Raw genomic sequence first — 70,383 nt, 5'->3', positions numbered from 1 at the left:
TAGGATCCACAATTCCACTTCTGGGTGTTATCCAAAAGAACAGACACCAAGTTTTCTTTTAAAATGGTATTTTCTTTCCCAGGTGTCCCGGGGCCAGCAGTCCCTGTCCCTCCCCCAATCCCGCTGCTTCTGGACCCGGGAACGCTATTGGGGTGCTCAGGAATCATCTGCTGATGGAATTAGCAGGCCTGGAAACTCGGGGGCCCCTTAACTTTCAAGGCTGGTTTCTCACCTGCGCTGGGAAGATTTCATTGATGGAGCGAGCGCTCCATGGGGCCTCTGCCGCCACCTACTGTCCATCTGGGGAATAAGCTCTTACTGTCACCCAAGAAGCCTCTCCTGGTGTCTGGACATTTATAAATAAATGCCAACAGCGGCAGTAACAACAGCCATGATTTATTAAACGATTACCCTGTGTCAGACAGGAAAGGTGGGAGAGTGGGGCAGAGGTCCTTTGGCAACGCCTCCTGGTGCCCATCCCGGGAAGGTTCCCTCACAATTACTCACCCCTCAGCGCACCTGTGCTCCTGTGGCCTTGCTTGGGACATCCTTGCAGCTGTCCTGGGTATGCACGCCCTCACCCAACATCACCGCTGGGGAAACCGAGGCACGCAGGAGTGGAGAACAGAGACCACGGCCTTCCAGGGAGGGAAGAGCGGAAGAGACTCCAGGCCCACGCGCCCCACGTGGAGAAGGGAGGGCAGGCCTGCACGCAGGTGTTGACGGTCTGCGGTAACTCCTCACGAGCTCGGGGCCCGAGGGTCAGGTGGGGCCGAGTGGGCCCAATAGATTTCTGGGCATGCGCTCTGAAGCGAGGGCCTGGTTTTGGTCGCGGGGTCCCCTGGGCCCCCCTGCCACCTGAGGAGGTCTCTGCAATGGGAAGCACGTTGCTGATGTCGGCAAGAGCAGAGGTCCCTTGCCAGCTCTGCCACATTCTGGCTCTGAGATCTTGGACGACTTTCTCCGGCTCTCTGAGCCTCAGCTTACCCTTCTGTGAAACGGGACTAATCACGGTCCCTACCTCTTTGGACCCGCTTGGGAATCCCGGGAAAACACTGAGCGCGCCCGTGGTAAATGGCATCTAGGACCCCCACGGACAGATACCAGTCACGCCTCAAGGCCTCTTCAGGGCTGAGAGGCAGGTACAGGTGTGGCTCTGCAGAGTCGGGGAAACACTCACCGGGTCAGCAAGGGCCTGAATCACAGGCCTAGTGCTGGGAAACCTCCCTGCAGTCACGTCTAGAAATGCTTTGTGCCTCTGCCGGCCTCAGGGCCTCCTCTCCCCCGCTAGACCCCCAGCCAGGGGCTGTGAAGGGAAGGAGCCCACCGCAGCCAGGCCGGGCTCAAGCCTGCAGTGCGTATCTGAGGAATAAATGATGCTCAGGCTGCACATTGATCCCCACTCTACAGATGAGGGGACCGAGGCTTAGAAGGGGAGTTGCCCGGGGTCACCCAGCTGTGTGGGGGTACGACCCTGACTCGCCCCCAGCCAGGCCCACCAGAGAAAACTCGGTGGCCGGGCTCCCTCTGGCTGACTTGCGCCCCCAGCTCAGGCCTGGGATCAAAGGCTACACAGCAGCCGGAAGCCCTTCCCATCCGACTTCCCTGAACTGGGACACACTTTGACGTCAACATGTCCACATTCCTGCTCTCCAGCCCCAGGGCGGGGGCACCGATTTCCTCCCTCCAGTGCTGGCATCACAAACAGGAAGCCGGGTCATGTGGGTGGGTCCTGGCCAGGCCTCCGGACAGGGGGTGGGAGTCTAATAATCCAGGCGTCAGTTCCCAGCCAGCGCCTACCTGGCTCAGGCACCCAGGAAGGGCCAGGGGTCCTGCTTACTGTCCCCCAGGGGCACACTTACAAAGGGCCTTGAGGTTTGTCATCCTTTTGGTCTTCACAGACTGTGGCACTCACTCATCAATTACAATCGCGCTCACTGATTGACAGTCATGGCTGTCACGGGCTGAACACTTACTCCAGCTGTGAGCTCTACCTGGGTTCTCTCCTATGATCCTCATCAGCAGTCAGTCCTCTTGTCTTCCTGGGACAGGTGAGGCAACCGAGGCAGGTTAAGTCAGCGGCCCGGAGTCCTGCAGCTGTGCCTGGTGGGCGAGGATTCGGACCTGGAGGGTCTGGCCCGGAGCCAGTACTTGGAGCCCCTCTGGGACAGCCCACTCACCACCTCAGCCCCTGCTCCCAGCAAATCTGATCCTGGCTCTCCTGGGCTAAGCCCTCCCAGGCACAAAAATCCAGGCTTAGAGGGTGGCATTCTGTGCCCTTTATCTCCTGCTGCCCCACCTCCCAGCCAGCTTTCCTCTTTTAAAAGTGCTGAGCCATTGCTTGAAAAATCAATATAAATAAACAAAAGAATACAAGTGCCAAGCCATTTCTGATTCTGGAAACAAGTCTTGTTTTTTTCACTATGACCACCTTTATATAGGAGGAATCCCAGGGCCAGAGAGGGGACAGGATTTGCATCAGGCCACAGACCAATGAGGGGCAGAGCCGGAGCTCACACTGGGCCTGGCCGGTCCGAAGCATTCTGTGTCTGAGCTTCCCAAATGTGACGGCTCAGAGGACCAGGTGGGGGCCTGGGAACCTGCATCCTTAGCCATCTCCCCTGTGAGTCTGAGCACCTCTGCTCCCCAATCCTCTGCAGCCTCAGGGCTGTCTTTGGGGTCCCAGTTCTCACAGAAGCTATGACTCCCATCCTTTGGGGCTTTTCCAGCTGGTGGCCCCTGCCTTCCACAGGCGCATGTCAGCCAGGGGCCACCTCTCCATGTAGTAGCCCGTGGCTACTCTTTGCCTCCCTCCCCGCTGTGCTCACCTTCCCAGGGCAGGTGCTTCTCCCACTTGAAGAAGGGCTGGCGCAGACCGGGGCTGTCATACTTGATTGTGCTTGAGAATGTCCTGTGGCATTTAGACACAGATGGCCCAGTCACCCCACCCCCAATCTCTTATTTGGAGGTTAGGGTGGGACCTTGGAGCATGCATTTCTCTCTCTCTCTCTCTCTCTCTCTCTCTCTCTCTCTCTTTAGGTGAAGCCATCTTACATGCCTATAATTACTTCAGCTAAAAGCACAAATTCTCCAAATTCTTAAACGAGGACCTTTAAGTTTGTTGTACTGTATACCTCTAGCAATAACTGACCACCAGCTGCATTGAGGATATATTTCTGGGCCTATTCTAGAACTTTCACCATAGCCTCTTTCTCCAAATCTTGATGCTGCACACACGTCCCATGTTTCTCACCGTGAAGTGAAGGGACCCACGCTGCCCTGACCAAGGGAGAGTCGTGTCCCCGACGGCGTTGCTGCTGGTGCAAAAGAGTCATTTCTGGGTCATTCAGGATGAACCTCCATACAGGACTCTTCAGTTTAGTTTCAAAGTCTCCTTTGGCGTCACCAGTATCTCAGAGGGCCCGCACACTCACCTGCAGTCACCGTGTGTGTGTCACTAAGGTCGACGGTTTGGAAAGGTGGGTGGTTGCGGGGGTCTGAGCTGCCTGGGGTGGGAGAGCCCTGGCCACGTTGTCGCCGCCGCCGGGGGCCCACACTTGGAGAACCATGGTGTGGAGAAGGCCAGATGCCGGGGCGGGGGTGGGGGTGGAGCACCAGACAGGGGGTGGCGAGGGGGTCCCCAGCTCTACCAGGTACAGCTGTGCCTCCATTCTCTCATCAGACATGAGGACAATACCTGCCTCTCAGGGCTGTTGTGAGGTCTGAGTGTCATGTGATCACAAGGGGCCAGTATTTGTTTTTCTTCCCCACCCAGAAGTCCCTTTTTGGGCTGTTTCTTTTCGTGAATGTTTCCAGCAAATACATCTAGGTGCTCCCCTGAGGCTCCTGGGTTCTGGTTCCCCCTGGGCAGCGAGAATTTTTGTCATCACCGCGAGTCTGCGGGGTGTGAAGTGCCAGCTCCGTGGGGCAGGCGCTGCTGGGTCAACTGTCCCATTTAACAGGTGGGGAAACTGAGGCTCACCCTGCTGGGAAACCACACGGGAGAGGCTGACCAGGTCTGAGTCTCTACCGTCCCGCCGAGGGTGTCAAGGAGGCCACCGCGCTCACCCCTGTAGGAGGAAACCCCGGGCACCCGGCTCTGTCCCCTGCGTGGGGAGGTTCCCCGCAGACCTGAGTCTGCAGGGCGATTTCGCAGGTTACGGCGCCCTCTGGTGGTCAGCTTGCGAAGGCGCGGGAGGCGCGGAGCCTGGCTGCAGACCCTGATACCCCGCAAGGCCCCGGGCCCCCCGCCACTGTCCGCGCCTCGCATCACGTCTGTGCTCTGAGGACACCTATTCCCTGAGGTCCCTCAGATAGGGGTGGTTTGAGTTTCCAGCACTCGCGGGTCCCGCGGCAAGTTGATGGGGTAGCGGCTTCCTTGACGCCCTGGGTCTCTTCGATACCTTCCACCTTCTTGCAAAACACCGCACGCCTTTGAGGTCCATGGCGTTCAGCCCTCCCACTCCCCCCAGCTCCCATGTCAACCGACTCGCATCCCAGCCACCCCCCGCTCCTTCCCGGAGAGCTTCGCTACCTGCTCTCTTCCTGCTCGGCCCAGGCCTTGCCGTCCGCCGTCCTTCCGTCCGTCCTCCTGGGGGACTTGGCCGCGCAGCGGGCCACTCCAATAGCACGGCCTCTCTGCCTCCCGCGACGGCGGAGTTGATGTGGCCTCGTGGGGCTACGTCATGAAGACCATAAAAACTTGGGATTGTCATTGCTTCCTGGTGGACTAAACACTATATCACGATGACACCTTTATTTCTAGCGATGTTTGTCTGAAAGACTTCCTTAGATATGAGTACAGCTGTGCTTTTAGTTACTGTTTGCTTGACCTATCTCTTTGCATCTTTTTTACTTTCTGCCTTTCGTATCCTTATATTTAAACGGTGGATTTAAAAAAATGTGGTCTCATAGTCTCTATTCAATTGTAATAGTCTATTTTTATTTCTTCAAAGTACCTGTATATTTTGAGTTTATGTTTACCACATTACTCTGTGTTTTCTGTTTCTCTTACCTATTCTAGCCTAGTCTACGCTCTTTTCTTCTCATTCTTTCTTTTCTTTCTTTCTTTCTTCCTTCCTTCCTTCCTTCCTTCCTTCCTTCCTTCCTTCCTTCCTTCCTTCCTTCCTTCCTTTCTCTCTCTCTCTCTCTCTCTCTCTCTCTCTCTCTCTCTCTCTCTCTCTCTCTCTCTCTCTCTCTCTCTCTCTCTCTCTCTCTCTCTCTCTTTCTCTCTTTCTTTCTTTCTCTCTCTCTTCTTTGCCTTTGTACCAGCTTCCTAGCACTGCCCCAAACTGGATGTCTTACAACCATAGAAATTTATTCTCTCACAGTTCCAGAGGCTAGAAGTCCAAAGGCCAAGTGTCAGCAGCACTGTTTCTTTTTGAAGGTTTTAAAGGACCCCCCCCCCCATTTAACCACTTTAATTAGAGACCTGCACCTACCATTCCTTTGAATCGCTCTCATCAGGCTCCCCAGGACCTCCGACTCTAACGGCCTCTCCTGTGTTCTCATCACAGCACATGTGCTAGCACACCTGCACGGCTGACCCCTCTCCTGGGGACACTTCTCTGCTCAGGACCCCGCTTGGCCTGCATCTCCGCGAGCTGCTCCTCCTCTGCCTGACCTCCGATCCTGGGGATCTGAGCTCCCTCCTCTCCATGCACGCAGTCTCGTGTTTTAAGTCCCTTCCCTCTGCTGCTGGCTGCCATGTTTCCATCTTATACCAAGACCGTTCCCCTCTGGCTCCAGCTGCCTAGACAAAGCCTCCTCGAGTGTGCCACAGACATGCCAACATGTCCCCTAAAGCTTGCTCCCTCATCGCAGTGCCACCTGTCAGCACACTCTGTTCTTTGAGCCCCCAGAATGCAGCCCCCCTCTGTGCTCTGGGCCTATCAGCCCACTCCCGAGCTGCAGACACCCCCACCTGCCCTGGGCCACTGCGGCAGCTCTGCACGTCTCTCCGATTGCCCCCCCCCCCCCGCCCCAACTCACGGGCATTGCCCACAGCCTTCTTCAAAGAGTGACTGAGCACCTCCCACGTGGCAGGTGCTGGGGCTAAAACGTGAGTCAGGTAGACCTGTCTCGGCCTCCACTCACCTTCTAACAGAGTGAGATGAACAGGGCACTGAAACTGACCAAGGTCTGCATAGTGCGGGCACGAAAGGTACTTCTAAGTAGTTGACATTTAGGCCGAATGTTTGACGGTTGGCAAGGCCTTGCGTGCCCCAGGAAGGAAATTTGGGCCTGAGAGGAAACTCTTGGAAGGATTTTAAGCAGAGGAATTATATAATCTGGTTTATATTTGAAGAAAATTCTCCAGCTGCTGTGTGGACCATGGATTGGGATGGGGCGAGGTGACGGGGAGGTGGAAGGTGTGGATGGGCCAGGCCATGTGCACGGACCTCAGCCAGGAGAATGAGATCAGCCTCCTTCTTGATCAGCAGGGCTGAGGTGGGGGTGGGTAGCTCCCCTGAGGAAAATCAAGGGGCTGTTCCCAAAAGAAAGAAAATGAAGGCTGGGGGGAAAAAATAGCTCTCCAAGTCAGGGAGCAAGTGGGACGTATCCAAAGAAATGTTTGGGGCTTCCGTGGGGCCGTATCGTGCTCAGATGTTGAGGGGTGCTGGTGTGGCCCACAGAGCTGATACTCAATTACATCTGTCCACACGGTGGCTCAGGGTGGTCCTAGAGCACCCACCATGCACTTGGTCCTTGCATCCTGTTCACTGTCACCCCAGGGCATCTTTCCTTTGAGTGCGGAGGGAGAGCGATCACAGGTAAGGAGGGAAGTTAGCATTTGAAAAATTACTAGGCGAGCACAGAGGGAAAGGTGGCTCACTCTGCCTAGCGCACAGCAAGGTGGTGGGAACTCTGGGTGAGAAAGAAGGAAGCACAGCTGGGCTGGGCCCCAAAATTCTGCCTCTCTTTTATTTGCGATGAAGGGACTGGCCTGAGCTGACCAGCATCACTGCTGTCTCCAGCAGAATGAGTGGATGGGCTCTTTAAGGCCACCTGGGGGGTCTCACATTTTCACTCTTCCCAGATCATGTGGTCAGAGATCTTCTAGAGGTTTGGGGCAATTACAAACCTGTTCTGTTTTGAGATCTCGAAGGTGACAAATGCCAATGACTTTGCTGGGGGTCACAGAGGTGACAGAGCCCCCATCTCACCCCCAACCCCTTCCCTGGTAGACAAGTAGGGAAAGATGATCAGACACACTTGTCTGATTTAATCTGCCTCCCAATTTGGCAAATTATCAGGAAAACCACAGCTCCTGGGAGAGGCTTAACAGGTGAATCCCCACTTAAGTGTTTTCTGTTTTAGGGGAAGGAGGAAGGGAAAATAAAAGAAACTATTTACAAAGAAATAGTCAAGAGCTGTCCTCATGGTGGAGTGCACCATCTTCTCCAAGCTGGGCCACTCTCGCACCTGTGTTTTTCCTTTCTTTTCTTTTTCTTTTTTTAAAAGTTATTGACCTAATTAGTCTCCCAGGCTAGAGTGAGGCTGTCTCAAAGACTTTGTACCTTCTGTTCCATCTGCCTGGCAAACCCTTCTTCCTCTTCTCCAAATGGAGACCATCTGTTCCTCAAGGGTTCCCTCCTCCTGGAAGCCTCCCCTGATTCCCTCAGCTGGATCAGGGCTCTTGCACTCTCTTGGGCTTACCCCAGCTCCGAGGTTGTAGCACTTGCTTCCCGCTCCCTGCTGGTGAGGGGGCTGAGGGCAGAGTGCTGAGTTGGGCTAGTTTGCTAACTCACTGGGCTCCACTCAGCCCTCTGCCTTCAGAAGGTCATCTCCTCTTGTCAGTTCTCTGTCTGTCCACTCTCCACACCCTTCTTGCAATAAATAACGATTACAATAGTTCCAAGATTCAGAGGTTGCAGCCCTAACCCCCAGTGTATTTGGAGATGGGGCCTCTCAGGAGGTAATGGAGGTGGAGTGAAGCCCTTGGTGGGGGGTCCTCATCCCCTAGGATTGCTGAGGCCCCAGAGCCCTCTCAGCTTGCACATACACACAGGAAGGGCCACTACTTGTCACCAGACACCACCCCCAATGGCACCCTGATCTTGGACTTCCAGCCCCCAGAACGGTGAGAAAGTAAATGTCTGTTGTGTTAGCCCAGCCTGTAGGGCAGCCCCAGGGGACTGGGAGAGTGCAGGGGTCCCCCTGACTGCCACAGGGACAGTTTTTCCCCAGGGCAGGGCAAAAGTAGGTTTGCAGTTGTGAGTCTGCAAAAACACGGTTTATTCTTGCACTCTTATTTATTAATGATTACATTATTTTCCATAGGAACAGCCTATCCTTGCCAAACCTGGTATTTGAGGGTTTCTTTTTCTTCCCAATTAAAAAAATTCTGGTAAAACACACATAACATAATGTTTACCCTCCTACCGCTCTACGTGTACAGCCCAGCGGTGTAACGTGCACCCACATTTTTTTCCCCTGTAACCACCACCACCACCCGCTCCTGGCGCTTTTCATCATCTCCCGCAGAAACTCTGTCCCATTAAACACGCACGCCCCTCCCCCGCTCCTGGTGCCCACCACTCTGCTTTCTGTCTCGATGAATTTGACTCCTCTAGGGACCTCGTGTGAGTGGAATCGTACAGTATTTGTATTTCATGACTGGGTTTGTCGCTTAGCATAATGTTTTGAGAGTTTCTTGTTATTGCATTTCTTCCTGCTTACTTTATTTTATTTGTTTATACTCACCCGAGGACATGCCTATTGATTTTAGAGACAGGGAATGGCAGGGAGAAAGGGAGGGAGAGAAAGATCGACCAGTAACCTTTTGCTCGCACCCTGACTGGGGACCAAACCAGCAACTCAGGCACCTGCCGTGACCGGGAATCAAATCCGGTGATCTTTCAGTTTGCAGGGTGATGCCCAACTCACTGAACCACACAGCCGGGGCTGCTTGTTTTATTTTAATGTGCCTGACACAGGGTATCCTGTATGGGTTAAGCTGAGCCTGTCAGATGGGGGCCAGAGCTGGGGGCCATGTACCCTGTACCCGGCATTGCAGGGTCTGGGGAAGGAACCTGTTCTGGTCCCAGTCCTTCCCCACCTTAGCTCAGGCCCATGGTCTCCTCAAGCTTAACCAGATGCACGAGGCCATTCTGCCTTTCCAGGTAACCTGGCGACGTCGAGTTTCTGCTGCAGGCTAGGGGACAGTGGGTCAGTACGCACCTGGACGGTGGCCGTCCGTGCAGCTGTTTCTGCTCAGGTCCTTGCTGTAGCTCACGATGACCACTAGAGGGCGGCCGTGCTCCATGCTCTAGAAGGGAAGCGCCGCTCGCTCTGGAGAAGGAGCCCAGAAAGCCCCGTCTCTAGACCTCAGGTTCAGGTTCACTGCTCCCGAGTGAGAATGCGGAGCGGGCGGGGCTGGGGGGCGGGCCCGCAGCCGCTGTACGAGGCCGTCCTGCTTCCAGACCCCCGCCCAGCCTGCACCACTGCGCTTCGCTGGTCTGTGCGCGGCCAGCGACGGCCGGCGGAGCGGTGGGAACCTCCTGGAGGAACAGTGGCTGGTTATAGAAGAGGGAAAATGCCTCTGGGACCGTTGCCCCCCGCCCCGCCCGCCCCGGGGCAGCTCCTCCAACACGCAGCCCTGCAACCCTTGTGCGGGGCAGCCTCCTTCTGCAGGGGGTGGGAGGCGCAGTCCCACCTCCCTGGCCCGGTGCTGCCCACCCTCCGCAGCCCAGCTCGGCGTGACCTCCTGGGGAAGCCTCCCCCAGTGCGTGGACCTACAACCACCCCAGGCTGGACATGCAGGAAGGCCGGGCAGGAGGGAGGGCCCTGGAGTGGGTCTAGATGGCCTGGGACTCCCTGTCGGGGGTGAGGGTGGGGGTGGGGTGGGGACAGAGGCCTCAGGCAGCCGGGGGTTGCTCGAAATAATGAAGAGGATTCTTTTTCACAGAGGCGGGAGATGCCACCAGGAAGGCAGAGGCAGATTCGCTGGCACTGGGGGAGGGGGCAAGGGGGTAGGGATGGGGGATGCCAGAACGTGATCCCTGTTCTGGGGGGCAGTGAGAGCCTTCTCCCAGACCCGTCTCTGTTCCTCCGTGGTGGGGAGGTCTCCCTGGGGGACCGAGGTGGGCCGAGGCTGCGGGGATGGCCAGGCTGCAGACAGTTCTCAGCTCAGCCCTGGGAAGGCCTGGCCCTTCCCACGCCCCTCCTGGAATGCGGCGCTGCTCCTGGGAGTTGAGCAAAAGTGTGACTTTCCCTCTGGAGTCTGAGGTCAGTCAGCCTCCCAGGCCCGGGCCGGCATTCTTGACGGGGAGCCAACACAAGCAAGGAGCGGGGGGCCGGGGCCGGCTCAGGGTCCCCCGAATCCCTGCCATGTGATGGCTCCTCGCTTTCGTTCCTTTCGGGAAGGAGGTGTCTAATGCCAGAAATTCCACACTGCAGGGCAGGACGAACGACCAAGGTCCTGCTCTTTGGAGGATGCTGTGCTGGTCACCTGTACATGCCGCTGTGACCAAAAGTTGCAAAGGACTCTTCTGAGGGGTAAAGGAGAGTTTTATCCCGACAGGACGTGTAAATCAGAGGATGTGGCCTTCGGCATACACCGAGGACACGCTAAGGTGGGAAGGATACGGCAAGGGTTTCAAAGGCGAGGGTTGCCGGCTGATCAAAATGCTGGGTTGCTAGGGAAACAAGACCATAAACAATGCCATCCTTCATTGTCTGATTGGTGGGGCAGCTGGATTTGCAGGGGTTTGCTGGCTCAGTGGTCAGCACGTGGGGTCGTGAGGTGGGAACGATGGGTAGTTCCGATTGGTCAGCAAAGCGGGGCTCACAAGGCACGGGCCGGTGCCCCTGCTTCTCTTGGAGTCTGTAAAATAAACGGGTACGGTCCCTTCTGTGGTGAAACGGGAAACACCAACAATGTACCTAATTGGGTAGACACTGTCCAGTGTGAACCACACAGCGGCCCAGTCCCTCCAGCAGGATCAGAGGCCAAACTGCCGGAAGGTCCAGATATTTGGTCACAAATTATGGCGTTAGAATGCTCGCTGCTAATAGTGTCACAGGCTGACTCACTAAGGCAGCCAGGGCCTGGAGGAGAGCCCCAGGGGGCTGTGAGCGGAACGGAGGGGCAGGCCTGGCCCAGCTAGGATGGGGGTGGGGGTGCTGCCGCAGGCCCTATAAGGCTGGTAAAACCAGGAACCGCCAGTACTGAGCACCTCCTAGTGCCAGCCACTCCCCGACACTGCTGCTCCCGACACTGCTGCTCCTGACACCCCCGCCACCTCGGAGATCCAGAAACCGACACTCAGAGAGGGTCAGTCGCTTGCCCAAGGCCCCACAGCAGAGGCTGGACTCCATGACATTGGAAACACCTGCACAGAGCTGAGTTGAGACTCAGGGCGCAGCCTCTGATGTACCTACAGGCCTCACCTGGGGGCAGGGAAGTGAGGCGCAGGGAGGGGGGCCTCTGCATTGCACATCTCTGGGGAGGGGAGCGGCCACACAAAAGTCAGGCCCCTGGGAGAGGCCCAGTGCCCCCTCTTGCTGGGGACAGGGCGTGGACATGGACTCCTACGAAGGCTCTTGGAAGGAACCCCTCTGAGGGCTGAAGCCTTCCTCAGCAGCTGAAGAGAGGCAGGACGGGGGAGTCTGAGGTTCCTGATTCAGAGAGAAAGGTTTAGACCTGGCAGGCCATGGCCAGGAGGGGAGGGGCTGAGGAAAGGGGACGAGACAGCCCGAGGCCCTATGTGTTGATGCAGCTGCCCCCAGGCTTCTGGAAGCTTCCCCCTGGGTGCATTTAACAGCCAAGTTTGAGGCTCTGTTCCCATAGAGGATGCCTGGAATATTCATGTTTTCCATACCCCTGTGTGGAAGCCAAAACCAGCTTCCAAGAGCCAGGAGAGATGAGCCTGGAGGGAGAGGCAAAGAGTCCCCTCCCTGGAATTGGATTTGTAGATCTTGATGTAACAGTCAAGGATGCAACTTGACAGCTTTTCTCTCCTTGTCCCTCTAGGTGGCTAGCTTGGTCCCCTCCCCTCCGCATCTTTCCTCTCTCCCCTCCTCCTTTCTTCTTTTTCCCCTCTCTTCCTCCTGGTCCTCCTTCTGACAATTGTCCCGCAGACGAGCTGTGATACTGAGGAAAGAGTTGGACCTGGTTCAAATCCTGGCTCCGCAGCTCACGAGCTGTGTGATTCAGGAGAGGCGGCTGCCCTCTCTGAGCCTCTCTTCCCTTTTCTGTAAAATGAGACAGTAACACCTACCCAACAGGCTGTTTGTGGGGTCAGTGAACTCACAAGTGCCAGGCCCTTTTGCCCTTGAAAGCCACTGAGTCTAGATCCTGGGAAATAATTACAAAAAGAAAGAGAAGAAATTTTTTTTTCTTTGAGAGGCCATAGTGAGTGGATAAAGTTAGTTACTGTCTCTGGGTCTTGGTTTTCTGCCCTATAAAGTGAAAGCAGTGATAGGACCTACATCAAAGAGACGTTGTGAGGGTTCAGCGATGTAGTGGGTGCCCTTAGCACATAGTAAGTGCTCATTAAACGATCTGTTGTTATTATTGTAGGTGATGATTTGTGCTGCAGGAATACAAGGAATGAGGAAAAGAGAAGTCCCCATACACATACTATGGCAAAGCTCCCCTGAGGCTGCGCTTCATGTAGCAGGGTGGCAAGTTATGGGTGGCGAGGGTCAGGGCACAGGCTCTGTACACTGAGGCATGAGAGCAGAAACAGACTGTGCCAGGGACACAGCCCAGGCATTAGTGACAGTTGGAACAGCCAGGAGAGAGAAGGATGCCTGAGCTACACCACGAACTGATCCAGACTCTTCATGCTTTGAGCGCAGTCTGTCCCAGCAGACTTTGAACCGCACGGGGCTGAGCGTGTCCGTTTGTGGGTCCGCCTTCCACTTCAGGCTGATGGTTCTTGAGGCAGAGAGCCATGTCGTACCTGGTTTTTAAAATCAAGTGTGGGCATGTGAAAGACATTGGTTCAGGAACTGGGTTTTTGATCCAAGGGGTCAAAGGAAAGACAGCTCTGGGGCTTTTCCTTAAAAAAAAAAAAAAAAAAAGATTTTATCTATTCTTAGAGAAAGGGGAAGAGAGGGAGAGACACATCATTGGTTGCCTCTCGCACACGCCCCAACTAGGGGCCAGGCCCACAACCCAGACGTGTGCCCAGACTGGGAATTAAACTCGCAAACTTTTGCTTTGCAGGATGATGCCCAACCCACTGAACCACACCGCTCAGGGCTCCTGAGACTTTTTTTAAAAGGTCACTAAGCTGGCATGATATTAGTTAGGAGCCATGGGCCATCTTGGCTACCACAGAGGGAGAACCTGCCTGAGGGTAATGTCAACCTAGAGAAAAGCAGAACTGAGAGACATGCCCAATGACATCACATGGACACCTGGATCCAGCCATTCCTGAAGCCATTACCTGTTTAGTTGTGTGAGTTATTTCTTATGCTAGGTTTTTCTTGAATTGGGCTGTAGTCTCTTATAACCAAAAGAGCCTAGATTAATATGGTTCCTCCCCTCCTCCAAACCTTTATTTATATATTTTATTTACATTTTTAAAAGAAAGTGTTGATTATTAGATCGCACTTATGGAAATGTCCCCAGGCCCTGCAGAAGTGGGTGATATCACAGGAAGGACACCTAGGAGGAGACTGTGTGAGACTTTGTCTTCTCTGGAGCAGGCACACCTGGGGTCCGATCCAACCTTCAGCTTGGAGGGACCCTCTTTCCCTTGCCTGTAAAACGTGGAGACAAACGTCATTGTGAAGATTTACTTGGAGAACGCGTGAAACTCAGGGTTCCCTTGGCCTCAGAAATGCTGGTTCGTTTTCTTACTCCACTGCTCCTAGAATAGCATCACCAAGCTGGGCTGCTCTGGCAATCCGGGAGGGACAGGCCTGGGCAGCCCCTCAGCCTCTTCCGTTCCCCCAACTCCTGATACCACCGCAAGACTCCATCCTGGGAGTCTGGGCCCTAAAGCCTGGCCTGGAGGAAGCCCAACCAAATTGGTCAGCCTGGCCTGGCCTCAGCTAGAAACTCGCAGGCCCTTATCTCCACCGGGACTAAATTTGGATCTCAGACTCAGACAATCATTTTGGGAATTCTTGACTAATTCCAGCAAGGGCTGGTGGTTCTCCTTGGGTTTTGCAGAGTAGGAAGATAATTTTTTTCAAGTAACCGTTAAATTAAAAATAATAATTGGTTATTATAGAAAATTTGGAAAACACAGGGCGAAAAGTCACCAGTAATGCCATCGTCACCCAGCCCCAGCCCCTGCGGACACTTTGCTTCTTTTCTGTTGGTCGTGCCAATGTATGGCCGGGTTTTTGGACTGCAGGGATATTTTCTCCCCCCCTTTTTCCACCCATGATTAGAGTGTGTGTACAGCTTCGTATCTTCATTTCCCCACATTTGAACACAACGCTGTTCCCGTGTTAGGAGCTCTTTGCTGAGTGCCACACGATGCCTAGCAACTGAGCAGCATGACCTCAGTGATGTTCACACCCATCCTAAAATCAGGACCCCTCATGATTGCTTTGCAGATGAGGAAACGGAGGCCCGAAGAGGTAAAGTGTCTGGCCCAATGGCATGGTGAGCCCCAGGTGTCTGGCCTCTCCGCCCACGCTGTTAACTGGGTCTCTATCTGTAATCAGGGTTTATTTAAGCTTCCTTAGAGAGATGCCTGTTGTGCTCGCCTGCCCAGCACTCCTTTCTTGCTCCAATTTCTCCCAGACACTGTGATTCCCACTCTCGGTTCCACGGGGCAGGGTGGGGGGCGCGGGCAGCTATTGGGCGGAGGTGAGAGCTGTATCCTGGATCTGACCAATCAGAGCACTCTGTCTCCCTGGCCCTATGATTGGTTCAGGATAGGGCACCCGATCCAGGTTGGCCCACATGGGGATGGCTGGAAGGCCTGCTGTGTTAGGAACCTGCGTGGGAACGGGGTGCAAAGGAGGAGAGCACTGGACTTCCATTACCTGAGCCTCTTCATCCCATTAAACCACCTGAGTTGGGTTTCCATCACTTGTGACCAAGAGTTCTAGTCACTGGCCATGAGGGTCGTTTACAGTTTTTTATCATTATAAGTAATGCTGCCATGAACTCCTTTACCTATAGAGCTGACCTTTGATGAGAATGATTTCCTTGCGATATTTTTGCAGGAGTTACTTGGCAAAAGGACCAAACCTTGCCGGGGCCCTACAGACATTTTGAAAGATGTTCCCTCAAGGTTGGCGATGATCCAGACCCCTCACCTCCTCTCCCCAAGAGCATACAACTGTGATTTAAACAACTGAGCGCTGGAGAGGCCTTCTTTTTTAACAAGCCGAAGCTGTATTTGTTTTTGAAACAGGAAACTTATGTTAATATAAAACAGATAAAAACAGACAGAAATCAGAACACACAACACACAGGAACCAGTGCGAACCCTTCCCGACCCCCTTGCCCCGAGTTTTCAAACCTTTATTACAGTTCCCCAAAGATTAGCCTGTATTGGAGAGGTCACAGTATTGAACCAGAAAAATATTGATAAGAAGAGCAAGGGACGTGTTAGAAAAGATCTGTACACAGGGAGCGGGGTGGGGGAAAACACATCACTCCAACGTCAGAAACGTAGCGCAGGAGGATTTCAGTGCCTAGCACAGATTTCTAGGGTACCACTAGCCCCCTGCCCACGTTTGAAAGTTGCTTTTAGAAAGGATAAAAAGTGCACAGACACTTTCATAAGGCACAGACAGATTGTCTTACAAGTCATTTCATTAGGGACTTGGAAAAAGACAGGGAGAAGAGGAAGTACCGAGAAACGCCAGGAGGCCCCGTGTTCCTGAGCCGCTGTTCCTCCGCTAGAAACGGGGCAGAGGTGGGGGCTAGTGGGGGTTTCAGGCCTCTCAGTGTCCAAAATGCCGCATGACCCCCTTCTCCACTGGGACTGACTGGGGGTTCTCCAGGGGCTGGGGGACTGATTTTCGGGCCCCAGCCCTGCGGCCTGAGAGCAGCAGATAGCCGTCTCCCCACATCTCCCTGGCAGGGCCCGAGGGTGGTCAGCAACCGGTGGGGACTTTGGGGGTTCTGCCCCAGGTCGTTTGGCAGCAGCTTACGGACTGCAGGGTGCTTGGCATTCCTGATGAGGAGGACGCTTCCTGAAGCGCACGGGCGGCTCTGGGTCCAGAAAGCAGCCAGCCAGACCTCAAGGCAGCGGAATGGCTAACAAAGCCCAGTGACATCTGCCCCAAATGTCGCATTACCCTCTTAAGGTCTCTGCCTCTGATGTCAGACCTAGGGCGCTGTCCCCCTAGCTCTGTCCTCCCAGAAGCCCACACCTCACAGGCGTTCAGCAGAGGTTTGTTGTATGACTTTGGGTGCCCGTACCCCTGAACACTCACAACCTGATTTCTCACTTAGCAAACCTTTAGTGAGAACCTACTACGCGTAAGCACAGAACCCGACATCAGAGGGATCAAACCGAAGTTTAGACATCGGTCTGTCTCCTGCTCTGGGCCGTGAGCTCCCTGTGGGCTTTCTCTCTAGTCCCGGTCCCCAACCCTGTGCCCACACGGGCCATGCTGACCAGTGAGTGCTGACTGGCTGAAAAAGCAGTGCTGCAGCTCGGGGACCTCGCTTCTGGGAATGGACCAGGAAAAGTTTGTTTGACTTGGGAGCAGCCTCATTCCTCTGGCAATTGAAAAGGAGAAGGCCCACGGCCGCAACACAGGGGCAGCCCCTGGTCTCCCCTGACCCAGGAAGGTGTCGGGACAAGGCCTTTGGCCTCTCCCCAGAGCTTCCCCGCAGGGATGCCCTGGGGAGCAGGCGGAGGCCGTGGGCTGGACCCACGCTCTTCCACAGCTCCCTCAGTGCGGGGAAGGGGAGCAGTAGACAGAGGAGGCTAAAAGGAAGGACACTTGTCCTTCCGCAGTGTGGGTGGCACGGGCCACAGCCTGGGGCGGGCACCCTCTCCCCAGGCGCAGGTGCCCAGACTCTCCGGGGGATGCTCGGATGAGTTTCTAGGAAGAAAACTCAACTCCCAGCCTCCCCCTTTCTGGAACCCGGGCCAAGCGCTGGACAGAGGGGATTCAGCACTGTACACCCTGGGCTTGAGTCCCAGCCCTGCCACCTCCTGCTCCGGGGTTCCATGCGGCCCCACTCCCAGGGCCTCAGGACTTGTACCTGCCAAAGGGGATGATCCCATGTTTCATTGATTCTAAGTCACAGGGTCCCCTCCCCCTTTCCCATGTCAACATCTCTGATTGGGACGGATTGTACAGCTGCGGCACCTTACAGTGAAAATTGGCAGCCTTTTTCCTTAGCCGTACATAAGACGCTGTGTCTGTAGTCACTGCTGTCTTAGACAGGACCCAGGACGGTGACGGGCCCCACCTGGCTCCAAGGATGCCACATGGCGGCACCCCCCTTCCAGGGCTGAGGCTCAGAAGCAACAAGAGGCTCCCTCTCCTTTGTCCTGCCCCCATCTCAAGACCCACATGAGGGCAGAGTGAGCCCCTCTGCTGGAGCACTGAGGAAATCGGTCTAGAGCATCAGGACAAGTCCGGTTTTCAGAAGATAAACAAACACCCCCTTAATTCCTCTTGGACGCAGGAAGCTATTTATAGCAACTGCAGAGCAAGTCCAACAGGTCACCGGCTCCTTTCGCCCAGGTGACAGGTCGCCAGGAGAGCCGCCTGGTCCGCCCTGGGCCCAGGCCCTCGGCCACTGGCTTCCTGCTGGCACCCGAGGGGGTGGTCAGGAAGGGCAAGGGGCAGGAGACAGGAGCTGGCCCCCCCCCCAGGTCGCCTAGACCACCGGAGCTTGTGACTGCAGCACAAGCCAGTCAGGGGGGCTCCTGCCTGGAGAACTACAGTCCCAGGGGGCGACAAGTCCTCTCACACAGGCTGGTGCCCACGGCCGGCACATGGGGGGCCTGAGAGGCTCCCGCTGCCCAGATTCAGCGGGGCACTGAGCGCTGCCTGGATCCTCAAACTCTTATCTTGGCAAATGCTGGGGTTCTAGTCGTTCCCCCAAAGCTTCTGCTACAAAATTAAAAGGTGGGTGTGTTTCCCAAATTCACTAGGCAGAAAGGATCAATCGGGGGCGTTCCTGCAGGGGCAAGAGTGGGGTTTTTGCAGTTGGGATCAGAAAACTGTGACCACTTCCAAGGGTTAGCAGGTGACCCTAGCCCTGGAGCATCCCAAGGATACTGCCGACGGGTCTCACAGGACCTGGTGTGACGAGGGTGTGGCCCCGCTGGGCTCTGAGCCCCCAGACACCCAGCAAACACTAAGGCCGAAACTCTGAGCATTCTGCTTTCCCTGCCTCCCTCAGCAGATGAACAGGTTAGGAATTGTATAATAAAAATGGTACCTGCTCTTCGCAAGGGGCCTCAGGTGCTTTAGAACATTGTGCTGGCCCTCCCAAGAGCTTTGGAGTGGGCAGGTGCTAGGCTTCCTCTTGGTCAGACTGGGGACAGAGAAACAGAGAGGCTCAGGGACTTGCTTGAAGGCCCAGCACAGGACAGGGCAGACACGGGGCCCAGAGCTGGGGGCAAGAAGGAAGGAGGGGGTGAGGGTGGGGCCAGGGTCCCAGGAAATGCCTAGAAAATAGCCCTGGGTCGGGGGACAGCCCCAAGGTCAGCATTTTCAGTTAGTATCTGTTATTAGTTAACATTCCAAGGATCCAATCAGCAGGGGAAGATAAGCTAAGAAGCAGAACAAAGACCGTTGCAAAGCCCTGGTTCCTCCTTCCACTTGGCCAGCAGGTTGCGCTGGTGATGCCCGCAGGCGCGGGTCACAACAGGAAGTGTGGAGAGGGGTCTGTGCCCTGCAGTGGCCCTTCCAGCTCCAGGTGGCTCCCTGCCTCTAGGCTTCTTTCCCTCCCCGAGGAAGAGATAACCTGTTGCCGGTCTTCTCCTTGGACATGGTGGGGCAGCACCGACCCAAAGCATCTAGGGACAGAGTCAAGTGCAGTGTGCTTATTATTAGGCAGTCTGGGGGTGACAGGGTGAGAAGGCAGCCGGGGCGACCCTGCCCAGAGCTCTCTGATGGCTGAGCACCCATCGACCCGCCTCTCCAGGATGGAGTTAGAAACCGAAGAAGCAGATTGTCCTTTTATGTTTTCCGCCCACCTAACCCCCAAGGAGTTGCTGCTTTGGAGCTGTAAACAATGAGCTATTTTTGCCTCCTCTTAGAAAATCTGAGTGTCCCTTTTCTATACCATCCGAGGGAGTTCTGTTCAGGTGCAGGCTTCATACATCCCAAAGCAGGTGACATCACAGCCCCGGAAAAGTGAGCGGTTTCTAGTCTTGCTGATGTCTGGGCTCCGGATCACACGTTTCTTAGCGTTAAATAACCTCCTATGGCCAGGAGCCTGGGATAAATGCCTGTGCGCTCCCTCTCTCACTCACACATGCCCTCTCCCTTCTTGGTCTCCCTCCCTCCCTTCCCCCTCCTCAGACACACACACGCACACACACGCACGCACGCACGACCCGACCCACCCCCAGCAAAAAGCACTGTGCAGAGGACACTGTTTCCCAGCCAAAAGGTCACCAGAGAGACGGATGGTCTGCCAGGCAGTTCCTGAGCTTGCTCCTGGGACAGCATGTTGGGGGCAAAGCACTTTTGAGCCAGAAGCAACCTTCGCCTGGGCTCAGACCCCCGGGGCCTCGTCTCCGTGACCATCATGCCTACTGCCCACCACTGGAGAGTGACCGAAGAGATGACTGCTGCCCTTGGACGGCCTTGTGGCCATGGTGGCTGCCAGGCCCTGCGGGGCTTCAGAAAGGTGACCTTGCTCTGGCCAGGGCCCATGAGCGGGCCGGGCTAAGGCCGGTAGATCTTAATGACGTCTTTGATGGGCCGCCGGCAGATGGGGCAGCAGGCCCGGGCCTGCCTCCGGAGCCGCAGGCCGCAGCTGTGGCACAGACACATGTGTCCACACGTGTAGATGACCGTGTCCACGTCGCTGTCAAAGCACACCGTGCATTCGCCGATCTTGCTGCCTGCTGGCTCCGGTGGGGGGAACACGGGGGACACCGGGGGGCTCAGCGGGGAGCTGGGGGCTGTCACTGCAGAGAGGAAAACCAGGCCAGACCTGAATCATGTGGTTCGCAGGTGGGCCCTGCAGGGGCGACCCCAAGAGGACAAAGCTTCAATGGCAGAACCCACAGGGGGACAACTTGGGGAGACACCAATTTTGGGTTTTCCTTTGGTTTTGCCCTTTTCCTACCCTTCTATCCCCAAGCACCATGCACCAATAACGCCCTTTGGGGTGCCCTATCTAGATGTTCCTCCCCCCTCCGGCGGAATGCAGTGGGGAAGGCGCTGACACACCCGAAGGAGCCCGGCGAGCCCCGGCCTCTGGCCCCCAGCCCCCAGGTCTGTGCCTCCTTACCCAGGGATGACTCAGACGCCGAGGAGGACTGGTTGACACTGAAGGCCATATCGGAATCGCTATCATCCTGGGAGCCGCTGAGGGACCCTGATGGAGATGGGATCGCAGGGCTGGACTGCAGGGTGCCTGAGACCAAAGAGACCCTGTCAGGTGGGTGCCGCTCAGCTAGTCCCTGGCTCTGCGCTGCTTGGCGCCTTCGCCTCCCTGTCTAATGGGAGGACAAGCACCACTTCACAGGGTCCTGATGGAATCACACACGCCTGGGGAACATCTGTTATTTGCCTGCCCTGCCTCCATTCCCCTTTATTTCTGGGCGCCTGGACTGGGATCTTATTTCACTCACACGGTCGGGACCAGGTCAATAAGAGCTTCCATCTCTGGGCTTCAGTGGAAGTTTAGGGACAGCCACGTAAGCCCGCAAAGGCCAGTGAGGCCTTCCTGTGTACTTGCTCTCCAACTATGGGGAAAGGGCTCATGCCACTGGGGGGTTCGCCAATGATATGGGTTTGATATCATCATCAGGAGGGAACACGGCATGAGGTAACGTATACTTCCTATGCATGACATAGGCAAAAAATAAAGCCACTAATCATGACGGAAATACAGGTGGCACTGACCGTTTACCCACCGCAGAAAGCCCGTCAGGCCCTGACACCAGCGGGTGCTTAGGTCAGTGGGGACACAGTGTGGTGCAGGGACTGCAAGGTAGGCACCCCCGGGGCACATGCTCGGAAGACAGCACCTCGGGGCCCAGTCCTGCTGGACACTAGGTGGGGCGAGTGGCTGATGCGCGCTCAGGTTTGGGAACCAAGGGCTGGGCTGCAGCCGTGGCTCCAGCCGCCGCGCCGTCGGGGGACTCACCCAGGAGGCGCAGCTGGCCCGCGGCACCTCCGCGCACGGCGAAGAAGGCCCAGAGCGCCTGTGTGCTGTCCACGCACATCAGGCGGCCTCGTGGGCGCCCATTGACGCCCAGGTGCACGTCGCCGCCGGGCCTCTGCGTGAAGCTGAGCACGTCGCCACCGCTCGGCACCGGCCCCGCGCGCGCCACCACCCAGTACTCCTTGCGGTCGAGCAGCGAGTCGGGGTCCGCAGGCAGCTCCGCGGGCCGCAGCGCGCCCGGGTCGCACGACGTGATGCCGAAGGTCAGCGTGCCGGGCGCCGGCAGCCCCGGGCGGCCCACCTCCACGAAGAGGCTCTCCCCGGGCCGCAGCGGGCGCTCGGAGAAGACGAGCGTGCGGCCGCCGTCGGGCCGCGGCGCGCAGGCCACCTTGCGGTCAGCAGACAGGCACACGTCGGGCCCGCGCATCACGTGGAAGCGCAGGTCGGCCTCGAGCAGCGCCGGCGAGGACACGGGGCGCGTGCGCTCGCGGGGCCCGCACGGGATGGCGGAGAGCGCGCTGTCAGCGGGCGGCGGGCCCGGGGCGCGGCCCAGCGCCAGGTGGCCCAGCTTGGCCACCACCTGGTTGTTCTCCAGCTCGTTGTTGTCGAAGTTGGCCGCGTCGAGGCTGCCGGGCGGCGGGCAGGTGCTGAAGCGGGCCTGGCTGATCCGCGCGGGCGGCAGCGTGTCGGCGAACGCGCTCTCTGTGCCGGGGTAGAGGAAGGGCGGTGAGGGCGCCGGCCCAGCCGCCAGAGCCCCCGGACCGGCGCAGGCTCCATCCTCTCCCACTCCCCCCTCCATTCTTTTTCTGGTTCGTCTGTGAATTGATTTAAGGATCACGGGGGCACAGAACTGGATTAGGCATGATCCTTAGTTTCCGTGACACATTCTCACGTCTGGGATGAGCAGATAAGGTCCTTCCTTACCTTTGCCCTTTCTCCTTCCTTCTCTTCATCCCGCTTCTCTCTTTCCCTTTTCCCCCTCCACTCCTCCGCCTTTTCTTCCCTCCTTTTCTCTCCCTCCCGTCCTGCCTCCTTCCTTTCTTCCTCCACCCCTCCCTCAGACGTTTTCATGCTTTTGAAAGGGCATCTGAAAACTCTTTATCATCGTCTGCCTCCCCAACTGGAAGATAAGCTCCAAGACAAAGAGGGACCCCTTCTTGCTCTTTCTCTGTGGCCTTATAATGTGACAGGTGCTATTTTAAGCTCCTTTCACAGGTTAGCTCATTTGGTCCTCACCCAGTCTGTGAGGTGTGCATTGCTGTTACTCATTTAGCACAGACGGGAGCTGAGGCACAGAGGGATTCAAGAATATGACTAAGGCCACATGGCAACTAAGTGGCAAAGCCAGGACAAGGACCCAGGCTGTCTGGCTCCAGGCCCCTCAACACACCCGTCTGAGAGGAGGTCGTGGGGAGCACAGCCCAGGTAGTACTCAAAGGCCGAACGTAGAAGGCTTCCGTAAGGGAGGAGCTCATTCTCAAAGCAAGAGGTGAAGGGGGAGTTTCTTAAAAGCCACAGTCGTGAAAATATTTTTGACTAGTTAGCGCTATGAAAAAATGTTCTTGATACTACATGTTATAGTTAAGTAAAAGAGCAAAATAAAAAGATGCATCACTCAGGTAATAGAGGTCATTATCCTTGGGTAGATTAATCATTGATTGTCTCCCCAGCTGGCACGTGAGTTCCTGGAGGGCAGAGTCTGTGCCAGTGTGTTCACCACCGCATTCTCAGGGCTCAGCAGAGCACTTGGCAAGGAGCCCTCATTATTATGTAGCTTAGGGGATGGATAAGGTCCATCCAATCGGAGAGAAAAGAAAGTCATTAAAGTATTATGAAGGTTTTTTTTATAATAAAAATTATTCTTATTAGCCATAAAAAGTAAACAAAGCAAGAAAAAGTGTTTCTTAAGCCTTGAAACCAAATCCCTGAAGCTAAGACTTTGTTAAATGTTACCATTTTATAATTTATATCATGGAATAAAATATTTATTCCTCTTCAGTTTTCCAAATATAAAGTTAAGTCATGATAATGAATATGCTTTTTCAAAAAGCCCGCCCAAGCTCCTGGTGAGTCTGATATGTTACTCCACACTCTACCCCCTCCGTACGGGGCAGATTTTGCAAACTGGCAATCCAAGTTCTGACCCTGGCTCATAGACCTGTTGGGTAGGCCTCCTGGTGTTTTTAAATTTCTTTCATTCCTTCTTTCCCTCTTTCTTTCTTTCTTTCTTTCTTTCTTTCTTTCTTTCTTTTCTTTCTTTCTTTCTCTCTCTCTTTTTGAAAACTAATCTATCCAAATAGTATAATGAATACTGATTATCCAGTTTCAACAATGACCAGTTAATAGCCAATCTTGTTTCACTGACACCTCCACCAGTTCTCCTTCCGATGTTATTTTCAAGCAAATCCTGGACACGCCATTTCATCAGAAAAAATTTCAGTATATCTCTCAAGATACAGGCAGCAAACTTCTGTCCCCATGGGTCCTCACCCCCAGGATTTCGTCGTTCGTCGCTGCCTGTCTGCCTGCCTCCCCTACAGGCCTTGAGCTGCTGGCTCCCTGCCTGCCTGTGGGGACCCGAGGACTAGGACATGACTTTGATTGCTGAGCGAGGGAGTGGCTGTGTGAGGGAGTGAATGAATAAGCCAATGAATAAATACAGATGTGAATGCGGGAATAAGTAAGCAAGCGGGCAGCGGCGTGGAGGGCGGAGCAATGGAAGGGACGGAAGAACCAGCGAGTGAGCACACAACCGGGGGAAGGAGGCAGCGAGTGACCCTGGGCCAGACCCCGGACCCTGGACCGGTTCGGCAAGTCGCTTAGCCTCCCTACGCCTCAGTTTTCTCAAGTGCAAACCAGGGATGGCGAGTTGTCCTGAGAAATAAATAGCTAAAATGTGTCCATTGCCGACAGCTCTGCCTGGCGAAGTGAGCCCCAGCGCTGTTTTAGAGAAACACACGCCCAGGCGGACAGAGAGCCCCCGCCCCCGCACAGGGGCCGCGCCCCAACCTACCGAGGAGCTGCACCTCGTCGGTGATGCCATAGACGTCGATGAGCGCCCAGAGCGGGCCGCCCACGGCCACGCCGCAGTGGAAGAGCACGGGCTCGCCGTCGTTGACGCTGTAGAAGACGCGGCCGTGGCGGTCCACCCAGTAGGCCAGCACAGTGTCGCGCAGCGCCAGGTTCTCGGGCAGCGCCTTGGCCCAGTAGCCGGGCCGCGTGACGAGGTCCGGGCAGGCGTACTTGGGGATGTCCTGCGGGCTCATGAGCGACGGGTCGTGCGCCGTGAAGCCGAAGCGCAGCGCGCCGCTCCAGCCCGGGCGCACGGCCAGCAAGCGCAGCCGCACCTGTTCGTACAGGCGGATGGGCCTCTGTGTGAACGTGACTCCGTTGCAGAAGCTGTTGCGCCGCGTGGCCCGGCGCGAGTGGCCGTCCAGCCGCACGTTCTTGCCCTTGGCCTGTGCGTGGAAGCGCGGGGCTTCGCCGAGGACCGCCCGGCGCTCGGGGCCGAGCCCGCAGCACGGTCGCGTGGCCAGAAGGCGCGCCGGAGGGCTGGAGTCTGCGGGAAGAGACGGGCAGGGGGGTTAGGGCCCCTCGGAACCGTGGGCCCCTATTTGTCTTTTAGTAATCATCTCCATTTTAAATTCCACCTGAATTAGGCCAGTGATGGATAAACTTGAGAAGGTTCTAGCCACCCCTATCAGCCCAAAACTACCATAGCAAAGCCACTCTACCCACTTCACAGATGAGCAAACGGAGGCTGTGTGTGTGTGTGTGTGTGTGTGTGTGTGTGCTCGCAGCACTGTTCAGAGCTGTTTCACTCCTAGACGGACCAATACCTGTGCTTGTCGCAGCAGCCAGGTGGGGTCAACTGACTCCTCTGTTCCCATTAAATCCTTCCAAATCTTCCCCTAACGGACACTTTTGGGTTGCAAAGTCTGTCCAAAGGCAACAGGAGCCTTGGATTCTTGAGGGGGTCTTTGGGTGCTTTTCTCTGTGTAAGTTTTGTTCAAAAGCAAGACAGAAGAGGCAACATAAGGAATGCAGTTAGGGGATCCCCTGACAATAGAAGGAAAGGTAATAGGGGGAAGCCGGGAAGCCTGCCTCCCTGGTCCTTCCTGGCTGTGTGATAGGTGGAAGATCTTGTCACTTCCCCAGCCTGTCTCCTTGCCTATAAAATGGGGGACATTATTTAACTCAGTGCTGAAAGACCATGTGGATGAAGAGTCTAGAACACTGCCTGGCACAAAGTATGTGCTTAATAGGCAACTAATAATATCCTAACACTCAGGTTCCAAGGAGATCCAAGCTAGAATCTGATGACTTCCCATTCCCTTTCCCAGAAAAAAATGAAGGCATTCTTTATAAGCAAGGTGGCTCTTCTAGAACATACACCTTTCAGGATTCATTTCTAAGGGAACTTTGCCCCAAAGGACCTGGAGAATCTTGGGATGGTCTCTTTCAAAGGACCTGGCTGCTGGTCATGAGCCCTGGTTGCCTGGAGCTGAGGTGAAGGCTTATTCCTTCCCCCTTTCCTCCTCTGTCCCAGGGGCAGTTCCCAGGGGCCCCCAAAGCCTGGGAGGGCGCAGGGTGGGTAATTACTGCATGAATCTCTGCTGCCTGTTCACAGCGTTTTCATGGCAAGTGCTCAGTAATTGCAGGCAACCTCTGGCACACACTGGTCTGTCATCCTGGGAGAAGAACAGCCCCGGGGAATGATAGGCCACTGCAAGGACCAGCCCGGGGGTCACCGTGTACTGGGCACATTGTGTGTGTGTGTGTGTGTGTGTGTGTGTGAATTGACACTGAGGCTAATGGGAGCAAGGACAGGGGACAATGAAGAGGCAGAGGCAATGAGGAGGCAGGCAGTCCACGGCTACCCTTCCCCAGGCCCGAGGGGAAGGCCCCAGTCATGAGGGAGGAAATCATGCTGAGAAGCTAAGGGGCCTCTCTCCAAACAGAAGCCACTGACCCACAGAAGGCAAAATACAAGGAATAAAGCTCAGGTCTCACACAGAAAAAGGAACGTAAGGGACGGGAGTCATTCATCCATTTGTCAAATGTTTAGTGAGCATCTAGTACGTGCCAGGCACCATGCTAGGCGTGGGAAATACAGCAGTTGCCAAGACAGATAAGGTGCCCACTCGGCGGTGCTCACATTCCAGACTGCCATAGGCATGGGTGACTGCAGGGCCCTGAGGAGGCCCTGGACTCAGCCAGGGGCTGGGGACAGAAGGTATTGCCCACAGAGCCAGGTTCTGAGGGCGGAGAGGGAATATTCCAGGTTGAGGGAACACAAAGGGCAGAAAGGGGGAAGTCGGACTTTGTGGGGAGGTGGTATGGTAGGTGTGGCAGAGGGTGTCTGAGGTTGGGTGTCGCAGGGGTGAGGGGCGAGAGTGCCGTGGACATCACAGAGACCAGACAAGAAGGCCCTGAATGCTGGCCCAAGAGGCTCAGATTGCATAGTGTGGGAGACAGGGAGCCAAGGAGGGCTTTCAGCAGAGCAGGCCAGCCCTGCCTGCCAGGGAGGGGCCCCGAGACAGCAAGGAGGGGGGACACGGAGCCAGGCTGCGGCCACCTCCGCAACCACACAGATAAGAGCAAGGGCCCACTGGAGAGCTATTTCATTGGGACAAAAATCAAAAGGATGGGGAAACAGCAACGGGTGAAAACCCTCGGGAAAGGCAGCCCAAGGACTGCAGGGCCCGCCTCCCCCATGCCTGTCCAAGCCACCAGCTCCCGGGCTGCGGCCTCCCCCGGTGCCCTACGTGCTGGTTCCCTCCAAGGTCCCCAGAGCTGGCACACCCTCCAGGAAACATTAAATATGACCACAGATCAAAGCCCTTCTGAGCGCCAGAGACCACAAGCCACCCTTATTTGATTATTTTGAACTCCCTTGCTGTCAGTCACTGTTGCTTTTCGGACCTTATCTCTCCATCGGAGAGTTTCTATGCTAAACAACTGGGGAATTTCTAAGCAGACGTTCCTGCAGAGCGGCCTCATGATTTAAATGAATGTTGGGGTGGGGAGAAATACTGCTTTGTTACTATAAGGGGAAGTTTCCTGCAAAACCAACTATATGTTAGGGTAAAATGCAGCCAAGTAACCAGAAAAGTTTACATATTTGTTTAATCTTGATTATATGATCCAACTTCCTTCAGGGAATGAGGGATAAACACTATTTTTTCCCCACTCTGAGGCCAGGGCCCTGATGTGAGTTAAAGAAAACCAGAGTGAAAAAGTTTCTAAGAAGATGTGTTCTTTACACAAATTGAAAATGCTTCAAATAAAAGAACAATAAGCAGTCTCCAAATCGTACACCAATGTCTGCTTTTAGCTTGGCTTGGGGAAATAGAAACATGTTCCCCAGAGAACATCCTCGCGTGGAGATGTCAACAGAAAGCCTGAACGTCAGCATTTAAATTGCTGCAATAAACCCTGCAGCCATGCCATAGAAAGTTTGGAAAGGACATGAATTCCTCCTGTGTCCCCACCTGCATGGCCTGATCCACATTGCATGCTCATCGTCCCCAGGAGAGCACAGGAAGGTCCCGGTGGACATCCTGGCACATAGTAGATGCTCACTAAATGCTCACTGCTTTCCCCATGGGGAACATCAGGCCCCACCTCCAGTGAGTCCCTCACCTCCATCCCTCCTGCGGTTTTTATTTTCTAAATCTCAGTTTGGGAGGTGGTTAGAAAGAGCGCAGGCTTGGAGGCAGACAGTCCTGGTTTTGTCATATCTTTGCTGCGTGATCTTGAGATACGTGCTTCACTTCCCTGGGTCCCCCCAACTAGACCTAGAAGACTGGTGAGAGTCATCTGCATGCTGTAAGACTGCTGAGGATGAAGGAGGCAAACTTGACAGACGCTTGGTACATGGCACATAGTAGGTGCTCACTAAACACTCAGTCCCTTTTCAAAATCACCTTATTAGAGAGAAGTTTTATTCCCGGGTCAGAGGTGTCTACTTGTGGGTGTGGTGAATACCCTCTGAAAAGTTTCTCCCACGGAGGGCCAGTGACCTGGGCCAGGAAGGGCCTCTTGAAAACCCTGGGCTTGACGTCCAAGGATGGAGGCCTGTTTTTAAGCCTTCCCAGCAGCATCCGAATGTGTGCTGTGCCACCCTCTGAAGGAATCCCGTTGTTGCCCCACCCAGCCTTTCCTCTGCTCTAAAAAGAGCCCGAGGGAATGGCGGTTACCGCCAGAACGATGGCTCTCTGGCCAGCGAGGTGGCAGCTGCCAGCACGTCAGCATTCAGCAGATGGCATTCTGGCTGAAATTTCCAGCAGATTCTGCTCCACCGGGAAAGAGAGCCGCCAGCGGGAGCCCCGTCGATTCCGCATGCCCCTGTCACAACCAGCCTTGGACAGAGCCCGGGTCACGCTCCGGCGTGGGCCTCGCGCACGGGAGTCAGCCTTCAGGTCCCCCTGCACAGTCAGCTTTACCCGCTCCGTTTTCCACATGAAGAAACTGAGGCTCTGAGAGGCAGCCACGCTGGGCGGTGAAAGGAGGGCCAGGCTCAGGCCCTTGCCCCACAGCCACCCCTTCGCCAAGGCAGCCCTGAGCCGTTGGGGGTCTGGGTCATGGGCCTTGAAGGAAACTCTTTCCCCGAAACGTGCCCGCCCTGCACACACACCATTTGACTTGGGGCTTCCTGGACCTATCCAACACCCACCCTCAGACTGTGGACCTCAAGTGAGGAGTCTCTGGTTCAGGTGACAGGGGCCCAAGCCCACGATTCAGACCAACACTATGGGTGGCAAGAAGCCACACGGTATGTGTGTGCATGCATGTGGTGGCATGTGTGCGTGCATATGCACACTGTGTGGTGGCATGTGTGCGTGCACGTGCGCACTGTGCGGTGGCATGTGTGCATGCATGTGGTGGCATGTTGCGGCGGTGTGTGCGTGCAGGTGGTGTATGTGTGTGCTTGTGGTGTGCACTGTGTGGTGGCGTGCGTGCATGCATGTGTTGGCATGTTGCAGTGGTGTGTGCGTGCAGGTGGTGGTGTATGTGTGTGCTTGTGGTGTGTATATGTGTGCTTATGTGCATGTGTGCGGTGGCATGTGTGCATGCATGTGGTGGCGTGTTGCAGTGGTGTGTGCGTGCAGGTGGTGGTGTATGTGCGTGCTTGTGGTGTTCACTGTACGGTGGCATGCATGCATGCATGTGGTGGCATGTGCGTGGTGACATGTGAATTATGGAGAAGAGGCAAGACTCTTGCTTGGCAAGGCTTCCCATCCCAGGGCAGGGCCAGGCTATTGGTCTTCTCTGGCAGCAGAGAGCACCTCTTCCATTGGTGGGTTTGAAAGTGGGCTAGAAAAAAATAACCAACGCTCCCTCACCTCTGCCAAGTGGGGCAGTGACATGAATCCAGGGGACAGACGCCAGCTTAACGGGACTTTGCAGTCTGTTTCAGAGGCCTGGTCAGCCAGCACCCGGAATGGAAAGGGGCCAGCCCACACTGGAAACTGCCACTCTGCCCCACTCCCTGTTTCTCTGCAAACAATATCCGGTCCCCTCAGTGCAGCCAGTGACACTCCTGTCAACAGCTACAAGGAGTCCTGGCAGGAGGCCAGAGGTCACGCGACACTGCTTGTTGGGAGAAAAGCCGGCTCCTTCCAGGCCAGAGTGGCAGCCCTCTTTGCTCAAGTGGGCTGGATGCGCTGAGTTCCCAGGGGGTGAGGTCATCCCAGCGCCCCCTCAAAGTGTGCTCAGTGGCACCGGGATTCCCAGGCCTGTCCAGACCCCTTGCTGGGCCCCTCCACTGACGTCTCCTGATAAACAGGTCCAGGAAACTCCATCATCAGAGGCGCCAGCTCCCAGGGTCAGGGCCCCACCAAAGATGGGGGTGGGGGTGGGGATGTGTCCTCATTCCTTCTAAGTGCATCACTGCCTCCTTCCTCCGGCACTTATGCAGCACCCATTTCATGCTAGGGCCGGTGCTCGTGAGCCACAGGGACACGGGTCCCGACGAACCACTCACATACAGGCCCCGTGACTACACAGGGTGGTCCCCCAGCCAAGGGGACACTTTTCTGCGAAGCTACTCTGCAGACAGAGGAGGAAGGGCTGGGAGGAGGATAAAAGGTGGGAGAGTGTATTTCGAACAGAGGGCTCAGCACAGCCAAAGGCCTGGAGGCGGGGACAGGCTGAGGCCACTTGGGGAACCGCAAGGGGTCCAGGGCAGAAGGGAGAGGGGGCCAGGTCTGCATCACAAAGGACCTTAGAGGCAATGCGGAGGAGGCTGGGGTCCTCAAGAAGGCTGGGGGGGTGGTGTCACTGCACTGTTTGGAGCAGGGAAGGGACCTCGAGGATCCACCTCTCTGGAGGATGAGATTCAAGCCCTGGATCTTCCAGCAGAAATTGTCCCTTCCTCTCTCCCCTGCCTATCAAAATGCCCCAGCATAGTGGGAGTGAGAAAAGCAGCCCAGATTTTGAATGTCGCTTCCGACGCCTGGCCCTGACCTGCCCTGCAGCCCCCAGTTCTCCCCTAGGCAGCCTGGGTAGCTGCCTGCTGATAAGGGGCAGCCGGTCTGCCAGCTTTCCCCCCACCAGGGTGCTGCCCAGAAGCCTGGCTGCTCACTCACCTCAGCCCCAGGGGAGTACCCGCAGGGCCCTGTCCTGACTTTCTGGAACTCTGCCTCTGCTTTCTTTTCTTTTTTTAAAAAATAATTTATTTACTTCTTTGTTTATTTTATTTTTAGAGAGAGGGAAAAGGAGAAAGAGAGGGAGAGAAACATCACTGTGTGGTTGCCTCTCACTTGCGCCCCCAACTGGGGACCTGACATGCAACCTAGTCATGTGCCCTGACTGGGAATCGAACCAGCGACACTTGGCTCGCAGGCCGACACTGCCTCTGCTTTCTAGCGCCCAAGGCAGCGCAGGAGCAGAAGAAGATCCCCTGAACATCCCAGTTCTCGCTCCTGGAGCTGAGAACGTGTTTCCCGGGCTGCACGCTGGCCGTTTGTGTTCGCCCTGAGGGGTGGCAAGCCCACCTCGGTGGTACTCCCAGCACGTGCCAGGTGCTCGCCATGCAGCCCATGTACCCATCGCTGCTCCTGCCAGGTGGCTTCCAGATGAGGAAACCAAGGCCCAGAGAGGCGGAGGTCCTGGTCGGAGGCTGCCCAGCCCATGAAGGCGGAGCCTGTTTGGATCTGGTTCCTGTCTCACCCCAAAGACTGTGTCCGTCCTTCCTTTTTCATACCTACTCCACCCAAGGTCTCTCACTTACCCCCTGACCTGCGAGGAGAAAGCCAAGGTTATGTACCAGTGGCTTTAGCTACCTTCTGGCTAAGGCGAGCTGTGCTTGGCTTGGTCTCAGGGAGGGTTAGGGGGGCTGGTGGATATCACTCAGCTTGTTTTGAGCTGCTCAAAGGCCTTCGTTTGGTGGAACTTGGGATGAACAATAAACAAAGCATCTAAAAAAGGAAAGTGGGTGACTGATGATGGGGGCAGGAGAATGGAGTCCCAGTGCCTAAGGTCCCTAAGGCCTGACAAAAGGACTGAAACTGGGGGTGGGGCATGGTCTGAGAGGCAGACCTCCTAGGGGGGAGGCAGATACTGAATCGGGCCCTTCACCCACCAGACCTTCTGGGATCATCCCGCAGACGCACTGCTGGTGAGGAAGGGAGGGGAGGCTCAGAGAGGTTGGGAGAGCTACCCAAGGTCACACAGCCAGGAAGTGGTGGCGCTGGCGTTTGAACCCATACCAGCCTGGCTCCCAGGGCTGGGAAGCAGAGGCTATGGCTGCCTCGGGCGAAGTGTAGAAGTCATCCCTACAGAGAAGAATGAGAGCACAGCACCTGGCACATAGTAGGTCCTCAACTAACACCCATTTCTTCCCTGCCACGTTTGGCTCTGAGGCCCACCGAGAAGTGACTCTGAGGGCTGCCTCTTCCACTCTGCTTCCTTCCCTGAAGATCCAGCTTTCTCTTTTCTGTGCCCCCCTCTATCTGATGATCTGAGAGTGGTGGCTCCAACAAGGGGGAGGGGCTGGTCCAAGATCCCCCCTCTCCTGTCTGCTGCCCTTGAGTCGCCTGAACCTCGAAGAAAAGGGCAGCTCTGCCCCAGAGTGGAAAGTCACCCCTTTGACCAGGCTTTGGAGACATAGGTATGCGCATGCCCACCCATGTCATAAATCCATCATCCTTAGGGGGAAAGAAAAGAAAACGCATGCCCGAGGGATATTGTGATATAAACAATGTGTAATGTTGAGAATGTAAACAAAACACACTTGCTAATAGCCATGGCATTCTGCCAGTTCTGAAGGCCAGACACCCCCACCCTACCATTTCCCACAAATGGCTTACTCATTAAAGAACTTGCCCCCCAATGCCTGGAGGTGAGACTGAGCTGCCCCGGTCTGGTTATGAGGATGAAGGAAGAAAGGAGGAGGTGTAGCTGGGGCTGACGCCCAAGGATGGCCGCCTTAAACCCCGCTCAGAAATACCTGTTGCTCCGTCTGCAAAAATACCTGTCGCTGAGGCTGGGAGGTTGGGGGAAGGGAATAGCCCCACGCAGGTGGCTTCATCTTTCTGTGCCTCCGTTTTTTTTTTTTTTAATAATTTGTTTATTTATTTTTAGAGAGAGGGGAAAGGAGAAAGAGAGGAAGAGAAACATCGCTGTGTGGTTGCCTCTCACTTGTGCCCCCAACTGGGGACCTGACGTGCAACCTAGTCATGTGCCCTGACTGGGAATCGAACCAGCGACACCTGGCTCGTAGGCTGACGCTCAATGCCCTGAGCCACAGCAGCCAGGGCTTGTGCCTCCGTTTTTTGATCTATAAAATGGGGCTAAAACCTCCCAGCACGCAGAATGGGCAGGAGGATTATATAAGTGGAAGAGCGTGAGGGGCCCTGCAGGCGTTCAGCAGATGAGCCCCGAGCAGCACTCCTTGTAAGGCCCCTTAATGGGCAACTCGTCCCAGGTCCGCCTGAAGCTGTAGCTGCCTCTGCGATGTCCCTGTCCAGCCCCAGCTGGGCTAAACACCAGCATGGCCCCAGCACTGGGTGCATCTGCCCCCTCCCCTCTTTTCACTCCCGACAGCCTCCACAGTTAGAAAGGTCTTGCTTTGACGAAGATGAAATCTGCCTGTATGTGATGCTCACACACTGGTCACGTCTGCATTTGGTCCTCTGCCCTTCCCCGTCAAGTCTGCTTGCTGGCCTCAGGGATTGGGAGGCCGCTTTCAGGCGCCAGGGGTCCCCAGGCCATGCCGCTGGGCATTTGTCGCCCCCCTGGGGATAACATGGCCCCTTGCTTTGCTGCCCAGAAAGACCCCAGGACAGCAACGGTCTTGCTTTGAAGATGGTTGGAGATCTACACACCAGACCTTGGGGAATGTCCGCTGGAGACTGCTCCCACCCTGCCATGCCTAGAGGCAGGGTAAAAAAGTAGGTGAGCAGCTAAAAGCAAATCCGCCAGGATTTCTAAACCCTCGCAGATCCCTGCTCAATACTGTGAAGACTTACGGGGCAAATGTGAAATGCCCCCAATCTGAGCCCCCCACCCCCACCTGGCAGACATCCATCCCGCACCCACGTGCCTTCCTTCTAGGCGGACGACCCGCGCTGTGTGCCCTTGGGAAGTGGCTTTCCCTCTCTGGGCCTCTCTTGCTGTTCTCTCACCATAACACGGGACTAACAATAGTGCTTTCTCACAGGGTTTCCTGAGGTTGGTACGCAGGTGCCTGCGTGGAAGTGTCTGGCACAGACTGGCTGCCTGATACAGCTTAACGGTTACTATCATTCTCCCACGTGCGTCTCCCTCGGGGCCCAGGGCTCAGCGGGAGCAGGGGCTTGTTTGCCCAGTGAATGCATAATCCTAATGGTGCCCCATGTGCGCATTTACTATCTGTCAGACGCTGCGCATGCCGGAGAGGTAACATCATTATCCCCTTTCTGCAGAAGAAAGAACCCAAGCTTAGAGAGGTCAAGTGGCTTATCTGGCTAATGAAGGGGCAGGGCCAAGACTCAGATCCGGGGATAGAGATGCTCAGCCTAGGCTGTTACCAACTCTGCTGATAAGGACGGCACAGCGGGGGTGGGGGGGTGGGGGTGGACACCGCCTGCCCCTCACCTGCGGGACAGCCTGCGCGCAGGACGACAGGGAGCTCTCCCCGGGCCCGCTGCCCGTGCTGACGGATTAGTGGGCACTGCCTGGAGCTCTGGGCGGGAAGGACCTCGGAGCTCAGGGAGAAGGGTGTCGCTGCACTGTGACACCTGGTGATGGTGAGTGTGGGTGGCCGACCCAGGTCAGTTGCTACCAGGCAGACCTGTCCGGAGCCCGAGGCCTCGCTGGGCAGGAGGAAGGGGTTCATCCTTTCTGCAGGGTGGGATTCCCAGAGGCCACCTCCTGCTTTTGAGCTACAGATTAAGGGTGAGGCCTCAGGTGGGGTGGGCTGGGAGACAGACCTTCTCCCCAGGACAGCTCCATTCTGGCTGCTGTGGGCAGGAGTCAGTCACCTTCCCGGGACAGGGAAGACGAGACTGTGTCCCTGTGGGAAGGACTGTTTGAGGGGGTCAAGACTCAAAGGAAAGGAGGGGCAGGGCTCTGTGGTGATGGAGGGGTAGGGCCTTTGGAGCTGGGGAGGCCTGGGGTTAAATTCTGCTCTGCCACTTCCTGGCCGCCCGATCCAAGGCAGCTCTCGTGACTGCCCCTGAGCTCAGTTTCCTCACCTGTGAAATGGGAGGCTACTTCTGCAAGGCCGGTCCTGACGGTTTAACTGGGATGAAACACGTGAAAGGTCTGGCATGGGGCAAGCAAGCCGAAGCGCTGACCACCCGCTCCTCTGCCCTGGTGAGCACTTACGGCCAGGCCTCCTCCCATTTTCCTCTCTGCTCTAAACTCAAAGCACACACCTGCCTTCTGGGCTTCTATTTTAAGCCAGCATAGAGCACCACTAAGTACAGAAAGCCTTTGGCCCCTTAAAAGAGGGCAGAGCTGACCCTTCTTGTCCGCGGGAAAGATTAAAACAGCCTGTTCTGAGCGGTCCTTGTGGCCCAGCCAGCACAAATGCTACGCTCCTGCTGCTGGCAAATGTGGCACATCATCCAGGCAGGGACTGTGGCTACTGGCCTGCAAGACGCTCCGCCCCATGTCCAGACCTGGCATCTGACCCCCACATGCCACCCCCACTTGTACTGAGACCTCCAGAACACTCCCCACATATGGAGTGCTCTTGTTTCCCTTATGCCTTCACATACCTAGCCCCCCTGCCTTGAAACAGCCTTTCTTGGCTAACTTCTCTGCTTTCTTATCTCAGCTGGACAACACCTCCTCCAGGAAGCCTTCCTGCATTCTTTAAGCTCTCATGACTATCCTGGGGATCCCCATCTCCCACTTACTGGTATAACTGCCTGTCCATGAGGTCTCTTCCATGAGACCTTGAGTCCCTAAACCCAGGCCCAGCACAGAACCAGGCCTGAAAGTCTGGTGGACAAAGGAAAACTGGAAAATTCGACCTGCCAAGAAGATCCTCCTCATCAGACACCAGGTGTCCTGGAAAGAGCTCAAGGATCCCTTGGGGGTTGCTGCCGGCACACATGGAAGGGACGCCTCCCAGTCCCGCCCTCAGTGGCAGGTTCACGGTCACCTGGGCTTTTAGGGCAGGAGGCAAGGGCTCCTGTTAGCCAGGCCTGTCCAGGCACGCAGGGCCAACGCTGGGGCACTGTGCTAAAGACCGCCTGCTCTGTCCCAGTTCATTCTCACGACTACCACCCGTGGGGGAGCCGCCCCACCCTCCCCGTTTCTCAGTGAGGAAACTGAGGCACAGAGGAAGTACCTTGGCCAAAGTCACTCCACTGCAAAACGGCTGAGCTGAGATTTGAACCCCACGGCCTGACCAGTGAGTGGTCTTATTATAACCCTTCATCGCCGAGACACACAGGGAGAAGCGCATTTCACATCATGACACAGCACACACATGGCGCACACAGGGGTATGCCCGCACACCTGAAGCAAAAATGTATGAAGCAAAAATACTCTCGCTATGGAAACACACTCAATATTTTATTTTTTCTTCTATTCCATAGCTTCACAGATTTTTTTTAAAAAAGCTGGTTGCGCGTGACTCACAGTAGATCGATCACTTGGTCTGGTGGCCAGGCCTTGTTTGGGGGACTGGACAGGACCCCTCCCTCCCTGAGGCGCAGGGCAGCAGCACCTGTGCCCTCTGGTGATGTGGTCAGCTGCCTGCCCACTGCGCTAGAGCACCCTGGTCCCCTTGCCCTGGCAGCCAGCTCCGTGAGCGCCGCCTGCGGCTGCCGGTCTCATTTACAGCTGACCCTGCGGTACCTGGCACACGACAGGTGCCACACAGATGTCCACTCAGGAAAACACAGGGCCACCCCAGCCTGGGCATGCGGCACGTACGTGGAGAGCAGGGTGACTTTAGGGTTACAGAGCCACAGAAGGCCCTAAAGGTAGATAGAAAAAGATGACATTCAAGAGCGGAGGCAGACCTCCAGCGAATTTTCTTTAGATGTCACCTCCTCCAGGAAGCCTTCCCCTACTTCCATAGCCCCAGAGCTCCCTCCTTTCCTGTCAGGGGAGAGAGACTGTGAAGGGAGCAGAGGCGGGAGCAGGAAGAGGGTATAAACAGAGGACGGCCCTGGTTCCTCCTGGCTCCAGACTCTCCATGGGCACCTTTGCCACTTGTCCTACATGCACTGACAGGCCCATTCTCTTCCTCAGTTTCCCTGATGGGAACTCCTCCTGCCAGCCTCCCCCCAGTCCCAGCATCCTCATGGATTGTCACCAAGGGGTCTTGACTCATCGGGCTCCTGACAATGTGTTGACAACCTGTGGGTTTCAGGGCTGCCAGAGCAACTGCTATCACTTTGAGAGGCTCAGCTCGGGCCTCTTGCTCAGCTGGGCAGTAGGGAGGCCGCTGGGGCAGGATAAGGCAGGCAGGCCTAGCTGAACTTTACGTTGTGACTGGCTAAAGGAGGAAGAGAGGTGTGGAGAGAGGGGAATGTCAAGGGCTGGATCAGCCACACAACCCGGACAATGGCTACAAAGAGAGTGACAAAGGTCTCTGTTTTCCCAAGGGCTGAGAAAGTCCAGATTCAGGGAAAAGAGTGGCTGCCAGGCCCTGGGAGCATCACCACCCCCCACCCCCCCAGCACCGGTGCCCTCCTCTCCCAGCAGCGCTGCGGGGACGGCGGCCGAGCGGCCGGGGCGGGCGCAGGGGCTTCCGTTCTAGACACGGCACCTGCAGACTGCCCCTCTAGGTTAGGGAGACTGGTTCCCCCTGCCTCCAGAGAGACCACCTTTGTCCTTCCCCTCTGGGAGCCTCCACCTGCATCCCTGTAAAATGGGGATCGATAGAACCCCTCAAGAGGGTGGTTATGAGGATTTAAAATAGACACTCAGGGGTTGGCACAAAGCAGGGTCAACACACCTCCCTCGTGGTAAAGTGCCAGTTTGGCCAGTGATAGGACTAACACTGAAAAGGTGGCTGACTTGGCCCAGCATGAACCAACTTAATGATTAACCAGCACGAAGGGCAGTTTGAATTCAGCCTCTCCTCCAACCAAAACCACAGTGTGAGCCCCGGAGGCGTGCTGAGCAAGGGGTCTGAAATGTGAGAAAAAGAAAAAGGGGAAGAACTCCTCCTTCTCGACCCTCCCCTCTCCTCCCTCCAGGAATTCTGCCCTCCTCTAGCCCCATGCGGGTACACCTTTTCCCCCTTAGAAAACCCAGAGTAAGGCTAACGAAGTCCAGACAAAAGACACACGTGGTATCAGCAATAAGACAGACCTGGGTCTTCTAAGCCCAGCTTTGGCACTGCCTGTGTGAGGTGCAGCAAGTGTCTTAACCTCTCTGTGCCTCAGTCTCTTCATCTGTAAAATGGAGCAGGCACCTTAATTGCAGGATCGCAACTAGAAAGAGGACGAATCATGCACACGGCAGGAGGTGAGCAACGCCAACTTGCGTGCTGATCCCTGCCTACTTCCTTTCACAGGGCACTTATCTGGACTGCTAATGCCCTCTGCCAGGACTGCCCTGGGGCATCCCCACAATCGATCATAAAGAACATTCTCTTTCTTAGGCGTCTCCTTATTATACACAATGGCATGCCAGGTGGACTGTGGGTGCCCACAAATGTTATCTGAACCCTGGATCTGGAGGGCACCGCACGGAGGAGAAAAAATGCAGAACTTGGGAGTTAAATCAACTTGGATTTCAATCCTGGTCCTGTCAACTGGATGAGCCATGTGAGCTGTGGCTGCCTTGCCTGTAAGATGGAGATTATAATCCCTCCCTTGCAGGGCTGTTGCAAGAATGAAAGGCATTCATTCATTCAACAAACATTTACTGAGCACCTACTATGGACTAGCCACTGCTCCAGGTGCTGGCCATACAGTGGGGGTGGGGAACAGACAAAATCCTCCCTCTTTAGACAATAAGCAACTAACTACACGCAGGGTGTGGCACATGGCGACCCAAGCTAAGGAGAAGCAAGAAGCAGGGTGGAGGGAGAGGGGAGTGCTGGGGACAGCGACAATGGCAGGAGCCACCTTGGAGCAGAGACCTGAAGGAAGCAAGGGGGAAAGCCATGTGGGGGAAGAAGGCTCGAGGCAGAGGGTTCAGCAAGTGCAGGAGCCTTAAGAAGAAGCGTGCTTGGCATGTAAAAGAAGCCACATATGCAGCGAGCCTGGCACAGAGTCCAGGTGCTCAGCAAATGCCAGCTCTCTATTTCAAGTCCCGTAGAAGAAACCCCACGCATGTGTCCTTTTTCTAAGAATGAAACGCAAGGATTTCTACAGGGCAAGGCTGAGCCGAGTGTTCTTTCAGCCTAAGATGCCGGCAACAGAGCTCCACTGCTGTTTCTGAGCCCCTGCCAGGCACCAGGTCCTGGGCTGGGCAACCAGCAATACAAGACATGGTCTCTTGTCCCCAAGGCACATTGTAGAGGTGGGTGACCACAATGGGGTGTGGTCAGATGAACAAGCAGAGACCTAAGAAGGGATCTAGGTAACAGAGCAAAAGATGGGATCGGGTGTGGGTGGTCAGGAAAGACTTCCTGGAGGAGGTGACGCCTAAGTTGGATTTTGAAAGTTGGACTAGACAAGAAAGAATATTCCAGGTGTGGGGAGCATCACAGACTGAGCACAGAGGTATAAAAAATGGCACAGTGTATGTGGGAAACTAATCTCAGGCAGGTCGGAAAACAATAAACAGCCCTTCATATTCTTGGCAGCTGCACCTAATGTGGCTCAGGAATTCCAGTCCTGTCCCCTTCCCCAGACTCAACGCAAGCTTTGGCCCCAGTGGAGGGTTTGAATTGTCCACACTTAGCTACGGCAGCGGATAAGCAGCCCGTGCCCAGCCAGGGCGCAGCTGGATGGGAGCTACAGAAATTTCCAGCTATATTTAGCTCACCTGGCGGTGCCCGTACCTTCACCCACACAAACCTGACCCACAAGTGGCAGAATGGCTTTTTTACTAGAACAGTGTAAGCATTTCTTAATTAAGAAATTCTAAAAAGGGGCCCATGCCTCCACGTGGTGCCTTTTTGGCTGGGAGATGCTACCATATTTGCCAACATCCCTGGACACCTCCTGATTGAGGGGGTGGGTTCTCCCCCATGGGGCACTAGCTCTGACAGGAGGAGGCCACCCTCCCTGGTAAGCAGACCTGGGTTCGAATCCCAGCTCTGCCACTAACTGGCTGCTGACTTCTCCTGAGAATTTGGAGGTTTGAGTACAGTGGCCCTGAAGCTGCCCAGAGGCTTATAAAGTAGCAGTTGGCTCCTCCTCCATAAGGTGGCCTTGGGAATCCAGGGCTCAGCTCCCTCCGTTTGAATCCCGTCCAGGGGAAGAAAAATTATTGTTGATAACACCTAGAAGGGAGGGCTCTATGGGGGTGTTAGAGCAGAGGATGGGGCTGCATGTCCCTCTCCTCCTAAAACCTCACACTAAATTTACCTACAGCCGACTTGCTTCCCCACTGAGCTATGCTTTGGTACTTTTTTTGGTGTGCTTCTGTACTTTAAACACACGCATCTCGCACCTTCTGCATCAAGGATGCTACACAGGCCCAGCCTTCAACCAAAATAAAATCTTGTTCTAAAGACCTGGGAGATGGGACAGAGGGCTGGCAGACAGACTGGGGTCCCCATCCAGACTCTCCCTCAGTGAGTGTTGTGACCTTGGACGAGTCATTTCTCCTCCTCTGAGACTCAATTTCTTCATTTGTAAAATTGGAATATACATCTTTCCCATGAAGCTTCTTTGCATATCCTCTTTGCAAAGGCACCGGCTATGCAAAGTGTCCGGGGTGTGCGAAGTGCGGGGCACAGGGCTTTTTCGCGCTGCTCTGTGTTCTGTTCCCGTAATTACCTGCTATTTTGTAGTAAGGCCTCCACTGCCTCCCAGCTCCCACCATTTGAATCCCCTTACTCTCTGTCCCCCACAGTTCTGCGGTGGTTTTAACTAGGGGGCGATGCGCTCTGCACCGGTGACTCCGAGGGGCTAGAGTCCCTAGTTGAGCGGACACCAGAGGGGGGCGCAGCCGGGGTGCGCGTGGGAACGTGGCCAAACCGAGGCAGCTTGTGCCGCGGGGGCGCTGGGCGGCTGTAAACTGGGGTACCCCCTGAGAGCACCCCCCACTCTTAGCAGCTGCAGTCTCTACACAAGGGCGGCTCCGGCCGTCGGAAGCCCTGGGGAGCCCGCGTCAGTAACCGACCTCGCCGGGGGCGCCCCGAGCTCCCTCATCAGCGCCCTCAGGCTGGAACAAAGGCGAGGGGGCGCACAGCATCGCCCCAGAGGCCCCTTCGCTCATCTGGGCAAAGACAGGAGAACAAGGACGGGGGTCCCCAAGGTAACCAGGACGCGGTACCCGCCCTCCCGGAGCGCAAAGCCCAGCCGCCGGGCGCACGCGGATCCCGGGTTCGAGAGGCACTAGAGACTCCAGCCCACTGGACGCCGAGGGCTCCACAGAGGGGGTGGCTCTCCGGGAGTCACCCAGTATGTCACCAGGGGAGAGGAGAACCCCAGCGCCCACACCCGGGCAGGGCTCCCCGGCGTACCTGGCAGGGTCCTGTGCACGGTGTTGCCCATCGCTGCTTTGGGGCGCGGCGTCGGCGGCGGCGCGCTTAGGGAGCACGGATGCTAATTACGCGATGGGCCGGCGACCTGGGCCGGGGTCGGGCCGAGGGGCATCGCGGCTGCACAGGCGAGCCTGCGGGCGGCAGCTGGGGCGGGCGCCGGGAGGGAGGCGGCGGCGGCCGGAGAAGGCGGAGCCACCGGCCCGGGCCCGCCGGCTCCGCCCCCGCCTCCCGCCGCCGCCAACCACGCAGAGAGGGGCGGGGCCGCCACCGCATCTTTTGAAAGTTTGCGCCGGGTGGCTGGAGCAGAGCCGTCAAGACTCCCGCCCTCGCCGTTCCCGCGCCAGGGACGGGAGGGCGCGCCTGGCAGCTGGGTGCCCTCTGGGTGCCAGGCTTGTCAGCCTGCTGGCCTTTCACTCATTCTGTCCGACATACTGAGAAGCCCTTCTGTGTGCCAGGCCCTCTTCCAGGCTCTGGGCCACGGGGGGGCCGAGCCTTAGCCCCCGCGAAGCACGTGTGCGGCGTACCCGGGTGGGGACAGGACACATAGAAGGACCGGCAGAAGGACACTACGGACAATATACTGAAGGGCGTGAGGAAGACAGTCCAGCCAGGTGATTGGGAGTGGGATCTCGTACCTACAATCAGGATAAACTTAGTGTCCAAAGGTTGGGAGGACGTACCCCATATTCACGAATTCAGCCCCTCACTCATTAAAATGCTTCTTGGGCACATCTTACGTGCTAGGCCCTGGGCTGGGCGCTATAAATACAGACAAAGCACCCTAGAGGTGAAGACAAATAACAAGCAATTAAGATCACGCAATATAATGATCAAAGCCAGAAAGAAAATAAAACAAGATAAGAGTGGCTGGTTTGAGGGACTCTGGAGGAACCGGGGATGTGTCAGCTCCACCTGATGGACAATAAGGACTCGCTCATGGGGAGAACGAGGCAGAGTGTCTGGGGCAGAGGGAGTGACAGACACCCCTCATTCATTCATTCACTCCACTGGTATTTTCTGAGCGCGTCTCCTGTCTGCGAAGGACCCCACACCACGCTCGGTGGGGAGTGACCCTGCTAGTCCCCACCCTCCCTGGGGTTCATTTTGCAGATCAGAACACAGACGATCCAATGCCAAAGCAGTTTTTTTTTTCTGGCTCTACTTTTTGTGCCCTCGTATCCGTTAAGACCTTAGAAATATGTCATTACCCCCCTCTTCACAGATAGACAAGAAGACTCAGAGAGTGGAAAAGAGGTTCCCAAGAGTCCCCAGCTGGCAAGGCTGGCCTGGAGCTGTGTGAATGCAAGAGGGGTGTCTGGGAGAGACAGCCCCCCACCCCCCACTTCAGCTCAGTTTATCCTGTGTCTTCTGCCTGCAGTGCCTGCCCCAGCCCAGAAGGTTCTCATTCTTCCAAGATCAGCTCAAAGCCTCCACCTACAGGAAGTCCTCTGTATTCCCCACCATGCCCTGACTCATCATATATGTCTGAACATGAGATTATCTTGTATTTGTATTACTAACTTATAGGGAGGGTGCTCTCTTGGTTGCTTACTTTTAAAACACAAAGTCCTGTCTGGGGAAGGTACAGGAGTTCAACCTGCCCTCGGTCCATGTGGGCTTGGGAGGCACACAGAAGTCAGCATCATTGTAAAAGGAGTCGAGGACCTTTCCCTCATAGAAAGCAATGGGACTTTGTGACTGCAAGGGACGGGGGCATGTTATAAACAGGCCTTTTAAAGGTCACTTTCAGAGCACTGCCACACCAAGGGGTAGTGCTGTGTAGATCACAAACACACACCTGCAGCAAATGAAGCCTCAGCTCTTCCAGTGTTACAGGGATAGCGCCTGCTGAGGGAACACCGTGTCCAGCGGTCACCTGACACGTGGATCCAAACGGGCTGTGTCTTTGCCCTGGCTGATGTGGCTCAGTGGATTGAGCACCAGCCTGTGGACTGAAAGGTCACCGGTTCGATTCCCAGTCAGGGCACATGCCTGGGTTGTGGGCCAGGTCCCCAGTTGGGGATGTGCAAGAGGCAACCAATGTACGTTTCTCAACATGTTTCTTTCCCTCTTTCCCCCTCTCTCTAAAATAAATAAATAAGTAAAAAAAGGGCTGGGTTATAGCCTCTTGGTCCCTGTGAATAACACTTGCTTTGAAAAACTAAAAAAACACCATCCCCCAACACACACACATACACACCACGGGATGGTGGTGAGCCTGGTGTCAAAGCCACACATAAAGAAGTTGAACCAAATCATTTCTCGAAATTTGACACCAGACAAAAGCGGTCTTTCCAAATTAATAATTTCTATTAAAAAAAAGGTCAAGATGTGTCTGTCTCAGTCAAGAAATAAATTAGGAATGGCAAACAGATGCCTGGCCATTTCATCTCCACCCCTTCAAGTTTAATTATTCAACTAATTGTGCGTCTTCCCATTGGGACAGCAGGGTTTGCCTTTGGCCTTTATTGGGGTTGCCCCCTATTGGGCAGATAGAGCAGCAGCTTTCCCCCAAGAGCTCCCCTTGGCCCCCCTGCCCCCCAGCACTGTGGCTTTTCCTCCATTGCTCCCTCGGAGCAGGTGCTGTGGCTGTGACCCCTCTGCGCTCTCCACTGGAAGCCTCCTGAGGGCAGGAGCCAGGCCACGTTCACTTATGAATCCTCAGTGCCCAGAAGAGGACTCACAGGCGCAGGCACTCAGTACACATTTGGATGCAGTGACAGGAGAGCAGACTTGCTCTGAGCTGGGAGAAGAAAGGACAGAAGGAGGGAGGCAGGGAGAAGGGAGGAGAAGGGGCAGGAAAGCACCGTGTGCGGTGACCGATGGGGATGTGCCCTGCGAGACAAAGCAACAGAATAGGGATGCATTAACAGAAGTGTAGTCTCTAGAACAGAGGTCGGGCAGGTGGCTTTGGGAGAGAAGGAAGGTCCCTACCACAGCAGGTGTGCAAACGGAAGCGGGGGACGGGGCACATGGGGCCCAGGCAGCAGCCTCCTGGCTTGGACTTGCGTGCCGCACCCCTACCCCCCAACTCTTAACCACATCCAGACTCACACAGACTGTGCCACCCTTCCTTGGAACAAGGGCTCGTGCTTGGAAGGCAGGGGCCCCTGGGTGGGGCTGCCTCCTGATTGTGCAGAGCTGGCGCGGCCTCCAGGGCAGTGGGTAGAGGAGGGCCCTGGCTTGGCTCTCTCGGGGCACGCCACGGCAGGCCCTGCGCTGTGCAATAGCAGGCAGTCAGGTGCACTTGGGAAAAGGTGCACACTGACCTGGGCGGGGTGTGCCCACTGCTGACACCTGGGTGAAAAGACCCCTTCCTCTGGGGGGACCCCAGCGCTTTTGCTCAGACTCCTCCCTGTAATTCGAGAACTAGGAATCCAGGCTGCAGTCCAACCACAAAGCTCAGCCTTAGCGTTGCCCCAGGAAGGCTCCTCTTTTCAGCAAACTCTGCCTAGCAAACCTCCGATTTCCAAACCCAACGGGTCTTTACCCACAAAAGCAATAGCTTTTCAGCTCCCGGTTACACAGTGCCAACCACAGAGCGGGCACCAGGCTGCACCTTCTGAGTGATCTTCCTCACAATCTAGCAGCATGGTTTTTAACACAATTTCCATTTTGTAGGGGAAGAAACTGAAGCACAGAGAGGAAGGAACCACCAAGTTCATAGCAGGGGAGAGGGCAGAACCCAGAAAGTTCTTGAGTCTCTATAAATGAGGGCCATGGATGCTATCTCAGGTGTAGAAAGGTAAGTGTCCTGTTCTTTCTCCCACCTCCCCCAACAATTTCTGGCCCCCACCTGCTCTGCTATCGGTGGTCCCTTAACTGGGTGAAATCTGAGCAGGGCTCTTTAAACCCCATCTCACGACCATGGCCGGAGTGTCCGGTCTGCGCCAGGCCCAGGGCACATCGCGATAAGCAGCCAGCAAGCAGTACCTGTCATACCCCAGCTGGTGCGAGAGAAGCGGTCAGTCAAGGTGAGGCGGAAAGAGCAGGGGTGGGTGCCTGGGAGGCCTCCCCGAAGCCTGAGAGCTCGGGCAGACGGACCATCTGTGGAAACTCAACCCCTGGGAGTGCTTTTCAGTTCAGCGATGTTTCCCTTCCATGGTCTTTTCTTGTCTTTGTAGGACCCTCTTTGCCCATTTCATTGGTAAAGAAACTAAAGCTCAGAGAGGTGAAGTATTTGTTCATGGTCACACAGCTGGATGCAGTGGACTCAAGGCTGTCCTGGGAACCCCACAGCTGGGTCCTCCACCTCTCTAACCCCTCACCTGCAGAAGGAAGGGGCTCCTTAGGCCCAGAGGAAAGAGCCCTCAAAGAGCCAGCAGTATCCTCCAACCTCCTGGGGTGGTCGAAATCTGGAGGCCTAGAGACAGAGGGCCTGGGTTCAAATCCCAACTTGGGCACTCACTGCCCGAGACCTTGGGCTAGTCGTGTGACCTCTCTGTGCCTCCGGTTCTATATCTGTGAAACGTGGCAAATAATAGAAACTGGTGATGACTGAATGAGCCGATAGGCTTGAGGTGTTTTGATGAGCGTCTGGCAATCTTTCTCAAGAAACACGTGCCCCATGAACGGCCATGGTTGCAGGTCTCCCTCCTGCTTGTAAATGCCTTATAAGCTCCTGTTCACATTCCCTGAGTCTGGAATTTACTTCTGAGAATCTATCCTGAGGATGTCATCCCAGCTAGGTAGGGACTAAGCTCATAAATGCCCAGAGATGTTTGTTGCACACTAGCGCAGCGGCGGAAAGTCACACACAGACCCCCTACCACAGGGGACTGTTTAGTGAACAGGTGTTGCCCAGCAGGACCTCACAGAGCTCGGGGGCTGCGGTTTCCAAAGCCTTCAGAGTAACAGGAGAGAAGGATTATGTTTTCACGTGAAGGGAGAAAGGCTGAACACAGACCTGTGAACTCAGATCTTGTCAGGCTTATAAAACCAAAACAAGCAAATGCAAAATGTGTGCAGAAATGAGATGAAAGAGAACACATAAAGAAATATGGCCAGCGATTATTTCTGAACAAGAGGAGTGGGGGTGGGTTTCCCTCCCCTGCCTTTTTCTATCTGTTGGCAATTTGTAAATGTTCTACATAACGAGAAGGTATGAAACTTTTCTAACAGGAAAGAATACAATACACTACTTTTCAGAAATAGAATTTTATTGGGGAGCTGACATGCTGCCTGATCTGTCCCGAGCTTGTCGACATGGATGGAGTTGCCAATTTTCTAGCAAGGAGTTGAACGCTGTAGGGTGGCAGTGTGACAGGGACTGTTCACTTTGTCAATATGTATTAGGTCCCAGATCTGAACCAGCTTCTGAGTGTGCAGGGGATGTGGGTATAGAAAGAGGGCCTAGAAATGGGCACAGATTAGAGTCCCTCTGGTACCATGCTGGCTGCTGAGGGTACAAAGAAACATGCTGGGAACACTGTTGTCATCGTGATTTAGCGATACGCAAATGTTGCCCGTACTATCACTCACTTAAAAAGTGACTTTACCTAAAAAACACTCAGGAAATGATAAAATGTTACTGCGAGGAATCACAAACCTCAATGGAAGAGGTACCATATTCATGGATCAGAAGACTCAGTATTTTAAAGAAGTCAGTTTTCTGCAAACCGATTTATAGATTCAATGCGTCCAGCCCTAACCAACACCCTAATAGGTGTGTATGTGTGTAACTTGGAAAATGGATTATAAAATCTGTGTAGAGACATAAAAGGATAGCCATGTTTTGAAAATGACTTTTTTTTTTTTTTTTTTTTAAAGAAGAACAAAGTAGAAGGATTTCCTCTACTGGATACCAATACCTATTGTAAAGCCCAGTAAATGAGACTGTGGCGTTGCTACAAGAACAGACACACAGACCAATGGGACAGAATAGCGACGCCAGACCCAAATGGACACATGTTTTAGGATAGATGAGACACTACCAGGCAGGGGCGGAAGAGGACAGTCTTTTCAATGACTAGTGCTGGGACGATTGGATATTTATAAAGAGGAGAAAGAAAGAAAAAAAGAGAGAAAGAAAGAAAGAAACTTGACCCTTACCTCACACCATTTGCAACATCAATTTCAGCGAAATTCTAGATCTGAACATTAAAGGTAGAATAGTAAAACTTCTGGAAAGTAACATAAGAGAATGTCTTCAGGACCTCAGAGTGGTAGAAAGATTCATTAACAAGACACAGGAAGTGTTGAGCATAAAAAAATTGATAAAATTGACTTCATTAAAATTTAACATTCTTTTTTGTTAAAGATACTGGTAAGAACTTTAAAAGACAAGTTACAGAGTGGGAAAAGATATATTGCAAACAGACAATCAACGAAGAACTTACTACAAATTGATATAAAAAAGACCAACAACTCAATACAAAACTGGGCAAAAAAATAGGTACTTCACAACGAGAATATGCCAATGGCCAGTAAACATATAAAATAGTACTACATCTCATCAATAAACAGGGAAGTGGACATTTAAAGTTGCAATGAAATAACGGTGGCTCCCAGCCAGATTGGCTAAAATTTTGGATTTTGACAATACCAAGAATTGGCAAGGATGTGGAGCAATGGGAAGCCTCCCACGGCACGGATGGGGGTGCTGAGTGGTACCACCGCACTGGAAAACGATTTGGCAGACTCTTTTATAGTTAAACACACAGCTACCTCCATGATCCATCAAAACCTCCTAGATATAAATGCAAAGAAATGCATACGTGTATGAACCTAGCGACCTGCGTGTGAATGCTCATAGTGGGTTTATGCAGAACAGCCCCAAGCTGAGAACAACCCAAACGTCCATCACCAGCAGAATGGATGGATAAATTGCGAAATACTTATACAATCGAATACCGTTCAGTAACGAGGAGCAACGGAGCGCAGCGCGACATGCCAGCGCGTATGAGTCCCCAGCACCATGTTCCGTGAAAGAAGCCAGGGACCAGCAGGCACGTGCCCCAGGGCTCCACATACAGGATGTTCAGAACCAGGCAGGTGTCACGCAGCAAAGCGAGAAATGACCGTCGTACAGGGTAGTGGTCACCTTTGACCAGGCCCGAGGGGTACCGATGAGGAGGGGTTCCTGGGGAGCTAGAAATATTCTCCTTTTCTGACCTGGATGTTTGCTTTGGGATAAATTATTGAGCCGTACATTTCAGTTTTGATGCGAGCTCTGGCCACACACAATGGGCGTCTGTGTGTGTGTTAGATTTCACAATAAAACACTGAACAGAAATGGAAACCCTTCCAGGGCACCAAAGGGAGCGCTGGGAGGCAGGAAAAGTGAGCTGGTGTCAGGAAGAAACACAGCGGCCCCAAAGCCTTATTTCATCCGGGCACGCCTCCCCCATCCTCGAATAGAATTCAGAGAGCGCACGCAGATGCAGAGATGCGAGGTCGCGGGTCTACAAATGGGAAAATAAACCCCGGTACGTAGTTTCCTGACAGACAGTCAGGCAGACCTGGCTTTGCACTGTGGTGGAGAGGGTTGACCTGGACATTCAGGTTACATGGTGGCATTTCTCGGGAAGATAAATGAGCAGACTCTTATAGCTCCAGGGTGGTGATGAGATTTTACTTAAAACACTTGTGACATGTAAGGATGGCTGGAAATGACTTCTTTTGCAGCTGTTTATATTTATGATGAAACATTTAGATGCCAACTAAAAATGTTTGTGCATCATCTGTAGTTTTCAAAATTCTTTTAGGGGCTCCGTGAGGCCCAGATTGGAGGAGTCCTGTCTTTCCTGGTGTGTGCAGACAGTCAGCTGGAGAGAGGCAAGGAGGCCCTGGGGTAGAGGAGCCCAGGCAAAGGCTGGGTGCTCAGTGGCGCTGGGAAGGACATGGGGGAGGAGGGAGAGTGGGTGTCCAACCTGTAGGGTGCCCTGCGGGAGGGGAACAGGTAGAAGAGCCAAGGGGCTGAGAGCCTTCTGAGAAATAGGTGGTTGAACGATGTAAAAGAAGAAAGCATGGAAAGGGGAGATCCCTAGCCCCTCATCATGAGTGGTCACAGCTCTTGAAAAGGCCCAGCCAAGCAGGCCCCGTACTCTGCCAGCTGCCCCGAAAAGGCCGAGCGCCCACCCATCTGCCACAGCTCCCATCCCCCACTATTGCCAGGGTCTCCCAGCAACACTGGCTCTGTCCTCGCCAGGTGTGGGGAGTGGGGTGGGGGGAGGGCAGGGGAAGGAGGAGGGAGACTCCCACCTAGCCCTCTGCCACCCCAGGGGCTCCGGCCAGCCCAGCTAGAGTCCTTGCTAAGTCCCACTGGGACTCAGACAGCTCAGGGGCAAAGCCTTCTCTGACCCCAGACCTGACAACTCAGGCCACTCTCTGCCTTTAGGAGCATTTCTAAATACTAACGGGTGAGCGAACGAGGGAGTGGCTGGCTGATGCGCAGGCAGACAGGTGGCGGGGAGAACACTGGTGGACAGAAGGCTCAGGGGAGTAGGTGGCCTTCTCCCCTGAAGGGCCAGCCTCGGCTGGGCTGCCTACGTCCCCGCCTCCCAGGCTGCTGTGCCCGTCTGTGAAGTGGGCCCCTCGTGGATTCTGCAGGCAGTGGGCAGCTCTCCCTCCCTGGGGTTCAGCTCCGGCCTTTGGTCAAAGGCAGTCAGGCCGGGAGGGCCCCTGCCTCACCGTGAACCCGCACGCCCACCGAGGGGAGCTCCTGGGGAGAAGGGCCCTGCCCCAGTGTGGACCTCAGCCTTGCAGCAGTCCTCACTGTGGGCGGTGCCGTCTCTGTCTTCAGGGGGACGTGGCATCTCAGCACGAGGTTGCACAGGGGAGCCAGAGCGGGCAAAGCTCGTCCACAGCCAGGTCTCTGCAAAGCTGCTCCGACCCACAGCCCAAGGTGCGGGTAGGAAAGGTAGAGGGGGGCAATATTTCAGGACCCATCACGTGAAAACAGACCAAGGATCCCCCTATTTTTAGCAACTGAGCTGCAGGCACCCGTTTCCCCCACACTAGGAGCAAAAGCTCGGATAAACATCCGTTCACACCAGCCAGATCATTCCTTAAGTAAAGCGGCGACATTTTGGCATCCCGTGCTCGAAACGCATGCTCCTTGGGTTTTTATATCACAGGCAATCTGCGTGACTTTAACCCAAGTGCACCAGCCGTTGACTGCCTTTGTGTGTGAGTCACTGTTTGGGGTGTCAGGATAATGGGAACAGATCGGCAGGCTCAGAGGATGTGGGGGGGTCCCTAGGCTCAATCCTGGCGGTCTGTGTGAGCAGTCTGCGCTCTCCTGATTCCTGAAGGAAGGGACAGCCATCCTAGTGAGGCCTACCAGCTACTGAGCTGGGCTTCCGGTATCTATTCGACTCACAGCAGCCAGAGTCCTCATTCTGTTACATGCTCCTGGCTGAACCCCTCCCATGGTGTCCTCTCCAGTGGATAAAAGCCCAATGCCTGACCTGCTCATAAGGCCCTCCTTGATCTGGCCCCTCCCACCAGCCTGGCCTGGGCTTACGGTGGTCCTAGGCACACCAGCCTTCTGCTAGCCCCAGGGCCTTTGCACCTACTGTTCACCCTGAATGCTGTTTCCCTAAGTCGCCTGAGGGGCTCCATCTCATCACTCGGATGTCAGCTCAAGTGTCATCTCCTCAGAGAGGCTCCCTAGATCCTGACCACCCTGACTAGCTATACTTAACCTTCCTGCCCCTCCTCCCTCCGGGATGGGTTATCTCAACTTTTCGTTTTATTTCCTTCAGAGAGTTTCTGAAACTATATTGATAGGATGACTTATTTATTGTGTGCCTTCCCACTGGGAAGTCAGCAACCTGAGAGCAGGAATCTTGTCTGCCTTTTTCACCACTGCATCGGCAGCCCCTCTATAGTAGGTGCTCAATAAATACCAGGTACCCGAAGGAATGATTTCTCACAACCACCCTCAGCAATGCAATGGCTAGTTTTCCTCTTTTACAGGGGAAGAAACAGACTCCGAGAAGTGAAGTGAGTTGCCCGACATCACACGAGCTGTACATGGGGATCCTTCTCGGCCCCATGAGCGCCTCAGTGGCTCTGGGGTGAGGAATCCAGGACTCAGCACAGCCCTCCTTTGCTCCTCTGTGACCAAACCTCGAGGGGCATGCAGTGAACGGCTGGGCAAAGTCCGCCTGACTGTCCAGTGCAGGGATGCTGGGCAGAGGGTCAGGCCTTTGGTCACAGCCCACTGGTGACCGGATGGGGGTTCCACCCATAAAGATGACTGTCATTCAGGCCAGCGGCTCTGACAAGTGGCTCACCTGAGCTTGTCAGACAGACAGGTGATGACAGGGCATTACTGTTGCCATCAAGTGCCCAGGAATAAAGGGGAGAGGGGAGGACGCTTTTTACAAATTTTTAAGCCAACTACAAAATCTCTGACCAGCTCAGAGGGAGGGGCACTCACATTTGCTGGGCCCCTACTGCGTGTCCGATGCCACGCTAGGAGCTTTCCTTACATTCTTCCACCAAACCCGCCCAGTGACCGAGGGAGGCGAATGGCGTCCAGCCGAAGAGGCCACCTATGCGAAAGCACGCTGGTGTCAGCCTCGCCGAGGTGTGAACAAACGCGCCTCACGGAACTGGTGAAACCTGCACTGGCCCTCGTCTTACAAACAAAGGCCGTGGGCTCAGAGAGGACTGTCGATGACCAGCGATGGGGGTCTCCCAGACTGCTCGGTCTAGGTCCCCACCCTCTCTGCAGGGTGCGTCCCACCCCCAAGCCTTCCTGCGCGCTGTTCCTTCCGCTGAGGGCCCTGCTGGGCCGCCTGCCCTGCGGAGCTGCCGTCCACCTCAGCCATCTCACCGGGCTGAGATGAGGCCGGCCCCCTCTCTGGCTCTCCCTGGCCTCTGCACTCTGTGGACCAGTCTCTGGTGGGCAGTGTGGCCTGGAAAGGGGTTCGCCAGGTCTTCCAAAGCTGTGACAGAGTCTTGTTCCCTCCAGATGCCCACAGTGACAGGGACATAGTCACCCGAGGGGCTCCCTTCCTCCAGATCAGGGACTCACACACAGGCGGGCTTCCCACACTCACCCTCCTGCCAGGCACGCCCTTCAGTCTCAGGGAAGCCCTGCCTTTCCCCCCTCCCCCCTTGATCTGAGATCATGGATTCCCCCCCTTTTCCTTTGTGGCACCTTTCGTGGGTACAGGTGTGCATTTATTCATGAAGGCATTCAGTCATTTCCTCTTCCCTGTCTATGAGCGCACGCACACGGCTGCCGTAGCCATCTGTTCACCACTATATCCCCGGCTCCTCGCACAGGACTAGCACATAGTAGGTGCTCAACAGGTGCCGGCTGTGCGAACAAAAGGAAGGATGAACAAAGTGCAGAAGTCCTTAGGGAAGAAGGACCTACTGTGTGTGCACAGCTGAGTCAAGCAGAGGGGCCTGGGCGGGGGAGAGACCAATGTTGGCTCCCTGGGTCACTGCTTCCACGAAGGACTCGTTAGACCCCTACCCGATGTCTGAGTCCGAGAGGCCTGGGCCCACCTTCTTGGCCCACACAACTTGCTGTGTGACCTGGACAAGTCCTTGGCCTCTCTGGGCCTTGGATCCCTCATCTGGGAAATAATCATAGGTGAGCAACTGGCAGCCGAGTGGCAGGCCCTGTCCCTGGCGCACAGTAGGTACTCAACAAACGTTCATTCCCGTCTCTGGGCAAATGACCATGACGCTCAGCTCGTCAGGAGAACGTGATTCACACGGGGGTTTGCCTCTGTGTTAGTGAGCAGGCTTGAAAAACCACATTAATGCCCTATTTTCAAAAGCTGTGTTTGTGGGCAAAAGAAGGGGAGACACCGCTTTATGAATCTGATTTAGGGGGAAACGATGTTTGCGTTAGGAAATTCTTGTTTGGGGTCTAATCCCGTGAACGGTGGAGAGGCATGATGGAAACGGCCGTGCACCCCAGAGTATGGGTGTGGCCAGAGCGCCCACTGCATATCTGGGTCCCCCATTAGCACCCCCTCTTTGTATTTGTTAGCTGTGCCTTCCAGAAGTCTCCATGAAAAAAAGAAAGCTCCGTGGTCCTCATGGCTCCCTGGGAGGGGGGCGGGAAGACACCGTGCGCACACCCGTGTGGAGTGGGGGGATTTCGTGTATACCTGTCAGGTGTAAACCCCCGCTACCTGAAAGAAGCCGATGGAAGAGGGGGAGGGATCCACACGCAGAGAAACAAGCGAGTGTTTGTTTTTCCACAGCCGGGGCGGGACCGTGAGTCAGCGGGCGGTTCAGGAGGGGGGTGGTTCAGGAGGGGGGCGGCTCCAGCTGGAGACGCTCAAAGCAGCCCACGGATCTCTCAGGGAGGCTCAGGGGGCCGGCCTCGGCGCTGGAAAGCACCCACTGCGTTGCTCCCACGTCCCCAACGTGACTCAGCTCCACAGGAAGTGCCACCCCCTCCCGCGGCGCCAGTCCTGTCATAGAGAAGGGATCACCTATTCCACGCCACACAGTGTGACGTGACACTCATCTGGCACCCGGTGTCTCGTTAATTCTCACTCCAGCCCAGAGCGGTGGGGGACAGGATACACTTTTTTTGCAGAGAAAGACATTGAGGTTCAGAGAGGTTAAGTCAGTTGCCCAAGGCAGCACAGGGAGTCTGTGGTGAGGCCCCCGGGGGCTGTCCCAACTTTCTCTGGACAATTTGACAACAGCAGCAAAGCCCTCAAAATGTGCCTGCTTCTGACCCAGTTGCTACACCTTTAGAAACAGGAATATATTATGTAATCGGGCAAGAGCCTCAACAGCTCAGTTCTGTGAATGCCCTGAGCACATTCTTCTTAAGGGCAGAAAACTAGAAGCCACATTTCAACCATAGGGAATCTGTTAAGCAAACTCTAGTCATGGAATACTATGCAGCCGTCAAAATAATGCATGGATGCTGTTGACTGGTGTTGAAAACATTCTTGAAGGGCAGAGCCACGGTTTAAGCAGTCTGTGAAGTCCCAGGATCCTAGTCCTGGCTCAACAACTCATCCTCTGTGTGACTTGGGCAGCTGATGAACTCCGTGCCTATTTCTGTATTTTAAAATGGGGTAAATTGGGAGCTAGAGAGCTTTTATAGGAGGTGAGAAGTAGGTGAGTTAATGTGCGGGGAGCACTTCAGACGGACAGCACCTGGCATATAGCAAACACCTGAAAGTGTTGTTAGATCAGTGGGTTTGGAAATTTGGGGCTGGCATTTCTTCGAATACTTTCCCTGTTCTCCAGTCCCCTAGCTGCGCATCCAGCAAGCCGCTCGAAGCTCTATTTTTTAAATTCTCTCTGTGTTTCATTTTGGATAGTTCCTACGGCTATGCCCAACGTCACTCATCTTCTGCCACTAATCCCAATGTGTGGTTTCTCACACGTCGCAGTTTTCATCTCTAGACGTCTTCCACGTCTCTATTTAACTTCTTCAACACACGGAATGTAGTTATAATAACTGTTTTAATGTTCTTGTCCGCTAATCCTAACACTCGCGTCGGTTTGCGGTCAGCTTTCATTGATTGATTTTCCTCCTTATTATGGGGTCATATTTTCCTGTCTCTTTGCATGCCTGGAATTTTTTTATTTTTTTTTTTATTCTCACTCGAGGACATTTTTTTTTTTATTGCTTTTAGAGAGAGAGGAAGGCAGAGAGAGAAACACTGATGCGAGAGAGAAGCAACAGTCGGCTGCCTCCCATACAGGCCCGGACCAGGAATCAAACCTGCAACCTAAACACGTGCCCTGACCAGGAATCGCACTCACAACCTTTTGGTTACAAGACGACGCTCCAACCAACTGAACCACCCGGGCCAGGGCTGCCTGGAAAATTTTGATTAGATGCCAGACGTTATGAATTTTACCTTATTGGGAACTGGAAATTAAGTTACTTAGAAACAGTTTACTTTTTTCAAGTCTTGCTTTTAGTAGAGCTTTGTAATGCACCCTAGAAGTGAGACCCTCTCTCTGGGAGTCCTGCCTGATGCTCTGTGAGTCACGAGGTGCTCCGGTCTGGCTGGGTGGGCACCAGGTGCAGCTCCACCAAACCCCTTTGGGCGGGTCTTCCCCAAGCTCAGACCATTTCCTCATCTGTGCTCTCTGGTCCCTACTCAGTGAGCACTCAAGGGGACCCTCTGAGTTTCCCTGGAACTCGCTCTGCACAGCTCTCTCCTGCCCAATACCCTGCTCTGGAAACTCAGCCACTTTGGCCTCTGGGCTCTCATTTCCATCCCTTTAACTGGGAGAGACCTTCAGGACCTGCCTGGCTCCCTCCCCTCCCTGCACCCCGGGCTGTGGCTCCAGGAACTCTCTCGAGGCAGTCAGCTCGGCCTCCTTGGTTTCCTGATGCTCAGGATCTCTGTTCTTCCTTGACGCGTGCCCAGTGTCTTGGAAACTGTTACTTTGTGTATAGTGTCTGGTTTGGGGTTGTTTCAGGCAGGAGGGTAAATCCAGATCCTGTTACTCCGCGGTGGTCAGAAACAGAAAGCCCCTGCATCAGCCAAATGAATGACTGTCACCAACCCCCATGCTCTGTTGCCTTTTCCAGGGCCCAAGATCTTTGGGAAGGTGAGGCACAGGCGAAGTGACCTGCCCAGCTCGCACAGCCTGGGTCAGCAGTAGGCTAGGCTGATGCCAAGTCCCTTCTATTGCCTCTGCGCAGACAGCTGGCCTGAACCAGGAATGGCCACGCACCATGGGGACAAAAGCCAGGCTTATGCTTCAAGCCGTGAGACTCACATTCAGCACTGAGCTGGGACTGGAGGCCAAGCCGAGGCAGGAAGACGTCTTTTTCAGGTTCTGGAGGTCAGGTTTGCTGCCCTGCCCACTAGCTCCATTCCGAGACCCTGGTGGTGTGGGGGGTCAGGAGCGGGGCCTTTCAGGCCTCAGAAGTTGGGGTGGGGCTGCCCAGACCAGGGAAGAGGCAGAGGCAAGGGCAGGGGCAGGGGCTGTGTGACAGCTGCCCTTGCCGTCACCCCGGGGGCAGGAATCCTTCTGGGCCCTGCGTGGCTGCAGGTTGTGATGAGAAGGAAGGAGGCCGCTCTCCCTGGGTCTCCTCATTCATCTGGGCATCAGAGGGGCGGATCTTAAAGGCCCTTTGGGGGGCCTGTATTACGGTCCTGATGAGGTCAGAGCACCCCGTCTTCCCCTGAATGCTACTGTGTTTGCTACACAAGAGAAGCCCATTTCCAAAGACGGATGGTTGTCCTTTGGCCGTGACCACCCGGCTGAGTCCCTGAAGTCCTAAGGGAAGGCATGATCTTTCATGAGAGCTTCTCACATCAGAGAACCTGCACCTGGGCTGGGGACCTCCTTCCTCGGGCATCAGCTTCCTCTGCTGCGAAACGGGACTCCCTCCCAGGATGGCTGCCAGGATTCGGCGCAATGGCTAATGGCAGGTTGTTTGCCCTTTTCCGTGGCGTGATATTCCCTCCACAGGCATCTTCAGGCTCCTGGAGCGTGATGTCATGGAGTGAGCACAGTGTATACCCGGCTGATAATATTTGGGACCCCATTCTTTCCTAGGAACAAATTCCCCAGAGGGAAATGGCCGTGAAAACATAGGCACAGGGCTTTTGATGAGGATTCCAAATTGCCCTCCAGAAAGATGTTATCCATTTATCCTCCCTGCCGGGTTACCCCACCCCACCCCTCCAACAATGGCCGTTATCAGGTCTTCTAATCTCACCCAGCTGATAGGATAATAGGCGGCTCATTGTGATTTTCATTTGCATTGCTTCTGGCAAATAACTTTAAAAAATTTTATAGAGCATTGAAATTTTCTTTGGCCAATTTTCAGAACACTTCGGGAAGCCACGTTGCTCAACTCTACCTCGTCCTGGTCACCCCACCTCTTACACCCCACCCCTACCTTTGTCTCAGGCAAATAGGCCTGGAAATACCACAGCGTTCACTTAGCATGCTGTGGGAACCCACACCAGCTAACACCTGTGCTCAGGAGAGGCTGAGCTGGGCAGCAGGATGGATCCGAGGGGCTTCACAAATCAAGGGGCTGTCCTGGGGAAGCAGCTGTGTGGCCTCGGATGAGTCATTTCACCTCTCTGAGCCTCAGCGCCCTCCTCTGCAAAATGAGGGTGGGGGTGCGGTGGTAATCGTATAGCTCATGCCAGATTAGGGTGGGAATTAAATGAGCAAATGCATTTTAAGTGCTTAGCACAGGGCCTGGCACATAGTAGGTATGCAAAAAGGGGCAATCATCAGCGTTACCGCGCTGTCCAAGTGCTTTGTAAACCACGGGGTCCCTATACGAATATAAAGTTGTTTCCCCCAGGCCCTCTGCTTCACCACAGACCTCGCATGCCCAGCACCAAAGCCAGTCTTTCCTGGAGGGGACTGGACTCCCTTTGAATTCTTTGAACCCAGTGATTGTGTTGGACCAAACACAATGACTTTTCTCAGAGTGGAGCTAAAGTCTTCTCCAAGAAGCTGCCTCAGACAGGTCCTTTCTGGCTTTGTTTGGGGACAGAAGTGTCCTAATGGGGTTCCTGCCTCCTGTTTCTCCTGTCCGTAGATAATCTGTCCTGACCAGGCTGGCTTCATGAGTCTTCCAGTACACAGCCTTTCATTCATCTGTTATCTATCCATCTATCATCCATCCATCCATCATTCAACCATGTATCTATCCATCCATCCATCTACCCATTCATCTATCCGTTATCCATCCATCCACCCATCTATCATCCATCCCTCATCCACCCACCGATCCACTTGTCCATCCATCCATCCATCCATCCATCCATCCACCATCCACCCATCCATCCACTCATCATCCAATCATCCCAACACCTTGATGCTTAGGCCTGTTCTCAGCTACAACACAGAATTACAGAAATCATGCACTTGCCAAGGCGTCTAATTTCAAGCAAATTAAAAAAGAAACACCAAACCTCCTTACCCCGGACCTTCCTAACCTGAGCCTGCTCATCTCTGCGACCTCATCTGTGACCCCTGCCCCTCTCACCTCCCATGTTCCAGCAACTCAGACACCTTGCAGTTCCTTCAACACTACTGCGGGCCAGTTCCCCGCTCAGGACCTTGGCCCATGCCCGTTGCCTTGACCTTGAGGGCTTCTCTCTTCCTTTGCCTGGCCAGTTCATGCCTTTTCATCATTTTTGTTTCCAGAGTAAATGGTATTCCCTCCAAGGGAGCTTGCTTTGCCGCACCCCAACTGAAACTATGTCCCCTTTATTATGCTTCCTTCGTAGGCTTCACAGAACATGGGAAGGTGTGTTCTCCTTGTGTTTTTACTCACTTAATACTGGTCTCTGTTGCAAGATTGTAAGTTCACGAGGATGGGGATCCTTGCTGCTGTGTTCACGGTGGTTCAGCTGGAGCTGAGAATCGTGCCTGGCCGCGCGCACACTCAGGATACATTTACTGAATGAGGCAACATTTAGCCAAAGCTCAGTGAGAGAAGCAGTATTGAGTAAGGATTGCTTACAAGACAGATTGTCACTCTCCCTCCCAGATACTCCCCAGTCTCTCCTGGAGGCAGCCGGATGGCAGGCAGCTGGGAATGAAGACTCACCATAGCACTCAGACTGCAGACCTGAACCGCGTGTTGGCAGGCAAGCAGAAATGTGTTTAGGGCTGGGATGGAACATGAGACCGCTCCTGTATCCACTGCAAGAATGTTGGTTATTACATAGTGTCCACCCTTGGGAGGATCTTTGGGAGGGGTTCTTGTTTTAGAACCATGAGATGCATTAGAGCTGAGGCACTGAATTTTGATGTATCCCAGCCCTTGTTCCACCAGGTGTATGACCCTGGGCAAGTTGTGAACGTCTTTTTTCTTAACCCATTAGTGAGGATAATAATAATAATTCCTCCATTGTATAGGTATATAAGGAAGTGTAAACATCTAGTAGATACTAGGTATTATTATAATTCTCCTGGGTAACTCATTTATTCAAATGGCATGATCATTGTTCTGTAACTGATCAACTTTCCCTTTTCTCGCTGACTGCTAGGAAGCTCGACATGGGTCTTATGACCCAACCATAGCCAATGTCCAGGACATCAAGTGCCTTTTGTGCATAGGCTTTATTCGTAGCTCTATTATGCCCAACTTTGTCGCCTCTCTCTTCACTCATACTACTGTTTATGTATGCAGCTTGCTCTAACGTACATGTCCTCAGAACCTGTCTTGAATCTTTCTGGTAAGAGATCTGATATCTTGTATGAGAAGTTTCTGCTCCCATGTGGCTACTTCCGTCTCCTTTGTGAGACCGTGGACCCCTTGAGAGTGGGGACTGCCTCTTGTCAACCTTCCCCTTCCCTGGCGTACATTTCTAAGCCGTGGGCAGGAGTTGATGGAATGTTGGGAAGGCAAGGAACTCAGAAGCTCCCTGCCCGAACCGCAGAGAGGACGTGCTGAGCCGAGAGCTCTCTGCTCTCTCAAGTGACCATGAACCTGAAAATGACTCCACGTGGGAAAGGTCCGGGACCGCTGAATAAATTTCCTGTGTTGGATGCCACAGAGAGCGGTGACGGTGTCTGGAAGGAGAGGGCAGCTGAGGGCCTGGGGAGGCTGGCGGTCCCAGGCCCGCGTCGCGCTGGTCGGCGGGCAGGAGGAATCAGGCCCATTTTCATTCCTGGGAGTGGCAGAGGTTCCAGTGACTAACATCTGTGTCATCCTCTTTTTTCTGGACGCACAGGACACGGACGACACATTTCATATCTTCTCATGAAGAATCAATTGGGCAACTCTCGTCCCCCTGTCCCACGGGGCAGCTGTCACTGCCCTCTTCTGACGGGCACAAATCTGTGAGCGCTGAGCTGGTCCCCGCTGCCCAGCCTGCCGCTCTGACCTCTGCCCGCCCCTGTTGGGTCTGGGGCTGAGCCCTGGTCAATGGCGACGTTGACGATGCTGGGACCTGGGCCGCCTTTCTTGCCCCCTTGGAGAACTTCTGCCACCCTGTGCAACCTCCTGGGTCCTTGTCCTATTAGATATTCTCGGTGTTCCCATTTGTAGCTTGCAGTCCCCTCTGTGGCACCTCTGCCCTCCTAGGACACCCGTGTCCACCCCACCCTGTTCACGCAGCTCTTTCCTGTCCTTCAGACTTCCACCACCTCCTCTCTGGGAGGGCCACTAGGGTCCCCAGGTCACCCTTATTTACATGCCCTCAGGTTGTTCTGCAATTATTTATCCATGGTCCCAACAACATCCCCAAAGACCTTGCACACACGCGGGGCTCAAAACACACTCATTGAATGAATGAATGAATGAGTTAGAGAATGAAACAATGCATGAGTGAGTAGCCCGAAGTCGCCTGAGTTGCTCTGGTTCAAGTAGCAGAACCCACATTTGAATGCAGGACTCAGAATCCTGTGCTCCTGTGACATCACTCTGGCCTGGCCCCTGGGCCTCCTGCTGTCCCCCTGACTGCGTCTCCAATGCCAGACTTGACCCCCAGAGCCATCTTCACTCTGGCCGTCCTCCCTGAGCTGCCGTTCAGAGGAGAAAGATGTCACAGTGCTAGATGGTCACACACATGCCTCCCGGCACCATCGGCTGCCTTCGCTTCGAGGAGCAGCCTGACGAGGAGGCTTTCTTGTCTCCTCTCCCCCCAACCCCTCCCAGGCCCCCTCCGCACCCCATCTCCCTCCCCCAAGCCTCTCTAACTGCTGTTACAGGGAGCAGGAAGAATGTCATAGATGTTGCATCTGTTTTTCTGGGAGACTGAAGCCGCATTAAAATATGTGCTCTGTGGGCGTTGGGTAGGCTGGGGCTTCGCTCTCAGCTTAATAATTGTGGGAAAGAGCTGAGGAAAGGAGAAATGGGAGGGACAGAGAGACAAGGGACACCAGGCATGGACGGGACACAGGCAGTGTGCTCTAAAGAGATGTGGCCAAACAGAGAGAGACAGAGATAGAGGAGAGAGAGGGTGGGGGTAGAGGAGAGAGAGAGAGAGAGAGACGGGGGCACTGTTAATCTGGGACCATCAGCATGTTCCTCTGATTTTCGACATTTTCCTAACGGGCCCTGGAAGGAGATTTATGAGGGTTTATCCTAAGCAGCTACAGTGCGAGGCCAACAAGATACACACTGTGGTTATTTTTGGGAGCAGCCGTGAACTACTCACGGAAACCCTGCCAGCCTGGACCCGGAGGCTGCTGGGCCAGGGCCTGCCTGCCTGCCTCCCTGTCCCCTCCTGGAGACGGCAGGAGGCAGGAAATTTCATCTGTCCCGAGCCCCCTGGGCTGGAAGGGGACCCTCTGCATGGCCGGGCTGGTCCGCATCAGCTTGAGTTGGGGTTTCTGTCACTTGTATTTTGAATGATGGGTCGGGCCTAGGAGGGCCAGGCACAGACCTGAGTTTGAGACCTAACTCCAGGCGTGGGATCTTTGGTGGGTGGCCGCTGTCTCCGAGCCTCAGTTTCCCCACGTGTAAGGTAACGACGACAACACCTGCTAGACTGGTCTGTTGGGAGAGACCCACATGTTTGCCACCAAGTGTGGTTCCAGAATTGCTTGTGCCAGGACCCTAGCCCTTGGGGTACAGATAAGTCCTGCTTCTGGGCTTAAAAGAGGAACCCCCTGAAATCCCACTCCATGGGCTGGGGGCCCCTGGCTGCTGGGAGCTGGGGCAGCTGCCCCAGGAACCTGGGTGTAGCACCCCAGTTTGTTCTCAGGCCCGCCTCTGGTAGGCCAGGCAACCAAAAATAGTTGCTTTGCTAGGTTTTTAGCAGGAAATCTATTTCTGGCCCAGAAAGGAGGACCTCTTGACCTATCCCTGTGGACAGAGATCTTCCCATACGCTCGTGTGGACAGACCACAGGACCTAGAAATCTCAGGACCCTCCACACAAGTCAGGAGTCTATGGCAAAGGTCCTGTGCTAGGCAGGGCAAGGAAAAATGTGTTTGATGTCGCTACCAATGGGACGAGGTGATGGCTGGATCCGGAGGGGACGGGAGCAGAGCGCTGGGGACCTTAGTTCAGCCTCACGTCTCACAGGTGAGACAAAGACGGCCCAGAGAAGTTGTGTGACTTGTCCTGAGTTCACACAGCAAACCTGGGGCAGAGCCTGGGTTAAAACTGGGTAGGGAGCTCTCTCCTTGCCACTGAGGAGATACCAGCCAGAGGCAAGGAGGTCTCCCACAAACACCAGCCCAGGGCCCTGGGCAGGACCTGCTCAGACCCGTCCCTGCCCTAGAACAAAGAGGTGTTCATTGCAGCCCAAGACAAGAAATATTCCAAATGTCTGTCACTAGGGAGCGATGAGATAAAATACAGCCTTATTTAATACTGGGCAGGTTTTGAAAGATGGACTAGAAAATGTCTCTATGACACCTTCAGTTAAAGCAAAGGCAGGTTGATCATCCAGCCATTCCCTGCGTCCAGTGTCCTCACTGCCTGACACCTGTGTCATTCTTTGCCTATGAAGGACCTGGCCAGCGGAAAGCTCCGGAGCCCGAGGACCACACCAGCCTTGAACCCTGGTGCCAGGCCGACCTTAGCGATTACTTTTCTATGGCAGCCATGTCCCGGCCCGCTGGCCTCACCGTACCGGGACAGCAATCAAACCCACACGTCACCCTGCGGACACAGCGGGTTCCCCACTCTCAGCCCACTGCACTGCCAGAGCGACTCCGCCTCTGTGCGCTCTGATCGGCTTCCCGCACCTCTGGGTGCTCTGCGCGGCACCGTGGCTGGGATGTCTGTGTCCCCCGCACCTCTGCCCAGCCCAGGCCTTATCTGACCAGCATCTGTCTCCTCCACGCACCGTCAGTCCCGTGAGGGCAGGCATGGTCGGGGCTTAAAACACACCTGTGCTCCTCCAAGCCATTCCCTCTCCTGACAGCCCCCCAGCCACCCTCTGAGGCAGGCGGTGTGGGGCCTCGTACTTATTTTACAGAAGGGAGAGGCCTAGAGAAGTGAGGTGACACCCCACGGCCACGTGGTGGGCCAGAGTGGGAACAGGCATTTGAATCGAGGCCTGAGCTCGAAGATCATCAGATGTTTCCTTGGTGATTCAGCCTGCTTGCTGCAGGGACAAGCTTGCACGCAGCCTTTCTAAAACTGGTGGAAGTGAGGGGCCAGCCAGGCCTCGGGGAGGGGCAGGACCGCGAGCCAGGGCCGAGGGACCGGGGAACGATGCGTCATGGGCCTTTGAAGTGCAGTTGAACACTAGACCTGATTTATAAATAGAAAAAAATTCCAAGTCAAGTAATAATTGTCCTGCTTTCCTTTTCCTTTCCTTTCTTTTCTCTCCCTCGCTTTTTTTTTTTTTTTTTTGTAGTGTTGGCAATTCCCAAAAGCAAACTGGTGGGGGTTGTCGCCAGGTTTGGAGGTTCTGTACACTCCCCCTTTCCTGGCCAGGGGCCTGGCCCCCTGTTTCTCCTTAGACTCATCCTCAGAAGACACACCCCCCCTGTCCCCCCCGTGTTCCAGGGTAAGCTCCGCAGTGGCCTCCTTAGCTGCCCTCTCTGGTGTCTCCGCCTGGATATGCCACGTAGATGAATGAATGGGAGGCTGGACAAGGATGGAGGGACAGGCTTTTCACCAGCCCCTGTCCCAGGGAGAGCTTCCCTGGTCACCCCAGTAGGAAGTCCACACCCCCCCCCCCCATCGTGGTGGTCCCCACCTCCGCGCCCTTTTATCCCTGGCTCCTTCCCCGTCCTGCAGGCCCCTCAGACCTGCCCCGCTCACCAGTGCCTTCGTCCCGCACTAGTGCGCACGCTCCCCGAGGGCTGGCAGCTCGGGACATTTCATTCACCGCCGGGTCCAGCGCAAGCCTGGCCCACAGTGGGCACAAGAGTGAACGTGTGAACGTATCTGCTGCTTAGTCCATCCTCCCGGGCTTCCGACGGCCATGCCCGCCTGCTGGCCGTGGCCACCCCATTTTCCAGGCCACGTGCCTCCCCCAGAGCTGATCTCTCAGGCCCCCACTGGGAGCAGGGAGCCGGCTGCCCCCCTCCTCACCTTCCTCCTCCTCTCTCCTTCTGCACTGGCCTCCTCACTGCCTCTCCTCCCCCCAGCCCCCCTCAGCATCCTCTCTGCAGCCACAGGGTACACCCCAAAGACGCAGAGCTCCGATGAAAACACTCTCCCTTCCTGGAAGGAAGCCCAGGTCAAAGCCCTCGGGGATGTGGCCCGCTGTGGCTGTCCCCACGCCGCGCCCGCCCCGGACTTAGTTCCTTCCCAGCACTGTGCCCCGTTTCATCTCACCGCCAAGCCTTGGCTCACTCTGTCCCCCGCCGCCCCCTGGGGTAGCTAACTCCTACTTACCCTCAGGTTCAGACACTCCTGTTCCAGGAAGCCTTCCTCAACCCAGGGCTCAGTAAACAACTCCTGGACCTCAAGAATTAATAGTCTGTTCATTTCCCTCGTGGCAGCCGTGGGTGCTGTGGGGCAGGGACCAAACCTTTCCTGCCTCTTTCTGAAGCTGCTGACCCAGCACAAGCCTGGCACATCCACGAGGCTCAGATCTCGCCTATCGATCCACGTGAAGATGAAGCAAATTGAGCTGAGCCAGACGAAGCCAATCTAAGTGATTGGCCCCACAATAAAGCAATAGAAGGCTGCTTAAGATCCTCATTTTGGGTCCTTACAGCACCAAAGCCCCTAACTGACAGATGGGGAAACTGGGGCTCAGGGTTATTAAATGTCAGAGTTTAGACTTCATCCTCGAACTTATTTCTCCTAGTACAGAACTTTCCTTTCCTTTTTTTTTTTTTGAATGGTGGCTGCAGGGACCAGCTGCTCCACCAAGCCTCCTGGCCTTGGGAAAGACCCCAAGGCAGCAAAGGAGAGGAAAGAAAAGCTCAGAGAGGTGAAGTGACTTACCCAGTATCACACAGCTAGGAGGAAGAAGAGCTGGGACTGAAACAAAGATCCATTTGACTCCAGGGCCCGTCTATGGGCTTTAAAATAATGCTCATATCAAGGGGTAGGAGGCTGACCTAAAACAGTGCTATTTCTAGATCCTGCCTTCAGTCTGTGTTTCCTTTCCAGTCTAAGCCATGTCCAGGTTCGGCTGATAGAGCGACAGGCTACTCACCCACTTGCCTGTCTGTCAGCCTCTGCTGCCTCAAACCTGGGCTCAGGCAGCTGCAGAAGCCTCCTGGGGATGTACAAGGCAGCCGACATCTGTCTGATGTCCTTGCCAGGCTAATTTAAGACAGAGATGCTTTCTTCTTTTTTAAAAAAAATACAAAACTTTAAATGGGTAAAGAGCTCTTTTAGACAACCCAATAGAAAAGGGAGCAAAGAGCATGAACAGGCAAGTCACAAAAGAAGACACACCAGTGGCTGATAAAAACATGAAGACAGGCTCCATTGCACTGGTAATTGAGTAGATGTCAGTTCCAATTTCAATAAGATACCGTTTTAAGCCCGTTGCATCAGCGAAGATTAAAACCAGCGTTTGCAAACGCAGAGCCTACAGAAGCCAGGTGGGTCCCACAAAATGGGGGAAAGAACAGTGAGGTGCATGGCCATCCAGCTGCTCCCAGGCAGCCAACATCACCTCCAGGAAGGGGCGGGGCGGCCGGATTGCCCCACCTGTCCATCACAGTCAGAAATCAGATTTTCTTTATTGTTGGCAATTGCTTCAAAATCAGACCCAGGAAATTTCACTCATGGAAATAGTCGCACGGACGCACAAAGGGGCACGTGTAAGAATATTCACAGCAGCATTGACAATGGAAGATCAGGAGCAACTAAATGTCAAGCAATAGGGCAATTGTTAAATAAAACAGAACACATCCCATGATGGAACATCAGGAAGCTCCTACACAGGCCACTGGGTTAGGGTCAATGCCATAGGTCTCCACGGTGGATAAGAAAGAGAAGTTGTCATTTTAATAACCAAAAGCATTAGACTTATCCAAACCAGACCAGGCCCCATTCACAGAAAGCAGTTATGAAATAGAACCACTCAGGCTGCATAATACAGTTTAAAAAGACCTTCAAAAGAACCATTAGCAAGTGGCCTCCTGACCAGGTGTATTCCGTAGATAGAGCATTTCGAACTGACAATTGCAAAGATGCCTTTGGTTGGGCCATCCCCTGGTAATAATGTAATGTGAACAATTGTCCCTTGGAGAAAAAGGTTAAAGTTGTAAAAAAATCTAAATGCATCAGCTTCATCAGGGCAGAGATGGGGACACTTTCACAACGTGGACATTTTAACAATATTGATTCTTCCAGTCTGTGAACATGGGGTGTCTTTCTATTTATGTGTGTTGTCTTTAAGTTCCCTCATCAATATTTTATAATTTTCAGTGTACAGGTATGTTATTTCTTTGGTGAGCTTGATTCCTAAGTATTTTATTCTTTTTATTCTTTTCTTTTCAGAGAGTTTGTTGTTTGTATGTAGAAACACAACTGATTTTTGTGCGTTGATTCTGAGTTCTACAAATTGACAAAATTTGTGTATTAGTTCTAACAGGTTTTTTTTTTTTTGGTTGTTGAATCTTCAGGATTTTTTACATGTATGATCACATCATCAGCAAACAGAGGTAACTTGATTCCCTCTCCTGTTTGGATGCCTTTTATTTCTTTTTCGTGTCCAATTTCTCTGGCTAGGACTTGCAGTACTATGTTGAATGGGAGTGGCGAGAGTGAGCATCACTGCCTTGTACTGGATCTTAGAGGGAAAGCTTTTCATTTTTCCTCATTGATTACATCAGCTGGGGGCTTTTAACACATGCCTTGTATTGTGGTGAGGTAAGTTCCTTCTAGACCTATTCTGGTGAGGTTTTTTAAAAGTTTTTTTTTTATTTTTTTATTTTTATCATGAATGGTTGTTGAATTTTGTCCCATTCTTTTTCTGCATCTGTTAAGATGATTATGTGTTCCCCCCCGCCTTTTATCCTTTGAGAATGACTATTATCAAAAGGACAAAGGATAACAAGTGTTGGCAAGGATGTGGAGAAAAGGGAACCTTGTGCCCTATTGGCGGAGATGTAAATTGGTGACGCTATTATGAAAAACAGTATGGAGGTTTCTAAAATATTAAAAACACAAGTACCTTTTGATGTAGCAATTCTACTTCTGGGTATTTATCTGAAGGAAATGAAATCAGTATCTCAAAGAGCTATCTATCTACACGCCCATGTTCACTGCAGCATTATTCATAACAGCCAAGCTATGGAAACAACCTACCTAGCCCGCAGTGGGTAAATGGATAAAGAAACGGTTTATATTTATACACTGGGCTATTATTCAGGTTATTATTAGTCATATTATTTTCAAAGAAGGAAGCCTTGCCATTTGCAACATGGATGACCTTGGAGGACGTGAAATAAGGCAGACACAGAAGGGCCAAGGTTGCATGATCTCACTTCCATGTATAATCCATTAGAGTGAAACTCACAGAAGCAGAGGGCAGATGGGTGGCTGCCAGGGGCTGGGAGCAGGGGAAATGGGGGGATGCTGGTCGAGGGTTACAAAGTTTCAAGTACAGGTGCACAAGATAAATAACCTCTGTGGCTCTAACGTACAGCGTGGCGACTGCAGTGAACAAGACTGTGTACTTGAAATTTCCGGAGCAGATCTTATGAGTGCCCACCACACAGATGAAGGAAGTACGTGAGGTGATGGCCATGTTTGTTACCTTGACCGTGGTAATTATTTCACAATGTGTATACATCCAAACCTCATGTTGTATGCCTTAAATATATACAATCATTACTTGTCGATTACACCTCAATGGAGGTGGGGAAGGAACACCTCCAAAGGACCCACCTCCTGAGCCAGCCATCACATTTCCAGGATAGACACATGAAACAGTCCTGGGATACAGTCAATTCTCCTTGTTGGCAGCAGTTAGTGAAGAATTGTAACCACAAACCCCCTGGATATGGCGTAAATGCTCATTCATAGGGATTGGTTAGGGCGAGATCTCCCAACCTCAGCACTACTGACGTTGTGAGGACCCATCATTCTTTGTTATTGGGGGGCGGGGGCTGTTGTGTGCATCGTAAGATGTTTAGCAACATCCTTGACCTCTACTCAGTAGTGGCCAGTGGCATCACCTCCCCAAATTGTGACAACCAAAAATGTCCCCAGACACAGCCACACAAGACCCTCTGGCTGCATAAACTAAAAGGCAGCCACACCATGGGACGCTGTGAGGCCTTGAAAAACAATGGAGTGCAAATGAGTTGGGAAGATTTCCAGGACAGTTTAGAGCAGAAAAAAGAAGAAAAAAAGACTGGTGCACACCTGGTGGTAAAATCTCATTTTTACGTGTGTGTGTGTGTGTGTGTGTGTGTGTGTTTATAAGCACACACATGTAGAGGAAAGAGAGAATAAGTGGGAGAAGGAGGACGCTTTCCTGCTTTTCTACCAGACAGGCAAGTGCAAAGCCTTTGTACCAACCAAGTCTGGAGCCTGAATTTCAGGGTGGCTGAAGACGCAGACTTGAGGGCCGGGGCACTTGCTGCTCTGGACTCAGACCCCTGCCAACGGTGGTTTGGCACCTAGAGTCAGGCCTCACCACCTCCCGGCCCTCCGGGGCCCGGTGCATAGGCCCTCTCTGACCTTGATCTTGCCTCCACCCCTTCCCCCATCCTTTGGCCTGCTCTCCACTGCACGCACTTGGCAGTGGGTCGTCCTGGGACCCTGGCCCTCTGTTCAGCTGGGCCAGCGCTCTCCCCTCGTGACAGGACCAGGTCCCTACTACGAGTCCCTAACTGCGGTTACCTTCAATAGGTAACTGTCCTGGCACCACTCCTTGCTCCCTAGGCACCCCCACTGAGCCTTGCTCCCAGGCTGCAAGCCCTTGTTTATTTGGATGGTTCCCCAGCACCATCTTCCAGCTGAACCCCTAGGGAACCGCACCTGCGGCGGAGCCAGCTGCCCCACCTGCGCCCTCCAGTCCCAGCATCCTCCACTGCCTGCGCCCCAGACATGGGGGCGTCTGGAGCTAAGCAAGCCTGGATTCAAATCCTGCCTTGGGCTTACAACCCACATGGCTTTGGGCAAGTCACAGTCCTCTTCTGAGCTTCACTCTCCCCATCCGTAAAATGGATTTCTCTTAAAACTATGATACAAGGAGGATGAGCTGAGCTGATGAGTATAAAGCACATGGTAGGCCCTCAGTCAGTGGTGGCTTATGGATGGATGTAAAATTCTGGAACTGGTTAGTGGTGATGCCTGCACAATGCGGTCTATGTACTTATTGTCACTGAATTATGTACTTAAAAGGGTTACATGGTGATTTTTATGTTATGTGCCATTTTACCTCAATCAATCAATTAATCAATCAATCAATCAATCAGTGTGGCTCCCTCCCAGCCCCTACTCATTTTTTATGTTCTGCTTTTGTCCAGGTTTAATCTTTGGGTGCCTTTGCCTCTTCTCCCAGATGCTCCTTAGAAAATGGCCCTGACCTGGAAGCTGACTAAGACATTTTGTTTTTTCCTCTTCCTGAAAGGCCCAGCCCACCCCCCACCCCCACCCTGGAGACTTTCCGTAGGGGAGGGGAAGGACCAGAGGAGACAGGCTGACCGTCCTCTGTACTGAACGTCCTGTAACTATTGATGGCAGCCCAGGAAGGGAGGACTCCACCCAGCCCAGCAGTTTGAGAGGAATCCTCTGTGTCTCTGGGGTGGTGGCTGTCAGCAGCTTGGGGTCCTTCTCAGGGTCTGTCCCCACACTGGATCCTGCCCCGGAGTCTCCTCTGTCCACAGCCCTTCAAAGCAACTGCCCGAACCAGGTCCATCATTCCTCATCTCCCTCCCCACAGCCTCTTCTTTTTTCCTGGGGTTCCTCCAGCTGCCCAAGTCAGAAACCCAGAGCCCACACCTCCCCTTGTGACCTCACTCCAGATCCCAGGACCCCAGAGTTCTTTGCCCACGCGTCTGGGGCCCACACAGATGGCCTGAGTCCATCCTCCCGAGGGTGCATCCCTAGGCCCAATGGGTGGACAAGGGCAGCTATTTGTGACGGCGGTGGGACATTGCGTAGAATCTGAAAGTGCAGGCTGGCCCACGGTGTGGGAGGCATATCCAGGGTGCAGAGAGAAGAGAGGCCGCAGCCTCCATAAGAGATGGGGTAGGTGGGCCTGCTTCCATCACCCAGAGAAGGGTTGTGTCCACCATCCCCAGCTGCCCAACCTTCCCAAGCAGGAGGCAGGGCCTGGTCCCCATCTCCTGCCTTCTGAAG

At 54.3% G+C, this 70,383-nt stretch overlaps 1 protein-coding gene across 1 annotated transcript; it reads right to left on the bottom strand.

Moving 5' to 3' along the window:
* Positions 1-19,462: 19,462 nt before the first annotated feature.
* On the bottom strand, positions 19,463-41,457 carry NEURL1B (neuralized E3 ubiquitin protein ligase 1B). The gene is made up of 5 exons (XM_090289807.1): positions 41,283-41,457; positions 24,255-24,800; positions 21,224-21,943; positions 20,363-20,488; positions 19,463-20,036 (listed from the first exon to the last, which is right to left on the bottom strand). The coding sequence occupies exons 1-5, from the start codon at positions 41,311-41,313 to the stop codon at positions 19,792-19,794; spliced, it is 1,668 nt and encodes a 555-aa protein (XP_090145933.1). The 5' UTR covers positions 41,314-41,457; the 3' UTR covers positions 19,463-19,791.
* Between the last annotated feature and the right edge of the window lie 28,926 nt (positions 41,458-70,383).

Source organism: Furipterus horrens, unplaced genomic scaffold, assembly GCF_987537825.1.
Source record: "Furipterus horrens unplaced genomic scaffold, mFurHor1.1.pri manual_scaffold_10, whole genome shotgun sequence".
Classification (NCBI taxonomy): Eukaryota; Metazoa; Chordata; class Mammalia; order Chiroptera; family Furipteridae; genus Furipterus; species Furipterus horrens.
Note: the sequence above shows the minus strand (reverse complement) of the source record. Positions and strands in the feature narration are given on the sequence as shown.

Coding starts and splice junctions, on each gene's coding strand:
- NEURL1B (XM_090289807.1), bottom strand. CDS start 41,313: ATGGGCAACACCGTGCACAGGACCCTGCCAG. Junction 21,944..24,254: donor CGACGAGGTGCAGCTCCTCG/GTAGGTTGGGGC, acceptor ACCCCGGCACAG/AGAGCGCGTTCGCCGACACG. Junction 20,489..21,223: donor GGGCCAGCTGCGCCTCCTGG/GTGAGTCCCCCG, acceptor CTTTGGTCTCAG/GCACCCTGCAGTCCAGCCCT.